Raw genomic sequence first — 62,229 nt, 5'->3', positions numbered from 1 at the left:
AGTTGCCCAAGGTCTCAAGGGCAACTAAATAGATGCGAGGGAGGCTGGCTCCTCCAGCGGGCTGGAACCGGCTTGTTTCTGGGAAGTCCACTGGCCCTGGCTTCCTGGCGCCTCCCATGCCCTAGGGGGCAGCAGAGTTTAATAAGTGACTCTCCTGCTCAGTTGAGCAGATCAGGTTCAAATCCTGCCCCTGTTACTAGCCGTGTGAAAGTCATTTTCCCTGGACAGGGGGCGGTCTGTGGATGAAAGGGGGATAAGAGCACCTCCTCTCAGGGTAGTTACTAATTAAAGCAGTATCAACTGTAAGAGAGCAGCAAACCACCGGCGGAGGGCTGGCTTCCTTGGGCATGCTAAGCACTTCATCTCAGTTCTTTTCCTAGTGTCTTAGGAACTATCATTGTCCTGGTTTTATACATGGAGACAGCAAGGCAAAGAGGAAAAAAGTGACTTCCCAAGGTCATGTGACCACTAAGTGGCAGAGCTGGGATTTGAACCAAGGTCATTCAGCTGCACAAACTGCACCATAGCCCACTGAATTGTTCGGTGCTTAGTTAGCACGGGGCTTGGCACACAAAATGTATGTGCTCCCGTGTTAGCTGTTATTATCAAAGGTGCCTGGTTCAAGGGCAGCACGCAAGTTCAGTCACCGGTAGAGATTACGATCATGATTAACGTAACCACATGAGGTACACCTGGGGACAGAGGGTGTGCCAGGGCTTTGAGACTCCTTAAACAGCTTGCATAAAAGAAATCACTGCTTTAACCAGCAACCCTGCACGCTACAAGTGCCTGAGTAATGTCTACACAGCCTGTGGAAGCCTAGAGAGTCTTCACAGGCGGAGGTGTGATCTCAAGACTAAGAATAGCCGCTGGGGCCTGACAGGAAACGCTTTCTGGTGCCACCAGAGCCAAGCAGCCTCGGTTCCTCACCCTTCTTGGGGGAATGTGGGGTTCCGCCCAGTTTAGCAACCGCAGCAGGTGGAGGCGTAGCCCCTCCCCCGAGAGGGCCGTGGGAGCCGGGAGGCGAGGGAGGTGTGGGAAAGGGGCGGGGCCCGTCCCGGGGGAGCCGCCTTTACCTGGAGGGGAGAAGGTTCTAGCCCACCTCCTCTCCCTCTCCCCACGTCTCCCTGGTTGCTGCACACTGGCCGCAAAGAGCAGAGCTCGGCAGGTCAGTAAGGGAGGGCAAGGGAGGGGCCTCCACCCTCTTCAGAGCCCAGACCTCACCCCTCCCCACCCGCTGCCCCAGGAGCTCTAGGGGATTTTTATGCACCAGCATTGGTTCTTGAACCCCTGAGGTCTAGGCGAAGGAGAATGCCAATCCGGGCCTCGCTCAGAGCCCCAGTGGGTGGCCATTGACTTTTTCTGGAGTTGAAATAAATAAATTCTAGGGATAGAATACAAAGATTAAGTCAACCAGGCTTAACTCCCCTTTCCCCATCTGGAGCTAGGAGCCTTAGTGGAGGTGTTTGGGAGGGAGGGAGAGCGAGAGGGAAGGAGGGGCGAACAATTTCAGTGAGAACTTAAAATCCCATTTCAGCTGAGTTCCATCCCCAGGTTCTTACGCACGGCCGGTTACTGGACGTGTGCAGATACGTGGCAGCGTAAAGCTGAGTCCCATTACTTATGGCCACTCTTGGAGATTTTCAAGCATAACTGTGGCTGCACACGATGTTGACCTTGGCCCCCCTGGCCCCACTACCCTGAGACCCTAAGCCTCGGTTTCCTCCTCTCTGCAGCGTGATTCTGCCACTGACGTCTAGTAGGAGCTTGATAAATCCTCTTCTAAAAAGTCACCACCCCTGACTTTCAGCCCAAAGCATTCACTTGCATGCCGTGCCTTCAAGAAAGGCCCAAGACGGATTACTCCTAAAGCCAAACAACAAGACGCAGAAGATTCCTGATGCCTCCTTCAAACCCTGTGTCCCCAGAGAGAGCGGTTCAGCCGTGTCTATGGAGGGAGGGGGACCGCATGTCCCCGTGAAGCCCGCGGAGCTCCCTGATCCCAGTGAGGCCAGGGGAGCCGCCCGCGGTGAAGCACTTGGCACCTGCAGGCCCTTCCTGGGTGCCCTGGGATACGGGGGCTCTCGAGCTACAGCTGCCAGCCCAGCAGCCCAGCAGCTGACCCCAGCCAAGGTCGCATGACCCAGCGTCGCACCCACATCACGGGGTGGTGGAGAAATCACTCCTCCATGTCGATTAGATGGGAGTCTCCACCCCTCAAGTCACCAGCACCTGTGCCGCTCCCCGCAGATTCTGATGTCACCAGGCTGGAACAGCCAGGCACAGGCAGGCGCCACGAGGAGCCGGGGAGAGTGGCTCTCAACGGGACAGCTTAGGAAACCCCCGGGGGCTGAAAAGCAAGTGCCAGTGCTCGGTTCCTCCCAGGCCAGGCCCCTGCACGACCATGTGCAGCCAGCCCCTGCTGAGAGCCGGCGCCCAGGGACAGCCCCAGCCTGGAAGGAGCGAGCACGAGCGCCCCGTTTTTAAGGCTGTGGGGCTGGAGAGCCGGGTGGCTGCAGGCACCAGCGCCTTCCTCCGGATTCACATTGGCCATGACGACGCCCTCGTAGCCTGCGCGTCTTTCAAGGGCTCCCTCGTGAAAACAAGCTGGTCTGCCCACCAGACTAACAAAGCCGAGCGTGGAGAACTGACCCATTTTTAATTCCTGACTTCAGAGAGGGCCTTTGTCCCTGTGACTAATCTGGATAAACGATTCTCTGTCATCTACAAATGTCTCCGCTGGGCCGTGTGGAGTGGAAGGGGGAGGACTCCGGGAGCTTCTGTGTCTCCTTTCCTAAATGGCTCGTTGTATCCAAGTGGCTTTTTCTCTCCCAATCGATTCCTAAATTCCTTTCCGAGGACTAAGCAGTATCTTTAAATATATATGAAAACCCTTTAAACGCGCAGGCCCGGGGGCCCTCCCCACACTCCCTGAGTCTGTTCTGACTGGTCTGGGCTGTGGGCTGGGCATCGGAAGTTTCAGGCAGCACCCAGGTTCTGACCAGTGGCCAAGTCCGAGAGGGGCTCTGCCAGGCACTCTGCACCTGGGCCGCCCACCCCCAAAGCTGAGAGAGGGCTGCGTGGCCTTCTCCATCCTCCAGAAAAGAGACTCCAGCCCTGCGCTGCTGCTGCTTGAGAAAATTCTCTCCTTGACTTCTGAACACCAAGGAGGTCTCCAAGAACTGGGGCTTCCGTCTGCGTCTCCCAGTACGCGAGGGTGGCATGAGAGCACAGCTGCTCCCTGCTTGCTTAGGCGATGGCAAGTGGCAGGTGGGACCTTCGCTGACATGCAGCCTCCTGGCCCGTCAGCCCCCACCTGCACCCTGCAGGACCTGAGCCTCCCCAGGTGTTTGGGGGCAACCCCAGGCCGGCTCACCTGTGCCCTCGCGCCCTGCCTGTGTCTCTCTGGTGCCTGGTACCCCAGGAAGAGATGCCTGCCCCTTGGTTCACCCCGCGTCTGGGGCGCTTCCCCCACTGCGCTCTGCTGGTCCTGCTGCCCGAGCAAGCCCGCCTCCGTGCTCACCGCTCTGCCCAGAGATGGCCCTGGGTTTCATGGGATCTGCAAGGCGCCGCCTCTTTGGTCTCCTCCGGGAGGCCCAGACCAGTCCCCGGGTACCAGCTGAGGAGCAGGCACCCAGCTGTCCTCCCCCTCTCTTGCGTCACACCACCCGAGCACTCCTCTGCAGACTCTCTCTCCCACGTGCACAGACCTCGTGCTGGGAGACTCTGCGGGGCCACGCACACGGCCGGGTCCATCAGCTGTCCCGGAGCAAGCCCCGAGCGAGCCAGGCGGCCAGAGACACTCGCGGGCACCGTGTGCGCATGTCCCGTGAGATCACTTGCGCCCATTTTGCAGACAGGAACCGAGGGTTCCAGAGGTAGCCCACTGCCTCAGGCCAGCGCAGGATCTGAACGCCCCACCTATGGAATTCCAGTCCCTCTTGAATGCGAGGGTTAGTGAAAGTCACCCCAGAAATCCCGTGTCAGTATGTCCCAGGAAACTGCCTCTTTATATAAGGACACAGGAAAACCTGATATAAAAGGCCAGAGAGCATCCTTGGAGAGTCACTGCCGGCCGCCCCCACCCGCACCCCGTACCCCCTCTTCTGAGCCTGTGGGCCCGTTCTAGGTCCAGCCCTGTTCTTGGGGTGTGCCCTCTCGGGGCTTCGGTCTCTGTGACGGTGACAATGGATTCTACATCCTGGTGCCTCCAGCTCGGCTCCTGGAGGGAGGGAGGGTCCCGCTCCCAGGCTCACCCCAACCCCCCCGGCCCTCCAGGTCCAAGCAATCAACCCTGTCCTGGATCATCACAGCCTGGGACCCAGAGAACCCCCAACCTCTCCCCCTCCACGAAGCACCCCGGAGTCCCTGGAGAGGTGCCGCTGCTCTATTTCAGCGGCCCCGGGGGAGCAGCTGGGAGGCCGCGGGGCCTCTGCTTGATCCGCTCTTCCTTCCTCCTGCAGGGGTGGCGCAGGATCTGCGGCCCACCCTGTGCCCCCGGCAGCTAGCCCCGGGAGCGGGCGAGGAGACAGCTGGGAGTGGGCAGATGCCGAGAGCCGTCGCTCCCCGTCAGCCAGGAGGCTGCTGAGGCAGCGGGGGCGGCGGGGGCTCCCGGGCGCGCCTTCGCCCCCCCACCGGCGCCAGCCTGCGCGCTCTGCCGCCGTCTGCCCGGCTCGGGGAGGGGTCGGCTCGCTGCCCCTCTTCCAGGGCCCCCTGCGCCAACTCGGAATCCCAACGTGCATTTATAATCCCTGCCTCCCAGGCTCTCCAGTGGGCGCGTCCCAGGGTGGGGAGGCGGTGGCAGGGAAGGTGCCAGGCTGCCCCCCCCCGGGCAGCAGCGAGGGCCACCAGGAGCTCCCGCACCCGCGGCACTGCGCACAGGTGGCCCGTCCCCGGGGGCGGCCCACACGGCAGCTGACTCCAGCCCCGGCGTCCAGGCCGGCTAATGCCTCCCATCACCTCCTAGCACGCTGGAGGCGGGGACCTGCCTGAAGGCCAGGCGGCCCAGGGACTGTCCGTCGTGGGAGGACGTACCGGAGCCTGGATTTTGCTCATAGTCGATGCCAGTCCGTGGCCACCGAGGAGGCCACTGGGAATGCGGTGGCCAAGAGCTCTGCCTCAGTTCCCCCAGCCTCAGCCCTTCGTGCTTAGAATGGGGGTGTGAAGACTCACATCCAGTCACCATCCCAGGGCCCACAGGATGGAGGAATAAAATACAGACTAGAGTGGACTTACTGGTATTCTACTGTAAAACAGTCGTGACTAGTAATAGTAGAAATTGTAGCATGGAGGTGGAGAAAGTGGCCACAGTAGTTGCTGAGGGCAGGGAAAGGGAAGATGAGAGGTGATGTGGGGACATTTTTGGGACTTGGCGTTGTCCTAAATGACATTGCAGGGTCAGATGCAGGACTTTATAGATCCTGCATTAACCCACTGAATGTACCAGGGGAGAGTGTGAACTACAGGGTAAACTATTACCCATGTGGTGCTGCAGTGCTCTAAAATGTGTTCACCAAGTGCGATGAGTGTGCCACAATGATGGGGGAGGTCGTCGGTGTGGGAGGAGTGGGGGGGGGGGTGTACGGGAACCTCATATTTTTTAATGTAACATTTTTTCTGTGATGTATATGTCTTCAAAAAAATACAATTTACAAAAATGATGCGGTGGGGGTAGGGAGCGGGGTATATGGGAACCTCATGTTTTTTATTTGTTTAAATGTTTTTTTAATGTGACGTTCTTTGTGACCTATTAACTTTAATAAAAAAGTTAAATAAAAAAAAAAAAAGACTCATACCCAGTAATGCTGTCTTGGGAACGAGATAATATAATATGGAAAGTCCTTAGCACTCAGTAAAGGGCAGCTGCTAGGTCTTCACTTAGTATTACCGCTCAATCAAAGCCAGCTGATTCAGGAGATGGAAGAAGTGGGGTTTCTGTTTTCCTCCTTTTTTGCCAGCCGGGTACCCTTCGGTGAAGACGGGCCTCTGCAAGGGGCGTCGCTGGTTTGTGGGGCAGCAGCTCAGAGCCCCCGGAGCCCCGTCACTGGCTCGTGGTGGGAACGTGGTTGGGGGGTGTGAGCTCCCGTGGCCTGGCTTTCCACACCGACAGCGTGGGCATGAGAAATTGCCCGGCCATCCGTCACCGGGCCGCGCGGGTGGCCTGAGCTTGTTTAAGGCAAGCCACGCGGCGCATGGCACGTGGTCGGCCCTCGCCACCCACGGCCCTGGCTTTGGAAGCCACGCTTACGGGAAGGAGAGCAAGACTGCCAGTCACCATGTCTTTGTTTCTCAGAATGTGGTCTTCAAAAGGGCCGTCTAGAGAAATGAAAACCTGTGTCCCCACCAGAACTTGTACGGGTGTTCACAGCAGCCTAAGTCACAGTCGCCACAAAGAGGAAACAACCCGAATGTCCATGACCAGATGAACGGCCAACCAAGCGTAGTCTGTGCATGTGGTGGAATATTACTCAGCCGTTAAAAGGAATGGTGTTCTGAAACATGCTACAAGCTGGGTGAATCTCGAAAACCCGGTAAGGGAAAGGAGCCAGGCATGAAAGGCCACATTTTGTATGATCCCATTCATATGAAATGTCCAGAAGAGGCAAATCCATGGCAATAGAAAGTAGACTCTATGCTAGGGGCTAGGAGAATGGGAAGCAGTTGCTAAAGGGCATGGAATTTCTTTTCTGGAGGTTGAAAATGTTCTAAAATTTATTGTGATGATGGTTGCACAACACTGTGTACTAAAAGAGATGACTGAATTATACACTTTAAATGAGTGAATTGTGTGGTATGTGAATTATATCCCAATAAAGCTGTGAGAAAAAAATCTACATCAGAATCACTTGTTCTCATTTAAAATGCATTCCTGGGCCTTCCGGGGAGTAGTGTAAGGACACCTATTTTCCGGGATGCAAAACCAGACAAGGGGATATAAGCAGGGCCAGTCACTAGTTGTCTTGTTCCTAATTAGTTACAAGGTAAAGATTACGGGGTCCGGCCACCCCCAGATGGCTCCCTTATCCGTTTGCTCGTTGTTTGCTGTTTTGTTTTGGTTTGTTTTTTTGCTCATTATTTGTACTAGTTGTCTTTAGGAGGCATCAGGAACTGAACCCAGGACCTCCCATGTGGGAGGTGGGCACTCAACTGCTTGAGCCTCATCCACTCCCTGCTCATTTGTTTTTGTTCTTTGTCTGCTCATTTGCTCCTTGTCTTGCTTATCTGTTTTTGTTTTTTCTTGTCACCTGCTCATTGTTACTGCTTGTTGTCTGTGCATTGTTTTTTGCTCAATATCAGCTTGTTGTTTGTCTTCTTTAGGAGGCATCTGGAACCGAACCCAAGACCTCCCATGTGGGAGGCAGGCACTCAACTGCATGAACCACATCTGCTCCGATTTTGCAGTTTTAAAACATACTATCAGCATTAAAGAAACAAGGCCTCTTGATTACAGTTCAGTGAGTTTACAACAGCTATAGGTATCTGCTTCTGGCTACTTCAAAAGGCTAGCATACATCAAGGCTATAATTCAGCGAGCTTTGGCAGTGATTGGTACTTTCTTTTGGCTACATTGCAATGTATCAGAAGGGTAGCAATTGCCTAAAAAGCAACTTAGTAGACTAAACCACATCTGTTAATTTTTCAGTAGCAGGTCAGAAGCCTACAATGAGTCCAGGTGTGGGCAGGCTGTGTTCCTTCTGGAAGCTTTAGGGGAGGATCCATTTCCTAACTTTTTCCGGCTTCTAGAGGCTTCTGCGATCCTGAGCTCATGGCTCCTGCCTGCATTTTCAAAGCCAGCCATGGCCAGTCCCGTCCTCCTCATGTTGCATTGCTCTGGACCTGATGCCCCTGCCTCCCTCTTTCACTTTTAAGGACCCGTGTGATTCCACTGGATTCACCCAGGTAATTCAAGGTAACCTCAAGGTCAGCTGATTAGCAAATTCAATTCCACCTGCAACTAAACACCCTCTTGCCTTGTAACAGAATGACTCACAGTTTCCAGGAATTGGGCTGCGGGCATCGTTTTTCCTCACCACACAATCCTACCGTTTAATGGTAAAGGATGCCTCTCACTACATACAGACAGCGACTGTGTAAAAAGTTTCCCCACCTGTAGTCGCCCTCGGGCTGCTGTGTTCCTGCCTGAGAAGGTGTTCTAGCGGGCCCTTCTACACATTGATTCCCACTGTCTCCTTCAGCAGCTCCCACCCCTCGGTGGTGCCTGCCCCCAGCTTGATGCCAAGCCATGGTAGAGTTAAGATAGATTTTGGGCTCCTGCCACCTCTTTCTCCTCTGGTGAGTTTGTTTCTTGGCCAACATGAAGCCCATCCATGGACAAACTATTTGCCCCCCGCAAATCCCAGTCATAGGTCATTGTTTAAAAATAAATAAATAGCAGAAAAACATGCTACAAGCTGCCCTCCCTCAAGAATCCAAGCCTCCTATTTGTTTTTTACCCTCCCCCTTGCAGCTTGCTTGCTGTCTGCTGTCTGTGTCCATTCAGTGTGAGTTCTTCTGTGTGTATTTATTTTATTTATTTTCCCCCCCGCCTTGTGGCTTGCTTGTTGTTTTGCTCTCTGTGTCCATTCGCTGCGTGCTCTTCTGTGTTTTTACTTGTCTCCCTTTTTGTTACGTCACCTTGCTGAGTCGGCTCTCTGCAGCACTTGCGGGCAAGCCTGCCTTCACAAGGAGGCCCCGGGATGTGAACCCAGGGCCTCCCAGATGGTAGACGGGAGCCCAGCTGATTGGGCCACAGCCGCTTCCCCAAGCCTCCTATTTTTCAGGCCGCCAGTCTGCCTTCCCTGAAGTGTCCCTCGCTGCAGTCTGGGTACCCAGCCCCAGCCATGCACTGGGCCAGAGGCAGGTGGCAGCAGGGATGTGTGTGCAGCCTGCGAGGTGCGCTGGAAGCAGAAGGGTCTGGGGAAGTTGGACATCTAGAAGGGCTCTCAGATGCCCAGGAGTGGCTGGTACATCTGGCAACCCAGAGGACACAATTTTTCAAACTCAGGGTTGAAGTGAAAGTGCTCAGAAAATGAAAAGCATGTTCCAAAAGCCCCTTGCAGACCTCACCTCTCCCAAGACCGTGATTAAATAAGAAATGGGGGAAGCAGATGTGGCTCAACAGATAGAGCATCCGCCTACCATACAGGAGGACCACGGGTTTGATACCCAGGGTCTCCTGGCTCGTGTGATGAGCTGGCCCACGCACAGTGCTGCTGCGCGCAAGGAGTGCCAGCCCACGCAGGGATGCCCCTGTGTAAGGATCCCCCCTGCTCAAGGAGTGACCCCTGCACAAGGAGAGCTGCCACGTGCGAAACTGCAGCCTGCCCAGGAGTGGTACCACACACACAGAGCTGATGCGGCAAGATGACGCAACAAAAAGAGACACAGATTCTGGGTGCCACTGACAAGAATCCAAGTGGATGCAGAAGAACACACAGTGAAAGGACACCGAGAGCAGACAATGTGTGTGTGTGTGTGGGGAAATAAATTAATAAACCTTTAAAAAAAATAAAAGGAAATGGGGGCTGGGCCGAGGATATGAGCCTGAGTTCCAGGTATTTGTCTCACAGTGAATCCTGGGGAAGAGAGATAAGGGCCAGCAGAAAGAGGCAATCCAGGCTGGCTCGAAAGCCCTAGTTTCTGCCAATGGAAGGAATGGCCAGTTGTGGAGGGGGTGTGTTTCACCCACCCTGAAAGGACGGGTATCGTGGTGCCCATTATTACAGATGAGGACACTGAGGTTCAGAGTGGCAAAGCAACCAACCAGCGACACATACAGCCAGGATCTGAATCCATCTCCTACAGCTCCCTGATGCCTGAGGTTATCTTCAAAGGTCCTGGAGAGCCTCGGGTGAGGAAGGATTGCTTAAACCTAGCCAAAAGGTCAACTTTAATTCGAAAGATGAATGGAGCTGATTGTTCGCTGATTCTAGGGAATTTAAAACTTAGAGACCAAGACAGGGACTTGAATGAGTAGATGAGAAAATCCGTAGTAGAGCTGAGTGAAACTCGAGCTCAGGTCACCTGCAGGCCCCCCTCACCACCCCCCACCCCCCCACCCCCCCCCACCCCCCCGCACCAGGACAGTTCTGCGAGAGCATCACTAAGCATCTTCTCACATTACAAGTCAAGCAAGATGGCACTTGGAGTCCCCTAAATTCCTTGGAGCCAGTGGTCCAAAGATGGAAAAAAAAGTGTCTGGCTGCTCCCAAACCGTACGAGAGCTAAGAAATTAGAAGCAAAGGGAGGGCCAGGTGAGTAAACTGCAGAAACTGATCTTTAGAAATGTCGTATCTGCACTCGGGTTCTGGCTTATGACCCAATCTGAACACCTCGGTTTTTCCTCTGTAAAATGGGGATGTGCTGGAAGCTTCTCCTCTGGTCCACTTTCATTTACGGTGATGTCTGTTTCACCTCTTTCCTTCTAGACTCTGGAATCCCCAGTGTCAGGGACTCTCTTGTTTACTGAAGTGACCAAACTCCTGGCACCCAGGAGTGAGTGAGTGAATGAATGAATGAGCATGTGAAAAACACTCTACATTGCAGGGTGTTACTGGAGCCAATTTGTGCTGACTTGTGAATACAAGTTTTTAAATACTTGGGAATTCAGCAAGTCTGTTATTAAGCTGTCGGTGGCTTGAAATGGGCCATGGTGGGAATATTTTCACCCCGGAAATTGGCAAATGCTACAGATCAGGGCTTTTTTTTTCCCTCCTTCCTTTTTAGGGAGTGGTTTACAAGCACACCCCTTTCCACATCAGGCGCTGTGGTAAGCACTTTACATACATGAATCCATATTCAGCCCTAACTGCCCTATTCTCACCATTCTTTGTTATTATTATTGCCACCACCACGATCATCACCATTTTACAGATGGGGAAACCGAGGCTCGGGGAGGTTAAGTCACTCGCCCAGGGCTGGTTCCGTAGCCTTCCCTGGGGGAAGGTGGGAGAGCAGAATGGAGGCCGTCCTTGTCATCTCTGGGCTCAGGTGCCCCGGTGGTCTCACGGGTACCAGCCATTCTCATCACGAGCAAAGCTTTTAATCAGCTCCTGGCGGGGGCGGGGGGGCATCCTCTGGGAGAGGAGAGGCAGTTGCCTGGTGACCAGGTTGTTTCCCCGTCCCCAGAAGGTCACACTGTGTTGGGGGGGCATAAAGGTCATCGCGCCGGGCGCCCCCTACCTGGGCTCCACACAACAGATGAAACCAGAGCCCGCGCCCGGCGCCAGGCCCGCTCCCGCTGCGTGGACGCTGACAGAGCCATTTGTAGGATTGCATTAAAGGCGTGACGTGCTGGCGCGGCGGCAGCAGGCTTCGAGTGGCGAGAGCCCTGCCTGGTGTCTGCATCACCGCTGGACAAGAGGCAGAGCCCAGGCGGGCGGCGGGCGCCACGGCGGGGGCCAGGCCGGGCGGGCCCTCTTGCGTCACGGCTGCGTCCACCCGATGTCCCCTGGGGACAGTCACGGACTCCCCGAAGCTCAGCTTAAGAGAGAACAACGTCTCTCTGGCTTGACTATTCGGGGTCTGGGTAGGCAGCCCGCGAGCCCACGTCAGCCAGGGGTCACCCCTCCGTGCCACAGGGCATTGTCACTGCCTCTTTGTCTGTGCCCCATCCCCCCATCAGCCAGGAGAGGCCTGAAGCCTCAGTTCCTGCTGTGGCCCCAGGCCCAGCCGGGCCGGATGTAGTAGACCCTCAATAAATAGGGACTGAATCATTGCCTTGGCTTTTCTACCTTCCTGCCGCCCCAGGAGTCCCTGCTAACTCCGCCAGGCCCGGCTGCTAAGGAGAAGTTCTCCCTGGAGCTCAGCCCCAAGCCTTCCGCCTCCCCTCGGCTGGCCAAGTTGGCTCGCTTGGCAGCAGATCCAGGAGAGCAGACGAGGGCCCTGCACGGCCTCTCTGCGGGGTGATGTTTACACTGAGCTTGAGAGAGGAAGCCCTGGCCAGAGGGGAAGGGAGTCCCGGCAGAAGGAAGTGCAAGTGCAAGGGCTCGACTAGGAGCCCACAGGGGCCGCGCGGCATGAGGTGACGGGGCGGTGTGGGCAGGCGGGAGTGCAAAGTGGCATCCTTCACGCCGTCCTCTTGGAGGCCTTCCTGCCCTCCCTCAAGGGGCAGAGCGGAGCCACCTACCCCCTCACTGCCCCAGAGACCTGCCCTGGGAGCAACTGCGCCACGTGGAAGAGGTGCAGACAGCAGAAAGCCCCTTCTGCTGCACACGTGACCCCTGAAGAATTCAACATAATCGAACCCCAGGAACTGAAATTTTAAATCAGAGCCAAACTGTCCCCAGCAATTGTGGGTGACGGGCCGGCTCTGTGGCCTTCTGCTCCCAGGGGACCTGAGAACCCTTTCTTGACCCCAGAGGCCACCGTGGGTTTCTAGAATCCTTCGATCCTGGTATGTGGTCCCTGGGTCAGCTGTCCAGCTCGCTCAGGCCAGCTGATGCCCCCACAGCCACTCGGTCGGGTCTCAGCACCCCCTGAGGGTTGCTTGAAAATGCAGATTGCCAGGTGCCAACCCAGCTTTGCAAATGCCAGCGGGGAGTGTCCTGGGAACCCCTTTTCAACCAGGAGGGGGCTGACTGGGTGCTCTGGCAGATTGGAGGAGCCCCCTGGTGGCTCTGAAAGCCCCCCGATCCCCGGGGGACTGTGACCCTGGGCTGGGCCTGTGGTCTGACGGAAGGAGCAGTCCTGTGAAGCTGATGCAGGTAGGCCCACCCCAGTCCCAAGGACCCGGACGCCCACCCCAGCCCTCCTCACCTAGCCTGGGGCACGACTGAATGCATGATGGTCGTTGACAGCAGCGCCAAGCACAATGGCCTGGCCTTGGGGCCTGGAAGGACTTGGTCTTGAATTTCTACCCTTGCTGTGTGATTTGGTTGCATAACCCCGACTTCTCTGAGCACTCATTCCTCGTTGGTAAGGTGGAGATGATTCTGTGGTGTACTGGCCACCAGCCTTTGTTCGGTGTCCTATGGCAGCCCCTTCTCGTGGGCCTCTCAATGATTATCATCCCCATTTTAAGAAGAAGGGATCATGGTTAGACAGGTCAGGGGACTGACCCGGGTCACTCAGGCTGGCTCCAGAGATGGACATTTTTAAAAAAATTTTTTTCAAAGATTTATTTTTTATTTATTGTCCATTTGGTGTGTGTTCTTTGTCCACTTGCCTTCTTGTCAGTGGCACCGGGAATCTGTGTGGGTTTTTTTTTTCATCATCCTGCTGCATCAGCTCTCCCGTGTGTGCGGTGCCACTCATGGGCAGGCTGCACTTTTTTCCTTTGGGCGCACTCCTTGCGCGTGGGGCTCCCCTATGCGGGGACATCCCTGCGTGGCAGGGCACTCCTTGCGCGCATCAGCACTGCACGTGGGCCAGCTCCACATGGGTCAGGAGGCCCGGGGTCTGAACCTTGGACCTCCCATGTGGTAGGTGGACGCTCTATCAGTTGAGCCAAATCCGCTTTCCAGAGAGGGACCTTTTAAGCTATCTAGCCCAGAACTTCTCCCAGTGGGCGTGGGACCACCCCACGGCGTTCTCTCCTGCAGTTGGTCTGAAATGGTCCTCCTGAGGCAGAACCTCTGGGGACCGGAGCTCCCTGATCTGAAAGTTTGCGACCTCGCAGTCACTGGGCTGAGCCTGAGAAGGCGCCGGGGGTTCCCGCGGTGCATCCCTGTTGGGTTATCACCTCATGGCTGTTCCCCTAGGTGATCGCTGGTCATCACGCGCTCGCTGGCCCCCACTGTCCCAGGCCTGCGGGGTGGGGCGGGCGTGGGGTGGGCGCTGAACTTCCCAGGGCTCTGGTCCCTCGAACCCCGACCCCAAATCGGTTGACACCTGCTTCTTGCCAGACGCGGCAGGGTGCGAGGGGCGGGGCCGCTGCTGCAGGGACTGCGGACTCTCCGGGGCGGGTCCCCCAGGCCCGCATCCCCTCCCCTCCCCCGCGCTCGGAATCCCCGCGCCCCTCCCCGCAGGGCCCGAAGCCGGCGTGCGCTAGGACCGCGGCGCGCCGCCCGCCGCCGCTATAAGAGGCCGCGCTCCAGCCCCACGCGGAACCCGCGGCTCCAGCCCACCCGGCGAGCGGCGCGCGTGGGCCCGGGCGGAGCCGCCGCAGCCGGGCCTGCGAGGGCGCCCGCCGCGCGCACCATGGGCGCTGCCCACTCGGCGTCCGCGGAGGTGCGGGAGCTGGTGGGCAAGACCGGCTGTGAGTGCCCGCGGGCGCGCGGGGCAGGGGCGCGGGGCAGGGGCGCGGGGCGGGCGCGCGGGGCGGGGGCGCGGGGCGGGGGCGCGGGGCAGGGGCGCGGGGCAGGGGCGCGGGGCAGGGGCGCGGGGCAGGGGCGCGGGGCGGGGGCGCGGGGCGGGCGCGGGGCGGGCGCGGGGCGGGGGCGCGGGGCGGGCGCGGGGCGGGCGCGCGGGGCGGGGGCGCGGGGCGGGCGCGCGGGGCAGGGGCGCGGGGCAGGGGCGCGGGGCGGGGGCGCGGGGCGGGGGCGCGGCCGCGGGGCGCCTCAGTCTCCCTCTCCCTCGAATGGGTCCGCACCTGCCGCCGTGCGGGCTGCGGCGGGAGCCGGCGCCGCCGGGGAGGAGGCGCGGCCGCCCGGGCTGCGGGCGCCGGGGGCGCGGGAACCCCCGCCTGGGAGCCGCGGGGCCGGGACGGCCGGCGCGCGGGGCCGGAGCGCGCGGGGGGCCCCCCGCAGGCGCGCGCCCGCACCCGGCCGGCGAGGGCGTGGGAGACGCGCGGGGGGCGGAAAGTTTCGAAGTCGGCGGCTCGGGGGTGAGCGCCGGGCGCTGCCACTGCGGGGCGCGGACCGGGGCGGGCGGGTCCCCCGCGCCCCGCGCGTCCCCTCCCCCGTGGTGGGGGGCCGGGCCGGCCACCTCCCGCGCGGCCGAGCCCGCGGAGCACTTGGCCGGAGCCCTGGCGTCCTTCCCGGAGCTCGCCCCGACTCCCCGGGGCCCGCAGACGCTGCGCACCCCGCATCCGGCCCGGGCCGGAGCGCGCGGGGAGGCCCCGCCGCAGGGCCCAGCTGCCCGCGGAGAAGTGACGGAGCCAGCCCGGGCTGGGCATTGACCGTGGCCCAGACCGCGGGGGGCGGGGGCCCGCCGCGGGCCTCGCAGGGGGAGTGGGCCGAAAGCCCCGGAGGCCGGGGGTCTGGGCGGCTCGGCTGCCCGCGCCGCTTCCGGCTGTGTGACCTTGGGCTGGTCGCACTACCTCTCTGAGTCTGTCTTCTTCTCTGTGAAATGGGGGTTCTGATGGGCCCCGGCGGGTGCTACAGAAATGGGAGCTGCCGGTGTTCTTTCTTGGACAGAGCTGGCCTGGCACCTGCTCTGAGTTCAGTGCAGCGAGCGTCCAGAGGCCTCGCTGGGAGGGAGTGGCCCGCGGTCTGGGCGGCAGCTGGGAGGGCTCTCCAGGGCTGGGCCCCCTGACTCTCCAGTCCTGGAGGATGGAATGAAAATCATATATGTGTGTGTGCACACAAAAATGGGTGCAAAAAATATACGCGTATTACACATCCATACCTACATTCATACAAATAGTTAACACCAAGTGGAGAAAAAGGGTGTGGGATACCATATATGATACGGTGCCCTTTTAGTTTAAAAAAAAAACAAAAGGGGTGGGGTTGAGTATATATTTGTCATTTCTTTATTTGCATCAAAGGTTCTGGAAGGAAACACGCAATTAAGACTAATGGATACTTATTGGGGAATGGGGAGGAGGTGATGGAGGACGGAGCTTTTCTCTATAAACTTTTTTTGGTATTTTCATCCTGAGTCATGGGTATATTTTACTCATTCAGAGAATGTTGTGAAGCCCAGTTCAGACCCAGGGCCCACGTGACCCAGCGCCCTCGCCCTTGCTTTCCTGGGCGTTTTTGTTTTGAGTGCCCTCCTGCTCCTTCCTCCGCCCTTTAGGTGGGGCGGGGCGGGGCACAGCACCCACACAGGCTGGGGGGTTCCACCTGGTGGTGGCTTTGCCGGGTGCCGGGCCCCTGGGCGTTGGGGCGCCCGTCTGTTTCCGGGCCCGCCTTCCGGCTGGGATGACAGACGCCGAGGGTTCCTGCTCTGACTTTCCAGGTGCGGCAGGTGTGCCTTCGCTCCCTACTGCCCAGAGCTCAGGTTCACACGCCAAAGAGAGGAGGGGGCAGAGGCATCCGGGCGCAGGGTCCGAGCTTACACTCGAGGGGGCTCTCGGACCTTTAGGTGGGCAGAGAGTTCCGCTGAGTTCTCTGAAAGGGCCCGGCACCACTTTGGCCCATTTAGCCAGCCAGCAAATATTTATCAGCCAGAGGGTGGGGGTTCAGAGGTGCCCCGGAGACTCGTGTTCCTGAGGGGGAGACAGTCTCCCATAGGTGGTAAGCGCTATGCACAAGATGCAATAGAGTGGTGTGTGTGTGGGGGGTGAATTTCTTTAGGGTGGGACTGGGGGGGCCTTTCTTAGGAAATGACATTAGAACAGAAACTTGAATAATGAGCCAGTTCATGAAGATCGGTGGAAAGAGCACCTCAGGCAGAGGGAAGAGCCAATGCAAAGGCCCTGTGGCAGGAACGAGTTGACTCCAATAAATTGGAATGTGTGAGATGAAGACGTGGCCGTAGAGCTCAGGGCCTGGCAGTGTGCGTGCTAGGTGTGTGGCTTTTAGCCAGTCACTCATGCTGAGTGACATCCACTATAAAATAGAAATAGTAATAGTACCTTCTTCTGAGTTGTTGGGAGGGATTGAGTTCTTACCTATAAACTGCTTAGAACAAGCACAGGCAAGTATTTAATATTATTGGCCACTCCTTAAGCACGTTTGTGCATCCTTGTCACAAGGAGCCACAGCTGTGAGCTCATTGTCAGTCCTAGATCTTCCCAGCTGTGTGACCCTGAGCAGGTTCAGTCATGTAGCGCTCTGAGCCTCAGTTTCTCCATCTGGATTCAGTAAGATGATGTGTGTGCAGATGTGAAGCGCTTGGGCTTGGCGTGGAGATATCAGCCCCTCGGGTGGAGCTGTTCCTACAAAAATCCCCTCAGTGGGTGCTCCTGAGAAGAAGAGGGGAGGGACACCCTGAGGCCAGGTGGTCCCCCAGTTTCCAGGGGATGAATCAGTCTGGTCCCTTCCTGATGGGCTGTGACGCGGGCCTGAGGACCCCAATGAGAAGGTGACAGGAGGACGGTGGCGCTCAGCAGTATCCCATGCCGAGCCCTGAGGGCGAGTCTGTAAGATGGCACTGGGGGGCGTGCGACAGGCCCTCTCAGAGGTGAGGAAACTGGCCCCCGGGTGCCAGCCAGCCTGCCCGTCCCTGTCGGAGCCGACGCGGTAGGCCTTCTGCCACCACTCTGCTCTCACCGCGTTCACGTGTCTTCATGGAGGTTCCTAGGAACCTGAAGGGACAGGAAGAGCTCCCTGTCTGTTTTCTCACCTCCAGGCCTCTGCAGGAGCCGTTCCCTCGCCAGACACACGCTTCGTTCTCGTGTGTTTACGTCTTCAGGGCACAGTGAGGTTGGCAGATGCCAGCACTGCTGTGAGCGCCGCCCGGGCTGGGATCTCCAGCCTCGCTTCCCGCCCGGGCCTCCAGGAAGCTGAGGTTCCTCCCCGCCCAGGGCGCAGGCTGTCCATCCCCGCAGAGCGCCGTCCTCGGCCGCCCCGGCCGCTGACCTTGGTGGGTGAAGGGCCGTCCTCGGGCTCCCGCAGCCCCTGCTCCGCTCCCACCATTGCCTGCCTCGCCCCACCTTCTAATTGTCGGCTTCGTCACCTGCCGCCCCCTCAAAGCGCTGAGCACCCGAGAGAGCAGGGAACGCGTCTCATTCACCCCCGTGGGTGGTGCGCGCTACCCGGGGGGAGCCCCGGAGGTTCACGGCGAAGGGCAAAGACCCCGAGCATTCACGACCCCAGGGGAGCGGCCCGGGAGCGCGTGTGCAGCAGGAACCCCCGAGCCACCGCCAGCCGGCCTGGGCCGCACCAGCCCCCAGCCCCTGGCACCCCTGGCACCCTCCCCGTTCACGCAGAGCCATCCCCTGGGAGCAGGCTCGCCCCCGCAGGGGCATCTCGGGGGCTCTCACGCCCACCACCCCTCTCCTTGCCTGTTAGGATTTCAGTGATTGATGTAAAGTGTCGGCAGGTATTCCCAAGCACCTTTGCTGAGCTAAGAAAGTGAAATTGCGTGGTGGTGAAGATTCATGCCGGAAACGCACGCGGAGGCATCTGGGTGCGTGCCTGTGCCCCACGGTGTGCTGGCCTTTTGGGGGCCGCACTGTCTGCTCTGTGGACCCAGGTGTGAAACGGGCCCCGACTGGAAGACGAGGCTCCTCGGGAGTCGTTATGAACCGGGGGGCCTGCCTCTACCTGGCCGCCGCGAACTGGCCTGGAGGTGGCTCCACTTCCTGTCCCCCCCAGTCGGCGCCTGCTCCTGGTGTTCTAAAAGGAAATAATGAAAGGAGGATTCTGGGAGAGGTGGAGGGTCTATTTTTTCCTTCAGGCTCCAAAACAGCTCTGCAGGCTTGTCTATGAGGATGCCAAGAAGCTGCCAGAAGGAAAGCAGGGGAAAAAAACAAACACCCCAGTTCTAGAGCCCAGCCCTCCTCAGGGTAACCCTGACGCCTCTTGGGCATGTGGCATCTGGTGGTCACCTCGCTGAGCCCTGGGCGTGCGCCGAGTCGCGGACACCTCCCGGGGATCCCGCCATTCCCATTTTACAGACGGGTATGTTGAGGCTCAGGAGACACGGCGGCTTGGCCAAGGCCGCGGGCTGATGAGAAGTGGAGCCAGTATTAACCTGGTTTGACCTCCACACCGCCTCATCCAAGGACAGCCCGGAGACGCCGCGGGCCGCTGCGGTCAAGTCCAGCCGGAGGGGCGGGGCCGTTCCCACTGGACACGTGCCTCTGGGGTCAGGAGCCTCAGACCGCAGCCTCTGCTCCTCTGCGAGCCTATCCCGCTCCAGCTCTGTGCCAGGCACTGGATCCTCGGGGGGGCAAGAGGCATCTCCTGCCCTCCGGGAGCTCCTGAGCGCCGAGGGTAACAGTGAGCAGACCCAGGCCTGTGGCGTGGGGAGGGTCCCACTGCACCCCCTGCGCTTCCTGCCAGCCCCGAGGCTTGAGGCTTTCCGAGCTAGCTGGCCCCCTTGCTCCACTTTCCTCCAGGGTGGGCTAACCTGGGGCCCGCAGGGCATGGATAAGCCCTGCAGCGGGATGCACAGACTGTGTTTGTGGGTCCCTTGGGGGCGCAGCCCAAGGCTGTATTCCACGGTATGCAAATCATACCTAGGTCAGAAAATAATGTGAACACTGGGGGGGAGAAAAAACCACAAATGTGGAAAACCCGGGCAGAGGCCCTCCCTGCAGGAGCTGCTGGCGGGCTGCGGGCTGCGGGCTGCGGGCTGCGGGCTGCGGGCTGCGGGCTGCGGGCTGCGGGCTGCGGGCTGCGGGCTGCGGGCTGCGGGCTGCGGGGTGGCGCTGGCTGGGGAGTCACGGGCACGGCGGTGGTGACCACGTGTGGCGGGGTCCCGAGTGGCCATTGCCACGTTGGTCGGCGGGTACCCGGACCTCCCTTGCCCCCTGCCCTGGGCGTTGAGGATGTGGCAGCCTGCGGGAGAGGGCTGGGCAGTGGGCTCGGCTCCCGTTAGCAGGCCCCCTGTGGCCCCCCTGCTCCGGCCCAGGCACCCTGCTCTTTGCTCTGCTAATCCCACCCTTGCGGATGGCTTTGGAGCAGGGCGCCTGGAGGCCCGTGCCCATCGGCTGAGCTGCCTCATCGGGCCCCGTCCCTCTCTGAATGCAGAGTGCACCCCTTGGACAGGGTGGAGGGCCACCAGGTGCTCGCTGGTGCCTGGGCCCAGCTGTTCATAAGGAAGCAGCTCCTCTGTGCCGGCCGCTTCGTCGTTTACCTTCAAGTCCTCGTAAGAACCCAGTGCAGGTGGAGCTATTCTTGTTGCCAGTTTACAGATGAGGAAACTGAGGCTCAGGCAGGTGAAGTGACTTGCCCAAGATCACTTAGCTACTACATGTGGCACCCGAATTCAAAACCAGGCCTTTTTAGTGGGGTTTTCAGGTGCAGGGTAAACCTCCTCCTAGGTGATTTAAATGGAGTTTAGGCGCCCGCAAGGCTGTGTGCGTGGGAGAGGGGTCACTGTTAGCCCATCGCCTTGTTAGCAGCAGGTCACACACTTGCTTTTTATTAACTTGGCCAGGGAAGAATTGGACCTCTGGGCAAATGGGATTGGTTCTGGATGATCTGGAAACTTCCAGAATTGTGGACCACCCCTGGGGAAGGCAAACTCAACGGTGGGCAGAGAGGTGGGGGTCGTGGCCGGGAGGACGAGGCAGGAGTGAGCCCCTCCCTTTCTAAGGTCTTTCTGGATAGCTCACACCTGTCTCAAGAAGAATTTGTGTTTTCTCTGTGTGAAAGCAATTGCAAGCCACACCAAGACTTCCCAGCGCCGTGGCTTAGTAGTAATTAGACGTTTTGTGTCTTTTTCTCATCTCTCCCCTCCACGTTTGCGCTCGCTCCCTGTCCCTCGCACGCTCGCCCGTCCCCGTGCCCACTCCAGGAGGGTATTTTTTTTGTAAAGTTAATGGTCCCCAGAAGGCAGCGCAGGATTTAATCAATGCTCAGACACTCCACATGGCCCGACAATACAGACAGAATCCCTCCTGGGTTGATAAGATGCTCTTTACTTTTGCAAAGCACTTTCCTATCTGTTATCACGAGCCGAGGGAACGAGATGTCTTTGGCTCGGCAGTGCCCGCGGCCCGGGGGAGATAAAGCAGCCCCCGTGTGCTCACGTTGGCAGCACCGTGCCGGGCGGACCCGCGGGGCCTGCCGGCCCTCCCGCTGGCTGCTGCAGTGTTGCTATTAATTCATAAAGCCAGAAGGTCGAGGGGGTGGTTTCCGCGGGTGGCTGTGGCCACCTGAGTGCCAAGACACAAAGGCCCTTTGTTGTCCCTGCGGTGTGACCTTTGCGGACGGGAACACCAAGAAGTGGGTTCTTCCGTTCTCGGAAGGGGCCGTGGAGGAAGTCTGAGGGCCCAGGTACCCCGGGAGGAAGGGCAGGTGGCCAGGTGCAGACGTCACCTGGGTGTGGCCGAGTCACAGAGGGACAAGGCCGGATGGAAAGAGACGGCTGGTTAGACCTGAAGACGGGCTGCAGCGAACGGCTCTCCCTGTGGACCGAGCCCTTCTGTCCAGAGGCCCCCGGCAGGCAGGCAGCCCTTTGCGGGTTCCCTTGTCTCAATCTTCACCTGGATCCCCCAGGCCTGAGCCAGAGTCCCTCAGGCCACCTGGCCAGGCCTCCTACCCCCTCGGCCTCTACCAGCAGGTGGACACGGGTTTGAATGCCGGCACTGCCTCTTACTCTCTAGGAAAGGCACTTTACCTCCCTGAGTCCCATTTCCTCATCTGTAAAATGGGAATCCGTGCCGCAGGATTGCTGGGAGGCTGACATGGGATTGTGGGTGAAGCCCTGGACTCGTCCTAAGTGCTCAGTGGTGGTTGGTGGGTGCTAATCATTTTATCCTTCAGCTCCTTTAAGGGCACTCTAACCCTCCTCAGTAAACCACTCCATTTTGACATGCCTGATGCTCATCCTTCTCTCTATGCTGGAGTCAGTGGGCTTAGCAGGCTTTAGTTTGCATCACTCTGTAGTGTTTTTTCTTTGTTTCTAAAGCCTACATATTGATCATGATGATTGTCTTATGCGTACTCTATTAATTCTTACAACCACTCTTCCTTATGGATTTAGTTTTTGTCTTAAATATCTTCCCACAAATTTTTTTCAGAGAGTCTACGTGGGTTGTAAACTTTGTCTGGAAATGTCTTTATTTTGCTGTCATGCATGAGTGATTAGCTGGGTATAAAATCTGAAGTGGCTGGATATTTTCTCAGCATTTTTTTTGCCTCTTGCTGATGAGAAGTCATCTGTTTGCTTAATACCTCTTTATAGGAATCTGGTTTCTCCCCCTTCCATTAACATTTAAAAAAAAATTTTTTTTTGGTGTTTTATACCACCCTGAGTCTAGATGTGAATTTAGTTTTATTTTCCTGCCTGGGAATGGCTGTGCTCTTTTTTCTTTATCGTCTTTCTCAGGAATTCCTATTAGAAATGTGATGGACCATCTCATTCCCAGCCTCCAGGATTCTCTCAAACATTCTTTCATGTTTTCTGCCTTTGTATTGCTCAGTCCTGAGTCTGGGTCATCTCCTTAGATCTCCTGGAGTTTGTTAATTCTCTTCTGCTATCCTGACTTTGCTGCCTTGACCTAAATTTTTTCTTCGTTTCAATGACTTTTTGTAAAATTTTAAACTCATCTCTTTTGTCATAGTGTAATGTTTCACTATTTGTAATCCTCTAAAGCATGCAGTGCAGTCTGTTCTGTTCCACCTGCTGGTTCGTCTGCTCGCGCTGTTTGAGAATTACAAGCTCCTCTTCAATGGGGGTGTCCACTGAAGGGCACCTCTCGCCCTCGCTCCCCATGCACCCTGGGGTCCCGTGTGTTCTGGAGTGGCTCAGAGGCGGCCCTCACTTGCACTGTGCTCAGCACCTCTGGACTCACTTCTTCCATTAATTCTTCAGTTCGGGCTGCAGCACCACAGGGGTTTGGGTTTTCTCCTGTGCGTGGTGCCGGCTTGGGGTTTGGGTTCAGCCTGGGACCTCCCTCCTCCTTCCCTCCGTGCCCTGCCTCCTTGTTGACTGGGCTGGTGGAGAACGTTCTTCTGCCCTACCTCTCGTGGAGGGGCAGCCTTTTGCGTTCTACTCTTTTATAGGTGCCTCCGGCCCAGCTCATGCAGACCCAAGGCGGCTTCTGTTGCCATGTGGGCGCAAGACCCCGGCCTTCAGCTGTTGGAGCTTGTAGCTGTTCTCCTCCTGGACCACCTGGGCTGCAGCTGGCCCCCTCGCCCTGCTGGGTGTCGCCTTGCTTCTGGCCCCCGGGCATTTCCCTTTCAAGTTTATCTGTGTATTATTACTTGATTCTTACTTTATCCAGTGTTTCCATGTGTTTGTAGTGAAAGGAAGAATCCATGTTAGCTCCTTGTAGCAGGATCTGGAGTTTCTGGCTTTTTAAAAAATTTTTAATGTTTTGTTTTTTATCTAAGTGTCTTTCTGTAAACCCTCATGCTTTAGGCAAACTCATCTCCACTTGGTTTGGCCTCAGTATAAATTTGGAGCTGAAGATAAGTCTGGAAGGGTGTGAAAACTAGTTTTCTAAGATGCTTTGCCCGACGCCCACTCTCCAAATCTTGACTGATGATGCACTGCTGCTTTGTTCCCTGCCACATCTTCAGTCTTTCTATTGAAATGGAGCTGTCTTTGTGTCTTTAATTACATAAACACATAGTCATTGCTCCAGCCACTTCTTATTTTGCCAGAACATATAGCAAGGCAAATGGCTACAGAACCAGGTTCTGGGGTCAGAGGCCTGGGTTCAAATGTGTGAACCGCAGCAAGTAACTTCCCCCCTCTGTAACTCGATTTCTTAACTTGTGAAATGGGTGCAATAACCACTCTAGGAAGTAGGTGCTGTTATAAGGACTAAGTAAGACAATCGCGTGAGTCTTGGTTTGCTAGGGCTGCTGTAACCAGGTTCCACAAACCAGGTGACTTAAAACAACAGTTCTGGAGGCTCGAGGTCCAAAACCAAGGAGCCAGCAGGGCCGCGCTGCCCCTTACACCTGCAGGAAAGAATCTGTCCTGGGCCCCTCTCTCTCGGCTTCAGGTGGGGACTTGCTGGCAGTCCCTGTTGTCCCTGCCTCACTTGTCACAAGGCGTTGGCCCCTCTGTCTCTGCCTGTGTCCCAGTTTCCCAATAAAGGGACCTCAGCTCTGTGGGAGTAGAGCCCACCCTAATCCAGGCTGGCTGCATCTTAACAAAGAACAGCTTCAGAGACCTTGTTTCCAAGGGGCTGAAGACTTTGAACGTGCCCTTTTGGGAGATACTCTCCAGCTGGCAACAGCCGAGCAGCTGCCTCCTTCCTGCCTTTTGGTGAAGTGCCCCCCTGTAGCTACCCTGGCTCTCCAGCCAGTGGGCAGGAACCGAGCGCGGCTGTAGGAAGGTGAGCGGAGAAGCCGAGTGCCTGCCGCCTGATTTTTCGCAGTCACGCCCTCCCACTCTGACAGCTTGTCAAGCTGGCTCCTTGCTCCCAAGAGGAACATACGTTCCGGAGTCAGTCCACCCCGCCCCAGCCTCCCTTCCCGTCCCTAGAAGTGGGGGTCCATCCTGCGGAGCAAAACCCGAGCTCCTAACGAGCCCCTGGGTGCCCAGGTGAAAACAAATGGCACCTCCACGTGACACGGGCCCATGGCCCTTCCCGGGAATTCCACGGCTGTCACCTTCGTAAAGCGGGTTGACATATACGGAAAAACGGTTTGAAAATGCTGGCTGGAAGCCAACACTTAACTTTACTGCTGCATCTGCTTTGCAGAGCAGAATTGGTTTGAGAACCTTCTTCTCAAGGCCAAGTGGACCCAAGTGCATCTGGTTTATTTTCAACTCCTGGTTACTAGGTGAGGTCTAGGAGATAGGCCTTCCCGGGAGAGCAGCGGAGCACCCGCCTGGCGAAGCATCTTGCAGGTGGCAGGCAGGAGGGGGCCGCCTCCCCGCCCCCGCCTTGGTCCCAGTGAGGCCTGTCTCCCCCCCCCCCCCCCGCCCCCTCCTCTCCCTCCCAAGGCTCAGCATTCATTAGTCATTGCTTTGGCTGTAGCCCCAGGTGGCAAACAACGAGTTCCGCTTCCCTCCTGAGCCTGGAGCCAGCTCCGGAGCGGAGGAGGCCCCCGGGGTGCCTGCCCTGGGGGTGTCCAAACCATCGCAGCCCTCCAGCTGTCCTGCTCGCCTGTGCCAGTCCAGTGGGGGCGTGTCTGTGACCTCGGCGTGTGCGTGCGGCAAAGTATGCATCGCATCGTTACCGTTTTAACCCCTCTGAAGTGTGTAATTCAGTGGCACTAATTACGCCGTCAGTGTTTCCTTGCTCCAGAACTTTGTTCATCATCTGAAATAAAACTCTGAGCCCAGGTGCTGCTGCCCTTTGCCGCCGCCTCCTCCCACCCCACCCCCCGGCAGCCCCCCACCTGCGCTCTCTCTCTCTGTGGATTTGCCTCTTCTGGATGTTTCCTATAAAGGGACTCATACGATATTCTCCTCTCACTCAGCCTCATGTCTTCCAAGGTTCATCCCTGACATTGCACAGCAGACCTTTGGTCCTTCCTACGGCCAAGTGACAGTGTGTTTCTAGGCGTACCACCCCTCGATTGTCCGCCGAGCGCGTTGGTTTGGGGTGTCTCCTCCCTGTCGTGAACGGAGGGCCTGTGGTTTCTATGGTGTTTCATTGTATGGACGGTCTTAGGGGGCGGGTGCTGCTACCACCTCCGTGCTGTGGAGGAGGAAACAGCCCAGCAAGGTGGCAACCGTGGGACCCTGGGGATTGGCACAGCTCGCCGTCCCCTAGGGAGAGCCACCTCTCCAGCTGGGCTCGCCTCGGCATTACGGGCCAGCGGCCCAGTCTTGGGCTGGCTCTGGCAGGAGATGGGGAGCGGGAGAGATTTGGGGGCTGTGGAAGGCACAAAGCCTGCCCAGCGATGCCCCCGGTGCCAGGGCCTGTGTCCAGGGCAGCGCCATGGCTGAGACGGCGGGAGGCAGGGCAGCTGGGGGAGCCTGTCGGGAGAGCAGTGAGCATGCGCTCACCGTCCTCCCACATCCAGTCCTTCCGCCCGCCCCCCTCCCTGGATCCTCTGCCACAGCCTCTCGTCTCGTCACCAGCATCCACCCTCCACTTGTGGTCAAGCACGTGGGATCTTGCCAGTCCCTGGTTGAGCATCCTATGTAAACTCAGGGTGATGCCCGCAGGCCTTTGTGACCTGTTCCCACCCGCTCGCCCTTGTCATACCCACACCGAAGTACCTGCAGCCTCCTGAGCCTTTCCCACTCTGCTTCTGCCGAGGCTGTGCCTTCCACGTGCCCTGCCCGTTCTGCCACTCGGCTTCCAGGATCCCTTTGGGCATCACCTTCTGCTCCCGTTCCATCCTGTGGACCGGAAGCCGCTTTTCAACCTCGGTGTGCCCTGAAAAGCCAACACTGTGTGGGTTACCCTGGATCCTGATGAGGTGATGAGCATTTCAATGGACAAGGACTCTGCCCCTTGCATCTGCCTCCCCAGCACCTAGCAGGTGCCTGGTGAACCAGAAGTGCTCAGTAAACATCAACTAACAAGTGGCAGGAGGGTGGAGGGAGTGCAGGTGGGCCGTGGGGATGTCCATCAGGACCCCACCCCCCAGGAGCCAGCACGGCTTCTGGAAGGCACCGGTGATACCTTACATGCCCCTCGCTGCCATGCTCGGACCCCTGGGAACACAGGCCCCCAAAGTCCTGACCATCCGATAATGGATGTGGGTGGATGCTGGGGTTTCAGTTCCTTCCCCAGCGGGGGCAGCTCCACCTCGTGGGGGACCTCGAGGGCAGTCGGGAGTCCAGATTCATTCTCTGCGCCCAGTCTCCCCGCCCCGCCCTGCCCCTGCTGGAGCTCAGCTTCGGTGCCCTGCTCAGCCCTGGTTCCGCTCAGCTGGGGTCACAGGCCAGTGCCCACAGCCCGACGGGCAGCGTGCTTGGTCCGCGATACTGAGACCCCTTTTTAGTCTCAGTTACGGGTATTTAAACGACAGCAGGATTCTGTCTCCTCTTTAAAAAACGGGAGGCGCTGGCCCCATGTGGCGGCCGCTGGCTGGCTGGGGAGGTGGTGGCACCGCAGGCAGGGCTCTGGTCACAGCTGCACGGGCCCCTTCCCGCACGGACTCCCCTCCTGGCCCCGGAGACGCCAGCGCTTCCAGCCCCTGCTCTGAGAGTGCCTGAGTAGGAGGTGTTTGCCCCAGTTGCCTCTGTTAGACACAAGGTCATTTTTAAAACTGAGATAAAATTCATCATTTTAAAGTGTGCATTTCGGTGGTGGGGGTGTCGGAGCCCATGTCCAGGTTCTAGGCTGGGTCACGTAAAGGATTTCAGGGACGAGCCGTAGGGTAGGGAGTGGGGTAAAGAGTTACTTAAGAAACAAGAAAAAGACAGGACACAACCTGAGAAAGGGGGGCGGCTGTGCCTCGGGGTGAGACGTGCCCCCTCTCTGGGGGTTTCCGGTTTTATTGGCGGTCGTTGGGGGTGAGGGTTTACGCTGATCTGAGGATTCAGAGCAAAGGGGGAACCTCTGGGTGGCTTGGCTTCTAGGGGTTTCTGTCTGGTGGCACTTGGCTCCTGGCTGCTGTTCTTGTGCCCTGAGCTGGTGTGAGCTGTCAAAAGCAGGCCGGGTGTGTGTGTGTGTGTGTGTGTGTGGGTGGGTGGTGATGGTGGGGGTGGGGGGGGCAACTTTCTCTCTCTTTCTGCCACGTGAGAATGTTACGGGTTACGTTCTGGTAAGGCGGCTGGGTGGGAGCTGCTGGGCGGGAGCTGCCGGCTGCCTTCTGAGAACCTGGCGGTGCTCCGTGCCTGGGTGAGGCAGCAGGCCCCAGGCCGCAGGATTTCTTTCCAGGTGCTGTTGGTGTAACTTGTGTTTTCTGTCCCTCCTCCTCAGGCCCCTCTTCTCTCCTGCCTCAGTGCCTTTTAGTATGTCCTTAATGTTATGCAGCGATCAGCAATGTCTAGTTCTAGGGCATTTTGTCACCTCAAAAAGACACTCTGTCCCCACCCCCCTTCTACCTGCAGCCGCTGACCCCCAGATCTGCTATATAAATGGAAACATGTGATGTGTGACCAGCTTCTTTCATTCAGCATCGTGTCTTCAAGATTCGTCCCTGTTGTAGCGTGGGGCATTCCTTTTTAGGGCTGATTAATATTCCGCTGTATGGAGACAGCACATGGTGTTTGTCCATTGTCGGGTGACGGACAGCTGGTGGTTCTCGCCCTTCAGCTGTTGTGAGTAATGCTGCTAGGAACACTCACCGCAGCGTTTTTGTTTGCATACTTATTTCAGTTCTTTTAGATATATACCTCGCAGTGGAATTGCTGGGTCACGTGGTAATTCTGTTTTTAACTTGAAGAACCATCAAACTGTTTTCCAAAGTGGCCACAGCATTTTACATTGCCATTAGCACGTACATGGGTTCCAAATGTTTACATCCTTTCCAACACTTACTTTCCATATTAAAAAAATATATATATGATGGCTATCAAGGCTAAGAATCTTAAATAAAATTATAGAAGTAATTCCTGTTAATGGCAGGAAAGTTAAAGGACAAATAAGTAAAAATACGAAGTGAGAGCAGGAGCGGGTAGAAATGTCGTGTAACTCTACCATCTAGAAATCATTTACTACTTACATTTTGTCATAAACTCTTTCCTATTTTGTCCTATGTGCACATGCCTATCTACATAAACTGTCATATAAATGGGACCATGTCATCTGTTGGGTTTTTCTACTTAATGCTATGCCAGGAACTTTTTTTGTGTGTCTTGAAATATTTTAAAAATATTTTTATAAGGCTTATAGGATTCTGTCCCAGGACGTACCAGGATTAATTTAACCAGTTTCTCGTGCCTCACTACTCCCTCCATTTTTCACTGTTCTAAACAGCAGCAGCGATAACTCTCGTCTGCTTTCTTTATGTCCTTGCCACATTTCTTTGGGGTTTATTCCTAGTGATTGAGTTTTAATGGCTGGTTACCAGCCCTGTCCAGGCGCAAGATAACACAAGCCAAATGTCATGCTAAATTTTCTAGTAATCACATTAGAAAGGTAAAGAAACAGATGAAATTACTTTTCAGGGAAACAGATAGAGCTCGGATGGTTGAGTGCCTGCCTCCCACACAGGAGGGCCTGGGTTCAGTCCCGGTGCCTCCTGAAAACAAACAAACAAAAGCGAACTTAGGGGAGTCAGTGCGGCTCAGTGTTTGAGTGCTGGCTTAAAAAAAATCACTTCATAATATATTTCATTTAACCCATTCTATCTAAAATAGCGTTTCAACATGCAATCACTATAAAAATGGAGATATTTTACTTTCTCTTCCATATAGAGTCCCTGGAATCCGGGGCATATGTTACACACATGGCCCATCTCACTTTGGATTTGCCACTTTGGAGTGCTCAGTAGCCACCTGTGGCTAGTGTGAGCCGTATGGGGCAGCGCAGCTGTGATACTTTTAAACTTTCGGTAGGACCTGCAGTCATCCCCACATCCACGGCTGGCGGAGGAGATGCCCTCCAGCCCTGTGGGAAGCTGCGCATTCCCCGCCCCCGTTGAAATCTGAAACCACAAATAATGAGGTTGTGGTGCCTGAAACCCAAACCTGTCTCTGCCCATCGTCCCCATGGCAACTGTGACCTCATGGGAGAAAGGGCTCCGACGTGACCGGGGCTTGGCAGGGAAACGGGGAAAGCTTCAGCTCCTGGTGCAGGGCGGGCTGCCCTATCAGTCCATCCATCCATTTTGTAAACATCTGGAGTAGTTCATGTCCCCCATGCCCCTTGAGCTCGCGGTACTTCCACACACAGTCCTGAGAACAAGGAGCACCTTCAGTGCAGTCTCAAGTCCTGGGCCATTTTTGGAAGTCAGTTCCTGAGAATCCTTCCTTCAAGCTCTGAGTGCTGAGCCCTCGGCTTGGGTGACTGGGGAGCTGGAACTGAGGCAGAATAGAAGAGGGACCTAAGGGGAAAGCCACACCAACACCACCCAGTAAGAGAAACTGAGGCAGGGGACTGCTGACCCGCATTAGCCTGCTGAGTCACGCAGGCAGGTTAGGAAGAGGCAGCTTGCAGCTCTCACCCTGCAGCTTGCAGCAGTCACTCCTGCAGTTTGCAGCACTCACCCCTGCAGCTTGCAGCACTCACCCTGCAGCTTGCAGCACTCACCCCTGAAGCTTGCAGCACTCACCCTGCAGCTTGCAGCACTCACCCCTGCAGCTTGCAGCACTCACCCTGCAGCTTGCAGCACTCACCCCTGAAGCTTGCAGCACTCACCTTGTACCTTGCAGCACTCACCCCTGCACCTTGCAGCACTCACCCTGCACCTTGCAGCACTCACCCTGCACCTTGCAGCACTCTCCCTGCACCTTGCAGGACTCTCCCTGCACCTTGCAGGACTCACCCCTGCAGCTTGCAGCACTCACCCCTGCAGCTTGCAGCACACCCACCCAAAGGCTGCATTATCAGAAGGCAGCCAGCAAAGAGGGAAGGGGCAAGAGGGACACCACCTAGCTTTCAGGTGACCTCCTGCCCCGTGACAGTGACCAGAAGCTTATCACCCTGCAGAGGTCATGGACAGCAGCCAGAAGCCAGTCACCACTGGAGAGCAGCCTCCACACGCCTGAGCCCCTACACCCCTGAGCTCCTGCTTATCAGCCCAGACCCTGGAGTCCTGTACCCCCATAAAACAGGGGACGCCAGGGCAGAACTCTGCATTTCTCTCCCTGACGATGCCCGCCTCAGCTCTGAGGGTGTACTTCTGTTCTCTTGCTTTGCCTCCCAGTAGAATCTCTGCTTGTTTGGCTGGGTCGTGGCTCGTCCTTGAATTCTTTCTCCTGACAAAGCCCAGAACCTTGACACCAGCTCCGCCAACAGAGCGGTGGGAGCCAGAGGTGGGAAGATGCCTTCCTAATAGCTTTGCTTTCAAACAGGCAGAGGGGTGGGCGAGGGGGGTGGGGGGAAGCGCCAGCACCCTTTGGGTGCAGTTACCTGGGAACTCTTCACTAGGTAAACCTCGGGTATGCCGGATTATAAGCCTTTTGCTGCCTGTGGGACCTCGGCCGGTCTTGGTGGTCTCATCTCCAGAACGGGGGCAGCATGGCCCCTACCTCATAGGACTGATGCGCGAGTTCTTTCGATGGACATGTCGGTTGGGTCTAATTTTTAGGTTTTATAAATAGTGCAAAGGTGAATACGTTTATGTATTCATCTCTTCATTCCTGTTGGATTACTTTTTCCAGGATAAATTTCTGCCAATTGGAATTACTGAATTTTTGACATAAGCTTTTTATTGAGACATAACATATATGAATGTATCACTCATAAGCATATAACTGTATGAACTTTCTGAAAACACATCTGTGTAACCTGCACTTGGATCAAGAAATCTAACGTTTCCAGCACCCAGAAGCCCCCCTCATGCTCCATTCAAATCACGGCTCGTCCTTCAAGGGCAGCCAGGGTCCTGACTTATAACCACACAGCTGAGTTTTGCCTGATTTTGAACTTGATGTAAATGGAAGCATATGGCATATACTCCTTCATGCCTGGCTTCTCATTCAGCATTACATTTGTGAGGCTCATCCATGCTGCAAGTGTTGTTGATTTTCCTTGCTGTATACTAGTCCATCGTAGGAAGATGCCACCCCTTCTCTCTTCTGCTGTGATGGGTATCGGGGCAGTTTCCAGTTTAGGGCTATGACACATGGTGCTGCCGTGAACAGCTTGTGCATGACTTTCAGTGAGCAGAAGATTGCATTTCTGTTGGGTACAAACCTAGGCGTGGAAGTGTTGGGCCGTCAAATATCTGCGTGCCCTCGCTCACATACACGTGATATGTTCTCCAGGAAGGTTTTGGTCGCCCCCGCTGGTTACCCAGCCTTGCCGAGTGGCAGCTGCCACGTGTGTGGTGTGGAGACCCTATCCCCTTCCCAGGGACTGGTGAGGAAGCAGCGCGCTGACGCATGGAGACGCGCTCCCGGCAGGTAGCGAGCCCTGGTCCCGGCTGGCAGTCCTCACGAGCACTTCCTGACAAGCAACGGCTGCTAGGAAAGCTCGAGAATCCTCAGCTGTACCGTCTTGGAGATCACAGCTTGGCCCTGAGGCAAAAAGTGAGCAGGAAGCGAGGTGACCAGGTGGCCCCTGAAGTTGGCTGCCTCTGTGACAAGAGGAGAACGTCTGCTTAAGGCCTGGGAAATGCCGCTAGGGTGTGCAGGAGACAGCAGGTCCCCAGCTGCGCCGCTGGGGCGTACGTGGTCCCCGGGAACCAGACCTAAGGTGTCGAGCTCCAGGCAGCTCTGGACAGATCGGCACTGTTTGGACAATAACGGTCTTGGGATTGTGTAACCTTAAAAAGGTGATGGCACTCTCTAGGGCAGTAGTTTTCGAATTCATGAAACAGAGATAATAGTAACTCCTCACAGGGCTGGTTTAAGGATGAAGCGAGAAGACGAACGGAAGTGTTTAAAACGTACAGTAAGAAATAAGCACTTACGTCTGGGTGCGAGCCTTATAAAACCTGGAACCCACAGGTCCAGTCGTAGAAGTGGCTCTGTGGAAGAAACACGGTCCAGCAGCCCCCAATGAATGTTTATAATGGAAAGAACAAAAACTCCCGTACTTAGGCTTTCTAAAACCATCAGAGGGATCCAAACGCACCATCCGCAGCAGCAGTGACAGGAGCTGTTAGTCCTTCCAGGTCCCTCCGTAGATCTCTCACTTCAGCTCTCTGAGTCACTTCCAACACCCGCCTAAACCGCTTGCCTCCTAATATGTGATTCTACAAAGCCTCTTTCTCAGCTAGAGAAAAATGCACCTCCAGGAGTGGGAGAGGGGGAGTCAGGCAGAAGCAAGGCTGTCATGAGTGGGCTGGAAGGAGAAAGGCGGGGAAAGCAGCCTGCCTCTGCCAGTCATAAAGCTGCTGCTCTTAGGAGGAGCCGGATCACTGATCCTTGCCAGGGGAGTCTGAACCAGGAACCCCGAAAGCCGCGTGACCAGGGAGACCGGGAAACCCTTTTTTTGTGTCTTCAGCCAGCTTCTGGTCTTGCCGTGGTGACAGCGGTCGTGAGAAGCGCATGATGTGTGCATGGGGAAGGGGGGACAGAAGCGTTTCCCGAGCGTCCCTCTGGTAGCGCCAAGCTCAGTGACCAACGTTCTTTTTCTCTCTTGTTCTTCTTTCTTTGCCCCACTTCTTAGTCTCATCCGACCAGATCGAGCAGCTCCACAGGCGGTTTAAGCAGCTGAGTGGAGACCAGCCCACCATTCGGTAAGATCTGGGGGCGGTGTGTGGGGAGGGAAGGATGGGAAGGGGTGCGGGAGGGGGGTAGGGGTGGGTGCCTGGGGCTCAGGGAGTGAGGGTTGCCTCATTTCCTTACTGCTTCTACTTCATTCTAATGCACGGTGCTCTCAAACAGGAGGGAAGGTGACACTTCTCTTTCTATTGGGGTCAGAAAATTATGGCTGGGGGGAGAGAAGGGAGGGGAGGAAGAGCTGTCCAGCCACCTCCCACCCTGCTCCTCCCGTGGAGCGAGCTCCTGGGTGCTGTGCTTGGCTCCCCAGCGCACACTGAGGACCTGCTAAATGCCCGGATCATACCCACTGCTGGACACAGATGGGGCACCCAAGGTGCTGCTGGACACAGGGGCTCAGTGTTGGCCTGAGGCTCTGACTCTGAGCTTGGCCTCCTCTGGGATGGTTCCAGCCTGGACAAGAGGGTGGGCCGCTAGCAGCCTCAGCTTCCTGTCCGGGAGATAGACGTCCTGTGGTGTGATTTTTAAAGCTAGTCTCCTAGAAGCAGAGTAGGTTATGTTTTCATAAGGAGGGATGGATGTCTTATCCTCGGAGCGTGTGCTCAGTCTGTGATGCTGGTTGAGCTCTTCAGAACCAGGTTAGTGAGAGGTCAGACTCAGTGTGCTTGTGGTGAGGAAGCTTCAAGTTGGACTGTAAAAGCAGAGTTTACCATTCGAACTGAAATCTTTTCTATCACAAACTTTCCAACAGATGTTTCCTAGAATAAACATTCAGGGTCTTAAGGTTACAGTTATTGGAATGTTAAAATAAACCTTTTAGTAGTCCAGGAAACTTTCTTCTTAATAAACAGATTTTGATTTTCACCTAAGTCTTCGGATCACTGGTGTGTAAATATTTCCTTGGCCTTGGCTGTCTAAACAAAGGCATTTTGTTAATCCAGTGCAGTGTATTTTCAGAGCATCGGTTTCAAGAGCTCAGATTCTGATGGTCTCAAGGGACTTGTGGCCTCTGGTCTCAATTTAACTTTTTAAAAAATATTTAGTTTATTTAATCTCCACCCCACCTCCCCATTGTTTGTGCTCACTCTGCCTGCTCTGTCCACTTGCTGTGGGCTCTGTGTCTTCTTGTCTTCTCTTTAGGAGGCACTAGGAACTGAACCTGGGACCTCTCGGGACCTCCCTTGCAGGAGAGGTGCTCAATGGTTTGATTGCTCTCAGTTTTATCCAAGGCAGAATTAAAAGCAATTGGGACAGGCATGTGACTCATAGAATTGTAGAGATAGAGAATACCTCTGGTAACTCTTCAGCCCAGGCTGGATTATTTTAAATTTTTCCAAGAGAAATGAGGATTAATATTTATCTCTGGTTTTCAAGTTTACAGGAGGAGGATCCATGCAAATTAACAGTATACTTTTAATTTGTGACAGCTTTGGTAATCTCATGTACCTAAATTGTTAGTAAAGGCCTGAAGGAATCGACTTAATGATTTCGAGTAAACATTCTATTGCACAGGAAAATTGCTTAAAGAGTAGAACAAATTCCTATTTTTAGCAGTTTTAACAACCATTAGCAGTCAAGTGGAGACTTGTTCTATAACAAGACTTAAATCTAAAATATGGTTTAAAAAGTAATAATAAAAGCAATCAGGACTTAAACTTTTAATTTTACTTAGCTCGCTCAGTCTGCGTGGTGGAGGAGCGCCCAGGAAAAGAGCGCGTGGCTTTTCATTGGCTCTGGTGGGGTCACGTGTCTGGGTCTGAGCCAATCGCGACGGGTCAGGGGTTGGAAACGGTTCGTTTTTCCCAGAGCCTGGAGCGCGGCTTCTGGGGGTGCCTCCTGGAAGGGCAGGGCTGAGGGGAGGGATGGTTGCCCCCGAGCAAGATGGGCCTCCTGGGGCCAAGGGCCTCGGGAGTGGGTGCAGGGTGGGAAACCTCCGCCGGGCTCGGCTCCCGGTGAGGTCTGAAGGGGAGGTGACGGGTGCACCACCGGCCAGAAGGCGCAAGTGCCCGGCGCACCGCCCTCCATGCTCAAGTTCATGAGCGCGTGCCCTGTGCCCTGTGCCCTGTGCCAAGGGGAGTGGGGTGGACCGGGATTCAGCGGCCCTGTGGTGGAGCTCGCGGTCGGGATGGGGGAAAGCGGGGGGACTCCGGTCTCCTCTGGAACTCGCGGCCTTGGACTTCTTATCATTCTGGGATCAGATCTGATTTTGGGGGGCGGGAGGCCTCAGATCCAAATTCTTCAAACTTTGAAGGAAGCACATGCAAAAAACTCCGACCTGGGAGACAGGAGTATTCAGATTCTGGGTGCCCCTGGTAGTGTGACTTCGGGCTCCAGAGCCTATTACCACACCTATGGCAATACCTGCCGTCGGGCTTACATTTGGGGATTAAAGACGTGCAGGTGTGTGCAGGCCTGGTGGGCTCTGAGCAGGGTGCAGTAGGCGGGGCAGGCGTTCAGCAGATGGGGCTGTGTCTCCTGTTTGTGGGCTCGTGATGGTCCCTTCCTGTGGAAGCCGTGGTTGTCTGGGGGGAGGACGGTGGATTCGGTGCCACTGGAGACCCTCCTGCTTTAATTTTAGGTTCTAGCAACCGAGTCCCTGACTGGCCCAGCCGCCCAGCCGAGCCCTTGGTGAGGATGGACTGAGCTGTCCTTTTACAACTCGAATGACTCTGTGCCCAAATTGCCTGGCCGTCTTGTTAAAACACAGGTTTTGATTCAGCCAGGTCTGGAGAGGGGCAGGAGCCTCAGCCGCCCTGTGCCCCCCAGGCTACATCCTTGCTCTTCAGCTGGGCCCACAAAGGTCCCGATGTTGTCCTCTCCTGCGCTGAGGTCCCACTTGAGACACCATCTTCTCCAAGAGACTGCTGCTCGCCCTCCAGCCTGCCCCTGGGTTCAATGCCCGTCTTCTTTCCACCTCCCCCTTTAGACTGTCAGAGCAAAGGGCAGGAGCAGGTGTGTCTCTTTCTCTGTGGTCTGAAGGCTGAGTCCCGGGTCTGTAAGGTAGTGTGATACTCTGGGAGAAGCTGAGCGAGTGAGTGAGTGAATGAATGAAAGGGCAAGCAAGAGCGCACGGGAGAGTGATTACAACGGACGGTCTGTTCTTTGTGACTATAAAACATGGTATACAGGAGACTGCCGTTGGCTGCCGATGACCCTTCAAAGCGTTGACGTAATCCAGGTAAAAGAATTTATCTTGGGCCCTGACACCTAAGAAGTGTTCACCAACGTAAGGTGCTATTATTTGAGCACGTTCTACGTGCTGCATGCAATTCTTGTTTGTGGGATGTATTACTTCAGCCTCAGGAAACAGTGGCAGGAACGCTTGCTCTCCCCCATTTCGCAGAAGAGGAAGTAAGGCTCAGAGAGGCCATGTACCTCGCCCGGGTTGCTCAGCTCACCAGAGGAGGTGGTGGGATTGACCCCACTGCTGTGCCTCCAGACAGAGGCTGGCTCTGACTTGCTGAGAGCCTGCTGTGAGGAGGCTGGGGTTGCTGTGAGCTTGCCTTTGACTTGCACGTGTCCTCTGATGCCCTTGGTCGCCCCTCTGCCCTCGATGTCCTAGGAGGGTTTTATAATTCCCATACGACAGCCCCTGGCTCCCGTGCTTTGCAGTCTCTGCTGCAAGGTTAGTGTCAGGCACAGCACCCAGTGACAGCCCCACAGGAAGGAGGTGACAACCACAATCTCTTTTGCAAACAGGCCTGCCGGAAGGGCGTCCTTCCAGCCTCCCCGAACTGTTTTGCCTAATTCTAATCTGCCCTCTGGGACCTGGAGAAGGGCCATTCTGCAGCTCCTAGGGCAGAAGCCGTGAGCAGCCGGGGACTGGGATCTGGTCCCCAGTACACTCCCCACTCTGCCCGGGGCTTCCTGTGTGACCCCTGGCCAGGCTGTCAACCTCTCTGGTCTCTAGACACTTCTAGGAGACTCTAGGTTGTGTTGGGGTTCCCCAGCATTAAAAGGGGTTCTGCTTCATTATGCCTGGCCCAGCTGTGGGGCTCCACCGCCCCTCCCCCAAGAAAGGCATGGGCCAGGATTCTGCAGAGTACGGTCCCAGCGCCCCAGTCTGTGGCAGGTGTGTGGGGGTGCAGCTCGCCTGCCTCCTTCCTCTTAGCAAACCAGAGTGCCTAGTGTTCATCGCCGTCTGCCTTTTTATGGAACACTTGAGTGAGCGGGTTTCTAGGGAGAGAGAAGGCAGAAGTCTACCCAGCAGCATTTAGGTAAAAGGGGTTCCTGCGGTGTCTGGGCCAGCTAACTGCAGAAGCCAGTCTCGAGACGTCACTGGCGAGGGACTGGCGTAGATCAAGTGGGATCTGCCAATATAATAAAGTTAGGAAGCGTCTGGATAAAAATTCCTGGAAGCTGAAGTCTGCATTGTTAACAGAATATTAGGACGGTTGTCACAATCAGCACATTCTGGCCTCCAAATTAGACTTCTTGAAATGTGCTCTTTTTGATTCCCTCAACGTTGTATTATGGTCATTACCTGTAGAGAGAAGTTTGAACTATGGAAACAAATTCATTCACATCACTCCTCTGCACTCACTTTTTGGAGACCGATAGCTTGGTCCAGTTTTCCTAAAAGATGAAAAGCAAAACAAAACAAGGCAGAAGGCGCAATCAAGAATGGCCTAGTACTGTTCTTTCTCTTCTTTGGACATCCTGCTAAAGTGCTCGTTAGAGCCACTAGCTTAGGGTTCCCACCAACGTGCCTTAGTTTGTTTCAAGCTCTTTAAGTATATTCCAAGTATATTCAAAAGCACCTACAATTCTCAAGATAACGTACACATTTTTTTTTCTTTTTTCCTGTATTTTGTAATATCATGTTTTCAGTTCTCTGGCACAAGAGACGCTGCCCTTGGGTGCTTTCAAGCCTGGACCAAAAAGCATGACTAGGCGGGAGTGAGAACCTGCCTCTTAGCTCCTCACAGCAGCTCGTCGTCCCTGTATCCTTCAGAGTGCAGATGAGCGTAATTCTCCCTACCTTGCAAAAAGAGCCTCGGTGTATTACGTAGTGGCCTGAAATCTTCTTTGTAATCAGAACACCAACTGCGTGAGACCTCATTTATTTTTTTAACTTATAATGTGCTCTTTTTCTTCGAGGTTCCCCCCCAAATTATATATGCCTCGGGACCCCCAAAACCTGCATCTACCCGGCCCACAGAGCATGGAGATCTGTGGCCTCTTTGCAGAACCCTTGAACAGAAAATGTGCATTTAACGCATTTCCTGAGAACCTGCCCGCGGGTGCTTGTCCCCTGTCCAGAGCTCTTCCTACGGCAGGGGCATTCTCTGTGAGTTAACAAGTGAGAAAGTGCCCATTTTAGATAGTGGAGAAAACGAGATAATGCCTTCTCGTTCTTTTCTTCCTTTAGTTCGACCACTTAACTGGTGAACATCTTAAACAGCAACTTTTGGCTTCCTGAGTGCACTCTGGCAGGCTGGCAAAAATAGCCGTTGGGGGATATTTCAGCGGAGTCATACAGGCCACGGGGAAGCCTGATTCGCTAGCGCTGTGGAACAGAGTTATATTTAGACTCATCAAGCCGTCGAATTTGGAATGACTCCTCCAATAAACATAGCCCCAGATAAACGTGGGCAAGAAAAAGGATGCCATGCTCGTTGGGCGCCGCCAAAGTGCCGGGCAGTGTTCTGGTGGGTTCAACGGTGGGCACCAGCCCAGCATCCAGGTCCTCTTTTGTTTCCCGCCCTTTGGAAGTTAGCACAGGCTCACGTGCCTCCAGGGAGCCCCGCTGCCTTAGCCGAATGCTTGCTTGTGTGCATTTACAACTCCCCCGAGGTTCACGTTATCCCCATTTTACAGGTGAAGAAACTGAGGCTGATGCGGCTGAGGCTAGCACTGCGGGGGGTGGGGCGCAGAGCAGAGCCGGCTGGCTGAAGAGCCGGGGCCCTGAACCCCTGCAATCACCCCACTTTCCTCCAGAACCAAACACAACCCGTCGCTAGGCTTTTTTCTTCTTTATTTTTTAAAAAAATTCTTACATTCAAAAAATATAAGAGGTCCCCATATACCCACCACCCCCCCACTCCTCCCACTTCAACTCCCTCTTTTATCATGGAGGGACATTCATTGCATTTGGTGAATACATTTTGGAGCACTGCTGCCCCGCATGGGTAGTGGTTTTAATCTGTCAAACAGCTAACCCTTGACAGTTCTTTAAAAGCACCCACAGCAGTGGCAGCGCGAGGCGCCCTGCCCACTCGTCAGGCTGTTTCTCTGCCAGTGGTTGACGTTTGGGGGGAGTCAGTGCAGCTTCTCACGGGGGCGTCAGCCAGGATGGCACGTGGCCCTTGGGAAAGGAACACCTGCCGTCTCAGTAAAACAACCCAGAAAAGCCTGGTGTGGGGGGCGGGCCCTCCCACCCGCTGCGGTGAGCACGTCGGGGCAGAGGGGAGGGCGGCCCGTTTGGGGTGGGAGGAGGCTTTCCTTGCAGACACCCTTCTGCCCCTGGGGGGTTGAGCGCCACCGCAGCCCGTCCCAGCCACGGAGGCGTCGAGGGAGAGGACGCCGCTCCCTCCGCCCCGCACCCGAGTTTCTGCTCCGTGTGGGAGGGGGCGCAGCTCCGTGGCATTAGGCGTTAATCAGGTGGCAGGGGCAGTGTCACGCGGGGAGGACACGGGCAGAGAGCTGTGTTCCTTGGGGCGTGGGGCGGGGTGTGGGGCGTTGGCTTGGGTGGGCCTGGGTGGGCTGAGACCGGAATGAGGAGAAGAGCCGGTCCTGGAGCCAGGAGGGAAGGGAGCTGCTGGCAGCTGGAGCAGCAGGTGCAGAGGCTGGAGGGGGACGGAGCCCTGTGACCTGTGGCTGGGGGCGCGGGGCGGGATGAGTGGTGACGGCGGGGTTGGAGGCCGGGGGCAGTCACAGAGCAGGGTCGTCCTGGTCCCACCAAGGGCTCGGCTTTGCCCAGGTTCGCAGCTCAGAACGCTGCCTGGGTGTCGGCTCCCAAGTGTGGACCTCTGGCCAGGCTCCCCCATCTCAGGCTCACGGAGCCGCCGCCCACCTGCTTGGCATCCAAAGGGCAGCACCCACGAACCCGGCGCAGCCCTGGTCTCAGCCCCGCTCTCGCCCCGGCTCCCGTGGGCCGGAGGCAGCCTCTTCCTTCCGGGGCCCGGGCTGAATTGCTCGAGTCGTTCTGCCTTCTTTCACCCTCCCACCTGCAGGCGCTGCCTGCTCTCACCCCTCCCACCCTCCACCCCCCTCCTGTCTGCCATGGACCCGCACCTGGCTTCTCGCCACCCGCCCAATCTAGACTCTCAGGGGCAGACCTGCAGAGCCTGGGAATCGGCACTTCTCTGCTCAGAACTTTCCATCTCGCCAAGTAAAGCCTGGGCAGCTGAGGCTGTCCCGTGGCCTGCGGGTCCCCGTGTGAGCTGGCCCTGCTGCCTCGCCGGCCTCGTCCCCCACTCAGCCTGCTCACTGGCCGTTTGGCTGTGCCCTGGACACGCGGGCACGCCCCGCCGCCTAGCTTCAGCCCTCACTGCTCCTGCTTTCTGGAGCGCTGTTCCCCGGGAGCAGAGCCGGCCCTCCTCTGCGCCCTGACCCTTGGGGCGGGCAGTCTGAGCTGGGAAGGACTGCCCCGTGCGTCGTCGGACCTTTAGCTGCACCTGGCCTCCACCCTGGCTGCCAGTAGAACCGCCCTGCCTACCCCCACCCCCACGGTCACTGCCAGCTGTCCCCCGGGGCTGGGAAGTGCACCTCCTCGGGGTCTTGGCTCCAATGTCACCTGCCCCATAAAGCCTTTCCCAGCCAACCTATTTAAACTTGTCCCCGCCCCTTTCCCTGCTTAACTTTTCTGGAAGGCGCTGGTCACTGCCTGCCATGCCGTCTTTCGCGGGTTCCCCCTCCCCCAGATCCCAGGGTGATGGCACCTGCTCGTTCACTGTTGTTGCCGGCACCTAGAACAGTGCCTGGTGCTCAGTGGGTGCTCTGATACTTGTCTCTGAGTTGCTCGCACGGAAGTAAGTAAATTACAGGCGGTGGGAGACGAGCAGGGCCCAGGCACCGAGCAGGGCCAGGCGCGGTGAAGAGGCGCTCGCCCGGCCGAGGGGCCAGGGCTTCTCTGGGTGTGACTGGGGAGTTCCAAGCACCCTGAGGTCCTTAGAGCAGAGGAGCCGGCACTTCCGGGTGAAGGCACGCACGAGTCGCCTGGGAATCTTGGTGAACGGCAGGTGCTGACTCGGCGGAGCCGGGCGGGGCCTGCGCGTCCCTATTTCTGACTAGTTTCTGGTGCTGCTGGACTGGGGGCCACACCCCGCTTGGCCCAGGCTGGGAAGACACAGCCTAAGTGAGACCTGCCTTCAAGAGACCTGGTGGGGCCTCGGTTTCCCCAATGTTGAACGCATCACGGCTCCAGTGTGGGAAACGCCAATACAAATCGGCGAGGGCCCGGCCCAGTGAATGCTGGGGGCGCGGTCCAGCGGGCAGCCCTGGGGAGTCGGGGCCAGAGTGGGGCTCCCTTAACTGGGGAGGGGGTCCAGGCCAGCAGAGAAAGGGGTAAGGGGGCTGGAACCCCAGGCGGAGTGTCTAGGACCCGGCTGTGTCCTTAGCCTCTGTGTCGTTAGGTCTCAGTTGTGGTGGGAACCCCCCTGCCTGGAGCCCCCTGCCCGGAGCCCCTGCCAGAGCTCTGCATTAGGGCTAAGCTTCAGAAGCAGCTGGACCCAGCCACCCCAGCCACGGGCCTGAGGGCGGCCTGGCCTGGCACATCCCGGCTTGCCCTTCCCAGCGGGTGGGATGCCTGCCCTGCCCTCTTCCTGGGTCCCCGGGAGGCCGCCTGGGGGCCAGCTGGAGCTGACACCCGGGGAAGCACATGCTTCTCTCTCTCAAGCGGAGAGGAAGCCGCAACCTGGGTGGAAATGCGCGTGGCGGTCAGAGCGGGTGGCAGAGGTGGCCGGCGGCTGCGGCCCCCCCAAGCCGGGTGTCCGTGCTCGGTGTCTTCACCTCCCTGGGACTCGCCGGCATCCGCCCGTGGGTGGCTGAGCGTGGAGGGGCATGCCCACTCGGGCCAACCTGGCACGGCGAGAGCCCTCGTGATGAGGGGGCGGTGGTACGCGTCCCTGGGGGGGACGTCGTGGGCCCCGGGAACCTTGGTGAGCAAACCTCCCTCCCCTCTGGCCCCGGCACTTTTGGACCCCCAGCCCTGCCCTCCTGGGTGAGCAGGGACTGTCCCCACAGTCCCACAGATGCATCCTGGGCCAAGACAGCTTGCCGGGGGTGTGGGCACCTGGGCACAGGTGAGGAGGAAGGAGAACGAGACCGAGACAGCAACCAGCATTCATGGGGCGTCAGACGGCTCATGGCAGGAGTTGGGGAGTGTCCCCGGGACCGGGCAGCCCGGCCTAACTGCTGGACGGGGCGTCAGTGACCTCAAACGGTTGTGCTCCCCTCGTGGCCTCGCCTTCCGTCTCTGACCTGGGGGTGGCGGTGCCCACCTCGTGGGTTGGGGGGAGCACTAAGTAAGAGCGTCCAGCCCTTAGCGCAGCTCCTGAGACCTGGGGTGCGGGAGGGCCAGCTGCTGCCGTGATCACGTCGTTACCCCAGTTCCTGCTGTTGTCACGGCACTGGCCTGACGGCAGAAGGCCGCGCTCCCTGTGTGCCGGGTGGTTTGCCCAGCACCTTCGTGGGCTTCTCTCTTTTACTCCTTTTTTTGAACCCCACGAGTCAGGTGCTGCCACCACCCCCTTTTTCCAGCTGAGGAATGCAGTTTCCAGCTGAGGAATGAGGGGGGCTCGGAGCAGCCCCTGGGGGCGCTCACTGCTTAGATGGGGGATGGGGACACAGGCTCCAAGAGTCGGTGAGGGCCACGGGGGGTGGGGGTGGTGCCAGGGGAGTGTGGGTGCACTGAGGCCCAGCAGGCACCCATACAGAGGGGCACAGGCAGCTGGGCGCACAGGCCTGCAGGCGGTGGCTCCGAGGCAGCCTGGGGTGGGGGGGGCATTGCCCAGTGGCTGGGGCCTCGCCTCTGTCACTGCCAGTGGGGACAGGCCTCTCGGGGGCCCATGTCCTTCCCTGGACACTTGGGGTGCAGCTCTGCGGGGTGGCTCCACCCTCCCGGTTGCTGCCGGGTGTCCTGCCTGGGTCGGCCCCGGTTGCCCTCTGGCCCTCTGTAGGGCCTCACGGTGGCACAGGGGCTGCTGTGTCTCCTCCCACCCCCTTCCCAAGGATGGGGCCTCCTGGAAGCAGCAGCTTGTCTGGTTTTAGCCTTGGTCCCCTCCCGGGTGGTTCACCAGACCTGCTCCCTCAGCCTGGTCCTTGCAGCAGCCGCGGGGGACGGGTCCTCTGCTGGCCTCGGTTCATCCCCGGCCCCCAGGCTCGGCCGGGAGGAGCTGGCCTGGATCTGCAGGTGAGAACTGGGGGCGGCCGGAGGGTCACCCGGGAAGGCCCTGCCTCGCCCGCCTGCCCTGCAGACTGGTCCTTCGTGCAGCAGACCATTCGCTGAGCACCCGTGCTGTGCCCGGTGCAGGCAGGCGCAGAGGCCACCGCCCCGAGACCCGGGTCTCCATCCCCACGCACTCGGCGCCGCCACCTGCACGCGTCGGTCAGCTGAGCGCGTGCTCTCGGCCGCCCGGTGCGGGGTGCCTCCGTGTCTCACAGTGGCCCAAGCTGTTCCATTCCCGGAGGTACAAGCTGGGGCTCAGGGAGGCGGGAAGGCAAAGTTGCCGGCCCCAGGTGGCAGAGCTTTCTATCAGCGGAATCCCAGCGCACGTTCTTTAAAGGGCCTAAGGGGTGTTTACCATAGCAGCTTTATTGAGACGTGTTTCACATACCCCACGTTTTACCCATTAAAAGTATCCAGTTCAGTGGTTCTAGTGCATTCACAGAGTTTTGCAGGCACTGCCACAATCAATCTTAGGATATTCTCACCACCCCACGCAGAGCTCCTACCCGCTAGCGGCGCTGCCCCTCCCCAGCCCCGGAAGCTGTGAAGGTTCTTGGCCTCTGAGGCTCGGCTGTCCTGGACAGCTCATTGAAGTGGAATCTTACAGCACGTGGCCTTTGTAGCCTAAAATCGTTGAAGTTCGTCCATTTTGTAACATAGACCGGAACTCCATGCCTTTTTACGGCCAGGTAATTTAATTTTCCATTGTAAGGAGAGACTTTGTTTGGTTCTCCGTTTGTCAGTTGACGGGCATCTGGCTTGTTTCCTCTTTCTGGGGAAGACAGAGCAGTGGCCGCTGAGCGTTTTTAATTTTTTAACCAGGAGACGCCCGTCCTCAGGCACAGGCTGGCGAGAAAGCCCCTCTCCGCGCGACAGGTCCGAGGGAAGCGCTGTGGGCCTCGCTCCACGCGGGCCCCTCTGGGGCACCCCAGGGTGTGTGCGGGCCGGAGCCGCCGACACCCAGGCCTTGAGCGTCCTGCAGATGCCCCCGTCCCTCGTCCTTGCACTCGGGGGAAACCAGTCGTTTCCCGCCCCCCCCCCCCCCGGGAGCACCTCCTGGGCGCTCGTGCATCTGAAACGATTGGTGTCCACTGTCACCAGCTCCTGGGTCTGGCAGACACCGGGAGAGGGGCGAGGAGCAGCGAGGGGTGGGGAGAGCCTGGAGCCGCGAGCAGGGCCTGCCTTTTCCTCCGGGGCTCGGCCGCCCCCTCTGTCAGGCGGGCAGGGCAGGGCGCAGGGACGCGTTCACGGACCCTTCCTGCCCGAGCAGTCTTGACCAGGCGCGGCGTGCACGTGGCCCTTCCTGCTCTGCCAGCTTCAGTTCTGGTCTTCAGGGCCAAGGGCCGGCGAATACTGCACCCGTCCTCCCAGCCCTGAAGCTCTCCTGCTGCGCTGGGTCATCTCCTCGGCCCTCCCCTCCACGGCGAGCCCCTTCGTTCCTGGGGACGGCAGCCTGTGGTCTGGGTCCTCTCCAAGGCCACTGCCTGGTGAAGCCCACCGGCCGAAGAAAGGCGAACAGGAAGTGATTCTGAGGACGAAGGACGGCCCATGCGGGCAGGGCAGGGAGGTGCTTCCGTGCCCAGACCTCGGCCCCTGGCCCCGCGGTGCGGGTGCTTACTGCAGCCGGTCTCTGTTGGAAGTCACCTGTTGTCTTGCCATCGATTATTTTTTAAAATAGCTTTATTGAATTCAATTCACATAGCATACAATTCACTGACTTAATGTACACAGTTCAGTGGCTTTTAGTATGTTCAGAGTTGTGCAACTGTCACCGTTCTGTAATTCCAGAGCATTTTCATCACCCCCAAAAGAAACTCCATGCCTATTAGCAATCTGTCCCCTTTCCCTCGTGCCAGTCCCTGGCAACCCATGGATTTGCCCATTCTGGGTGTTTCACAGAAATGGAACCACGCAACATGTGGCCTTCTGTGTCTGGCTCCTGACTCTCAGCAGAATGTTTGGGGTTCATCCACTTCCTTTTTATGGCTGAGTAATGCCCATCATGTGGAGAGACCACATTTGTGTATTCATGCATTCGTGGACATGAGGTTTCCACCGTTTGGCTGCTGTGAATATTCGTGTGCACGTTTGTTTTTTTTTAAGATTTATTTTTTTAAATTTATTTCTCTTCCCCTCCCCCGCCCCAGTTGTCTGCTCTTTATGTCCATTCGCTGTATGTTCTTCTGTGACCACTTCTATCCTTATCAGCAGCACCGGGAAACTCTGGTTTATTGTTATTGTTGTGTCGGCTCTCCGGGTGTGTGGAGCCATTCTTAGGCAGGCTATGCTTTCTTTCGCGCTGGGCGGCTTTTCTTACAGGGCGCACTCCTTGCGCGTGGGCTCCCCTACGCGGGGGACACCCCTGCATGACAGGGCACTCCTTGAGCGCATCAGCACTGCACTTGGGCCAGCTGCACACGGGTCAAGGAGGCCCAGGGTTTGAACCGCGGACCTCCCATGTGGTAGACGGACGCCCTAACCACTGGGCCAAGTCTGCTTCCCTTTGTGCATGTTTTTATGTGAACACATTTTCATTTTCTTGAGCATATACCTAGGAATGGGATTGCTGGGTCCCCTGGTAACTGTTTAACCTTTTTGAGAAGCTGCTTTTCTGAAGCCAGCTCTGATTCCAGAACAGTCAAAGCAGGATTTCCTTGCCAGGGTGGTCTCTGATCCCCCTGGAATAAGGTGCAGATTCTGTCCTAGTGTTTTTCTGGGGAGGAATCTAGAATACTTTCTGGTTTCTCAAAGGTATCTTTGAGCCTCCTGCACCCCCCACTCTCGGGCTAAGGGTTAGAAGAGTGGACAGGTAAGTACAGCACGTTCCAGTCTTTTTTCCTAATTCTGGACTGTTCTTGTAGCACCTGCCAGGGATGAAAACAGAGCTTGATAAATGATGAAAATGATGTGTGCTTTTTCTTGTCGGTTTGTTCTGGATGTTTGTCTCCTTCTTGGAAACCAGCAAGGAGAACTTCAACAATGTCCCTGACCTGGAGCTCAACCCGATCCGATCCAAAATCGTCCGTGCCTTCTTTGACAACAGGTAGGCTCTTTACCTTGAAAACAGCTGGGTGGCGGGCAACTTTGTCTTCAGGGGTGAGCATTTTCCATTTCTCACAGTGCTTGTGTCCTCAGCACGTCCCTCTAAGTTGGGGGAGATGAGAGGGGTGCCGAGTCAGGTCGAGGTTAAGGGTGCGGGTTTAGGGTCTGACAGTCTTCGATTTGTAGCTGAGTGACTTGAGGCAGCTCACTCAATCTCTCTAGGCCTCTGTATTAGTTAGCTATGGCTGCGTGACAAATTAGCCCAAAATTTAGCAGCTTAAGTCAGTGAGCATCCATCATCTCACAGTCTCTGTGGGGTAGAAATCCAGGTGCACATCGGTGGGCCTCCGCTGCCAAGACCGCTCTGCGGCTGCCGGCAGACCTCAGTTCCTGACTCGCTGTTGGCTGGAGGTGTCACGTGGACCCCTCGGTAGAGCAGCCTGCACTGTGGCAGCTGGCTCCCCCCAGGGTGAGGGAAGAGGGAGACTCGGCACCGAAGACCAAAGCCACCATCTATTTTGTAACCTGCACGGGGAAATGACATGCCATCACTTTGCCATGCTCTATTCATTAGTTTCAGCCCATGCATGGGGAGGGGGCTGCCACGAGGCAAGGATCATGGGGGCAACTGGAGGCACCTGCTGCGGCCTCAGTTTCCTCCTCTGTAATTACAAAGGCGGCAGTAAGAGCACCTGCCTCGCTGGGCTCGGGGAGGCACTAAGTGATGTAAGTCAAAGTACTGGGCAAGGTCTTCCTATGTCATTGCCCCAGTTTATAGATGGGGAAACTGAGGCACAGAGCGGTCCCAGAGCTGATGCCCAGGCCAGAGCTCACGTCCCCGAATGTCCCATGTTAAGCCGACAGACTCAGCAACGAGGATGGGGGCCCCGTGGTGTGAGGATCCGGGAAGGGTGGCTGTGGGGACGCTGGAGACTGTGGACACACACCCCAGGGCCCGACAGCCTGCTTGTCCTGGGGTGCCCCCAGGCCTGATGCCCCCGTGTCCTCAAAGGTCTGAGAAACGGCGAGAACAGGAGGAAGAGGAAGGAAGGGAGCAGGCCCACACAGCAGTAAGCCTGGCGGGGGCTTCCCTGAGCCCTGTGAGCGTGACCGGCTCGACCCTGGTTCTGCCAGGGCTGAGGGACCCTGGGCAGGAGCCTTTGCCTCTGCGCCTCACCTGGGAGTGTGCGTCCTGCTCACAGGGACTCCCGGGCTGCATCTTCCCCCCTTTTAACCGGGCAAAGTGGAGATAGGGAGGACTTGGGGCACATGGAACTGTCCTGTGCAAAGGCCCTGTGGCATGGGGAGTGTGACGTGAGAGCGGTTGAGAGGCCTGGCTGGAGCCGAGGGAGGGCGAGCGGGGTGCAAGCGGGGTGGGCGGCAGGGGCCGCCGCGTGCAGCACCTCGTAGACTGGCAGAAGGGACCTCAACCTTTAACCTAGGCGCGGCGGTGGGGGGGCATGGATGGGTTTTTAGGCGGTGGGGGCACGGACTGTGCGGCCAGGCTTGCGTTTTGCAGAGGACGCTTGCTGCCGGGTAGGGAGGTGGGTGGGGTGGAGCCGGGGCAGGGAGGGACATTTATGGGAGGCAGGTGTGTGGAGAGCAGAGCGGAGGGCGGCTTTGAGAGACCCCTGGGGGAGAGTGGACCTGGAGCGCGAAAGTAGACTGAGCTGAGCCCGCGACGGGCGTGGTTCTGTCCTCAGCAGCATCCTGGGGTCGCGGGGTTGCGCTGGGAAGGGGCTGGGGGGCCCCCTGGGGGGGGTGGGCTGGCAGGTGGGGACGGTCGTGGAGACTCGATGCACCGCGGCGTAGGAGCTGTTCAGCCCGGGGGCTGAAGTGAGGACAGGGCCGCGGCGCTCTCTGAAGGACGAGGAAGGGGCGTCGGAGGATCGGGCGCCATGGCTCCCCCGCTGCGGAGCAGGCGGTGCACAGTGGGTTGGCGGCGACAGCAGGGATTTACCCGCTGGTGTTTTGTTTTAAAAGCAACTTTTTTGAGATGTGGTCACATGCCACACAGCCCAGAGCGTGTCATCCGCGGCTTGCAGCACAATCGCGGTGTCGTGCGGTCTTGACCACTCACGGTTTCGAGGCTGGAGGTGTGAAGTCGCGGCGCCAGCACGGAGGGTTTGTCCCTGAGGCCTGGCGTTCGGGGCCGGGGGCCGGCGGGCCTCGGGCCTGGGCTTCTCCGCCACGCGGCCTTCTCTTGGCTCCACGTGGCTTTCTCTGTGCAGCCTCCAATAACAGGGTAGAGGCCGCCCTCCCCCAGGGGCACCCCCTTAACCGAAATCAGCCCTAGAAAAGTCCTCCGTCAGTGGGGTCACGCCCACGGGAACGGACACATGTGAGGAAAGGGGTGTTTTCTTTTTCGGGAATCACAATCCAGCCTTCTACAGGGGCGCAGGGTGTGGGGAGGGTGCGGGTGGACACGGCGTAACTGAGGCCAGCTGTGTGCGGAGGGGGGATACCCTGCGGGGAGGGAGCGGCATGGCTGGTGCTGCCGCGGGGCAGAGACCAGACCTGCCAGGGCCTGGGGGGCCCGGGACGGGTTCGGGGTTTACCCAGGCACGTGGGAGCTCGGAAGGGCGCTTAGCGGGAGCGAGAGGGGCTCGGGGCAGCGTTTGGCAAGGCTCCTTCTGGTTGCACCCCGAGGTTAGCAGAGGCTCTGGGGAACGATGGAACTGGTGTCTGGCTGGAGAGGGGGGGACGACTCCAGGGTGTGGGGTGATGCACCTGCCTGGGGGTGCTGTCACAGCGGCGGGGTGGGGGGGGGAAACCTTCAGGGACCTCTGGGCCGAGAAGGCAGTGGAGGCTAGTGGGGGGTAGGGGAGGGCATCTCCCCTGCAGGTCCGGGGACCTCAGCCTCGGGCAGCAGCTAGCAAACCCGGGGTGGGGGCGGGAGGCCCCGCTGACTCCATGGGCAGCCCAGGGGCCACCCAGAGCAGTGGCTGAGGGAAGGCCTGTACCAGGACAGCCCAGAACCTGTGGGTCACCCCCGCCCATTCTGAGAAGGAGGTGAGGGGGGAGTCCCGTGGGGGGTGCTGGAACCAGGAGAGACCCTCAGGAACAAAACGGTGGAGGGAGAGGCCGCTTTCGGGGGGCAGTGTGAGCAGCGTCCTTACCCGCCTCCAGGCTCCCCACCCTTGCAGGATAATTGGAGTGTTGAGGAACTGAAACGTGTTTCTCCAGCTCGGGCATCTTGGTAAAATGACGAAAGCCGCCCTGTTCTTGTGCCACGTTGCACACTCGCATGGGGCCCTCGTCCTTCCTTCCCCCAATCCCGGCCTTGGGAGCCGCACTTTGGAAACGGGCTTGGCGTGCTGGTTCCTCTGACTGCAGGTGCTTGGCCTGGCCGTGCCTCGATTTCCCCAGGTGGGGCCTCCCTCGGCCTCTGTGCCCTCGTCACCCATGAGGTCCAGGTGCCAGTGGACGCAGACCTCCCAGGAGCACTGACGGATGGGATCGCGGCCTTCCCCAGGGAGGACAGGTGGCGTCCCCGTGCCATCGCCCGTCCCCCTGGCCCGGGTGCCCGTCGTCTCCTCCTCGCTGCATGGGGCCCGCTGGAAGGCCGCTGGTCACTACAGCACCAGCACCTTCCAGAGGGGCCCGATACGTCCAGGGCCTGTGTCTGTGCTTTGTAGGAGAGAAGCTTTAAGGGGAGACGACAAGCCGTGCTCCGAGGCTAGGCTTCTTTAGCTTCTCTTGGGTTTGAACTCGCATGATCCACCTTCCCTCTGCCAAGCGTGGCATCCACCTCTTTCTGGAAACTCTGGAATGGGCAACCGGGAATAGCAAGATCTGCAGAACAAGAGGCACGGTGGCCGTCAGGGTAGTTATCGAGTGTCGAAGGGGCGAGGGCCCTTCTAAGGGAATCACGGGCACGCTCCTCCCATCTGAGTTAGGACCCCAGCTGGGCCCCAAGTAAGTTAGACCAGCACTAGCCGTGAGCTGCCCTTTTCTAGGACCCACCGGGGCGGGGGAGAACTTGACAACCCGTGCCGACTGCGTCAGCTGCTCTCGGCCTTGACGTTGGTCCGTGATGGTTTGTGGCTCAGGAAGCCTGTGCCACCTCCACGCCATCCCTCATAACCTCTGCCAGGACATGGTGTTGGACGGCTCGTGTGAACACCAGTTTTCCCAGCCCCCACTGGGTGCAGGAACGGGGCTGGCATGGGTGGGCCCAGCCTCCCTGCAGCTCCCTGAGCCCGGCTGGAACTCAAGGCCTGTCTTCCCGGCCCTCAGGAAAGCACGTTGATAGGGACAACCTAGAACCTCCCATAACTTATTTAAAAACCTTAACTCGTTGGCAAATGCCACCGTGGTAGTAAACAGTACTCAGAGCTGCTGCATCTTGATCACTGTGTGTTTTAGTTTGCCAAAAGCTGCTGGGAACAATATACCAGAAATGGATCGGCTTTTACAAGGGGAATTTGTTAGGTCAAAAACTCGAGTTCTGTGGCTGTGAAGGTGTTTGGACCAAGGCACGGGTAGGAGAGCCTCTGCCCCGAGCTGCGGCTGTGGGCGATCAGGCACGCGGTGGCGTCTGTGCGCGGCTGCTCCCCTCTCCTGCCCTCCTGGCCTTTGTGCCTGCAGTTTCTGGCTGCTCTGTCTGTGGGTTTTTCTCTTTCCTGGGTTTGTTGATTTCAACTTCTGGACGCTTCTCTCTGTCTTGGTTGCCTTTTTTCCTGTGTTTTGCAGCTTTTTATTCCTCCATTTATAAAAGATTCTATCGAGAGAACTAAGAGCCGCCCTGGGTCCTGCAATTTAATCATCCAAATTTCTTAACTGAATTTAATCAAACAGTCCCACCTATAATCAGTTTACACATATGGGAATGGATTAGCTTTAAGAACAGAATTTTCTGGAGTCCACAAAAGCTTCAAACTGCCACCCTATAGCAGAATTCTGAATCCCTGATAGAAAGCAGGGTCACCAAAAATCTTCTGACCAGAGAGTGAGTATATTTCATTTCATTCAGTCTCTGTGGCCGCTCCTCTTCTGTGTTAGCACAAAAGCAGCTGTAGACCTTGGGTAAGCGAGCGGATATGGCTTTGTGATGGTTAATTTCAAGGCTAAGTTATGGTCAGGGGCTTGGTCAGGCAGGCAAGGCCTGATTGTTATGAAATCCATTTTGTAGACGGGTTCACATCTGTAGTCAGTTGACGGCATCTACTACTGCTGATTGCATCTACAAACAACAAGGGAGATTGACCTCGGTAATGAAGCGAGTCTCCTGAACCATTCATTTTGAGGTCTTAAAAGCCAGAAATGAGGATTTCAGAAGTCAGAGGAATTTTTGTCTAAACTTCAGCGTGTCCAGTTTATGGCCTGCCCTGTGGAATCTGGACTTGCCAATCCCTACAGTTACACCAGCCAATTCTTGTATAAGCCTCTAATCTCTATATACACATATATACTGTCAGTTCTGTGTCTCTGGGGAACGCTGAATACAACATGTTCCAATAAAGCTTTACTTCTGGACACTGAAATTTGAATTTCATGCCATTTTCCCATGTCATGAAATACTACTTTAATTTTTTCAACCATAGAAACCCTTCTTAGCTCAGGGCCGTCCAGAAATAGCAGGCTGGATTTGACCCACGGGCTGTAGTTGGCTGGCGTCTGGGGCAGAGGAGAGGCTCGTGGCATACCTGGGGGAAGTTATTGGGCTGCTTATTGCCTCAGTTTCCCCGTCCGTGGGTGGCCCACCCTCTGCACCATGGTGCATCTGTGCATCCCTCTGTCCCAGCCCTTGTTGGCGGTTGGGCGCTTGCCTGCCTGCCCTGGAGACAGGGAGCTGTGCGGGGCAGGGATGGGCCATGACCCCCGGCGGCCCCACCACCCCGACAAAGCAAGCTCCTGGGACACGTGAGTCAGTCAGAGCCAGGGCAGGAGCGGCCACCCTGGGGGAGGCCTGTGCCTGGGGCGGGGAGGAGTCGAGGCCCAGCTCTTCCCCTCCAGTGTCTCCCCCACCTCCTGCAGGAACCTGCGCAAGGGGCCGAGCGGCCTGGCTGACGAGATCGACTTCGAGGACTTCCTGACCATCATGTCCTACTTCCGGCCCATCGACACCGCCATGGACGAGGAGCAGGTGGAGCTGTGCCGGAAAGAGAAGCTGAGATGTATGTGCAAGCGTGGAGACCACCCCGCGCCCAGCCCGCGTCCCCAGCCGTCCAGTCCACCCCTAGTCCACCCCATGCCCAGCCTGTGCCCAGCCCGCACCCCGGGCCATCCAGTCCACCCTGCGCCCAGCCTGCGCCCTGGGCCATGGAGTTCACCCCACGCCCAGCCCATGCCCTGGGCCGTCGAGTCCACCCTGCGCCCACCCCGTGCCCATCCCGTGCCCCAGGCTCTTGAGTCCACCCTGTGCCCTGCCCGCGCCCTGGGCCGCGGCTTCCCGAGGCCCCCAGCGGGCGCGTAGACTGGGCGGCAGGGAAGTGCTGGGGGGAGTCACGTCGGCGCAGTCTGACCCCCCCCCCCCCCCCGGAGGGTGGCCCTGACGTCCCTCTCCTGCCACACTGCTCCCTGGTGTCCAACCGGAGCATCTCAGCATCTCGAGCTTCAGGAAGGGGTCCTGGGGATGGGACCCCGCAGGCTCCTGGCGCACGGGGGGGGGGGGGGGGGGGGGGGGGGGGAGGGGGGGGAGAGGAGGCTGCTCGCTCCACCCCTTCCTCTGAGCCGCCCGGGTTGATGGTTCCCTGGGAGGCCGGTGGAGCCTTGCGTCACAGCCGGCCTCGCAGGGGCTGTTGCGGGCCCCTCGGTTCAGTGGTGCGTTGGCTGCCGGCCCAGCCAGCCGGCACATGGGGCACCCCGTCGCTGCTGCACCCCGCCCCGAGGCGGGCCCCTGGGGAAGGTGGAAGGGGGGAGCTATTCTCACCCTGGAATGCGCTCCTGGCGGGTGGGAGCGCGCAGGCCTCCTGAGGCCCCTCGGGGGCTCCGGCCTGCAGGCTCCCGGCGTCTAGCCCGGCCTCTCCCCGCGGGCGGCGGGGGGGGGGGGGCGCAGGGGGCTGTGGGATCCCAGATGCCTTGCTTTGGGGGTGGCTGCGGGCGACCCCGTATCTTCTCTGATCCCCCGCTGTCCCCTGTGAAATGGGCTCAGTGGCCCCAGTCGGGGCCACGAGAGGATTAGGAGCAGAGAGGCTCACAATGAGCTTCCCGGGGCCCCCAGCGGTGCCCGGGCCTGGACCAAGGCCGCAGCGGAGAACTTGGGAGCGCCGAGGGGGGTGGGAGAGGCGCTTCCCCCAGCTTCAGGCCTCCTGGGCTGGGCTGCGGGACGCGTGCTGACGGCAGTGGAGGGACGGAGCGGAGGGGGCCAGAGGCCACGCTGCCGCCCGCAGCCCACTCGGTGCTGCCTGTCCTGCACTCAGCGTGGGCCCGTGCTGGCCGCGCCCCTACTAGGCGCCCTTGTGCTCCTGGTTACCATGGAAACCAGGACCCAGAGGGCTCCGGGCATCGGCCCGAGGCCGCCCACCAGGACCCCTTGGCCCTCCCCTGGCCCCTGTGACTTCTGGCGTTTACGGTTCGTTGTTGGCGCCTTTTGCTAGTTTTGGTCTTGGTTTCGGAGGGGAGGAACGGGCAGGAGCAGGGGCACCCCGGCATCACCCGGCCCACCCCCGACAGCGCCCCCTTCTCTCCCCAGTTCTGTTTCACATGTACGACTCGGACAGCGACGGCAGGATCACCCTGGAAGAGTATCGAAATGTAAAGTATGCTCCTTCCACCCGCCCCCGGGGCCTGCAGCCCTGCGGCCTCGGCGGAGCCCACGTCACAGTGTGCGCCCCCCCCAATGTCCCAGGTGGTGGAGGAGCTGCTCTCGGGAAACCCCCACATCGAGAAGGAGTCGGCCCGCTCCATCGCCGACGGGGCCATGATGGAGGCGGCCAGTGTCTGCGTGGGGCAGATGGTGAGCAGGCGCGGGGGCGGCGGGGCTCAGGGGGCGGCCGGACGCAGGCGCGGGGGATGGTGGGGCGCAGGCGCGGGGGGGTGGCGGGGCTCAGGGGGCCACCTCCTCACGGCCTCCTGCTCCTTTGACCCTCTTTGCCGGCTGGAGGTGCCAGTGCCGGGGCCGTGGACACTGGGGCAAGGGGCTGGAGGCGGTGCCACCCACCATGGTGGAGCAGGGCAGGCCTTGCTGCACCCGCCGTCCTGGTCCTGGCCGGCTGCCCTGGGCGCTGGTGTCTGTTGCCTTTTATCGTGAGTTTCCTCCATGGGGCAAAACGCTTGACTTTGGAATGGCCCGTTTCCTCCTGCCACGAAGCGGGGACTGCCGTGCTCCTCTCTAGAGGGGGAGACTGAGGCTTGGGGTGGGGATGGGGCGGCCCCTGGGACGGCTGACCCCAGGCCTCGTCTCCTGGAGCCGGCTCCGTGGACGCTGCCCCAGGCAGAGCCTGCCCGTGGGAACTCCGTGCTCCCCGCGCTCCCCGCAGCCACGTCCCTGCTCCTGTGGCTGCCCGGGCGCCCAGCCCCTCTTCTTCCTTCGCCCTCTTCCCTCCGGGACCTGGAAGCTCGACGAAGGGGTCAAATCCAACAGCCCTCGCCGGTGACTCCCGCAACGCCTTAACCCTAGTTAGAGTCTGTGCTTCCAGATGCCCGTGAGGACACTGGCCACGCGTGTCCTGCCCGTGGCCGCACATGCAGCACTGCCCAGAAACCGCTCACGCTCTTCCAGGCCACCGGGAGATCGCGGGTCCCGACCCTGGGAAGGCCGTGCGAGGCAGGGCCGCAGGCCTGGACTCGGACACCCGTAGGCCCAGCCTACAGCCTCCCCTGACCCCCTGAGACGGGCAGGGAGGAGCTGCGCGCAGGCGGCCTCAAGGAGCTGATGGCGATTCCTCCCTGGGGGCGGGGTCAGCAGGGAGCTCCCTTCTGGGCGCCGAGAGCTGCCGCCGCCCCCGCCACCGCCTCAACGGCGTGCACGCTGTAGGTGAAAGGTCACCCAGCTGGTCCCCAAGAGCCAGGTGCCGGGCGGGCTGGAGGGGCGCGTGCAGGGCTGCCCCCTGCCTGGCTGGGCGCCTGGGGTGGAGCCACGTGGGGGGACGATGAGAGGCTGGCAGCAAGGGAGCTTGTGGAGCGGGCCCGTCGTGTGGCAGGTCACGTGGGCGTAGAAGTGGCTGCGAGGTTCCCAGAACTGGTCCCAGGGCTTGTCGGTGGACTCGGCCTTGGGCGATGGCACCAGGGCCGGCCGATTCTGCCTGGGGCTGCCCGGTGCCGCAGGGGCCGGCGCCCGGGGGCGCGGAGCGGGGTGTCCCTGGACCAGCAGAGGAGTTGAGAGGGAGCACGGTGGTAGCTCAAGACCAGCTCTCTGCTGACGCGGATGACAAGCTTGAGGGGTTCCCTGAACCCCTCAGGTTTGATTTCTTACAGGGGAGGGTGCAGGTTAACACCAGCTGAGGGAAGGCGCTCGAAGGGCGGGGTCCGGGAGAGCCAGCCCGTGCAGAGCCCCTCGAGCAGGTGCGGAGCCCCCCTCCCCCGCTGGCGTCGCGGCAGGGTGCGCTCCGGAATGGATGATGATACGCAGGGTGTTGCCAACCAGAGACGCTGCTCCAAGCCTGGGGCCGAGAGTGTCTGGTGGGACGGTTCCCTAGGCCTGAGTTATGATCACTCGGTGCATCTCAGTCTCCAGGTGGGCCCTGAGTCATATCGCTAGGCTGTCCCGTGGTCAGAGCCCCCGGGTTAACAAAGGCACCCCCGTTGGAGCTCCTCCCCGGAGCCAAGGGTGAAGGCGATGGCTCTTTGGGTGGGTCACGGGTTCACCGCTCAGCTGGCCTCCACCCTCTAGATGCCAGGAGCACCCCGAGTTGTGACGGTCAGAAACGTCCCCGGACGTCATCCCATGTCACCTGCGATTCTGCGGCCGGAGTGCACACACTTCCCACGGGTGGCTGGTCGGGTCCTCACCGCAGCGGGTGGAGGAGGCACTGCCGTCAGACCGGTCTAGGCAGGGTAGTTATTCCCTGGGGGCGGGGGTGGCTCCCACCGGCTGACCCGCCCGCCAGCGCCAGGCCCTTCACCAACGGCGTTAGGTGGGCTCCGGCCTCACTTTGCCGGTGGGGAAAGCAAGGCTCAGCACCGAGATCTTGCTTGAGCTCAGGGGCCGTCTACTGGCACTCGTGGCCTCTACTGGGTTCAGTGGCCTTGCCCTTGGACAGCTGGCCCTCTACACCCCGGGCCTGAGTCCACGGGGCCTGCTCAGGGCGGGCGTGGTGACCGTCTCAGTGGACGTTGGTCACTGAAGGGCTCTGCGGGGCCCCAGCGTTCTCCCGCCTCACTCCCGTGTGTCTGAAGCAGCTGTGTCTCCAGCAAACACCCACGTGGCTTTGCCTTCAGCGCCGCCTGCGTGGAGAGGTGTTTTCACGCTGGAACCTGCTATTTGTGCCCCAAACGTCACTGGGGGACCCGGGGCCTCCTGGCAGCTGCCGGGGCCGCCCCGGCAGGCCCGAGCCTGTCTGGGGACAAGGCGCTGTGGTCATTTTATTGCCCTGTATTTTATCTGTCTGGTTCTCAGGCCCAGGGGAGGCTTCTGACTTGAGTGAAACCACCCCACTCAGCAAATCAACTGCCGCTGAAAAGGGCTGATGACCTGGGAAGGCGCAGGGAACCCCTGCTGGCTTGTCGAGCCAAGTCCCCATTTGAGTTAATTACACTCTCCTTTGAATTGCTACTCATCCTATTCCAGTTTCAATCGGCGACAGTTTTCTTCATTTGCCGTAGTAAAACTGTTGGCAGCTGCCAGCTGCTGATCTGCGTAAAGTCCACACGGCTCAGAAGCCAAGGTAGCTGCTGCCTGGCGCCAGGGTGTGAGGTCTTTTGCCCCTCGTGTGTGTCCACTGCCTAGGGCCATCGAGACAGGCCCGCGGAGCCAGGCGGGGCACTCGCGATGCAGAGAGCTTCCTTCCTTACGGGTCCCCTGGGTATGAGCTCTTAAAATACCTCCTGTAAATGTCAACCAAATGGATGCAAGCTGGGCGAGGGGGGTGTGGAGCCACACCGGTTCGATCCATCTGGCCTATGTGGACACTCAGTGGTGCTGACTGTGCCATCTAGGACCAATGACCCGTCATCCCCCCCTGTATTGAGCTTCCAAAGCCGGTCCTTGACTCGGTGCAGTGGTTTCTTTTGAGGGCGCTTCCTCTAGATGTGGCACTCTGGGGACATTTTCTTGTGATTTTGAAGACAGGGAAGGGCTGGGTGGGTGGGTGGGGTTTCTTTCCCGGGACTCCAGCCGGGTGCTTCTCCCCCCTACCTCCTTCCTTGCATCGTGTGCCCACCCCTCAGTCCTGGTGTCAGCCCCAGGGCCCAGGTCTATAACTGGCTCTTCTCTGTGCCCTGGGAACCAGCAGGAAGAGGGGCCCTCGGGACCAGGGCTAGCCCAGGATATCTGAGAACTGGCAGTTTTATTTAAAAGAAAAAAAACACAAAACTTTGATTGGTTTGTTTTCTGAATTTAAAAAAAGAATAAAGCAGAAACTGAAAAGGGCACAAATTCCTGCCTTCCCAGACTCAGAGCCAGCCCCGTCTCTGTGCCCTCCATGCCCTCATCTGTAAAACGGGAGTAAGAACACAGAACCTCTTTTGTGGGACTGACCATGAGGTTTGCGTCAGTCAGGGTACACTGCTAATAGCAGCATTTATTATTATTTATTGGAACAGTGCCTGGCACGTGGGAAACAATTAGCATCATTTACTCATATGCATGCCGTGAGAAATTTCAGAGTGGTACAAAAAGAGAAGTGAGCCTCGCCCTGCCCTCCTGCCCCACCAACCCCAGCCCTCTCTAAAGATGCCTGCTCTTGGCAGGTTTCCCCCTCCCGTATTCCACCATTTAAATATCTTCCTTTTAGGTTTGATCGAACAAAAATGAAACTGAACTAATTGGCTCTCTTCTTCTCCCTCCATAACTCACACACCCTCTAGCGGCAGTGGTGATCTGGTTAGCAGTGGATAAGATTTCATGCACGCACACAAGGATCTGTAGACAGCATTTGGCTCCTGGCTTTATCACTATGTACTTATCGCAAGGCCTCCTCTGTGTGGCTGTGTGTGGATTGACATCTTCCTGATTCTTCTGTAGTAATCAGTAGCATGGACAACCGAGATTCCTGCAGGCAGTTTCTGTCACTGGGCACTGAGCGTGTCCATGTGCTTTTCCTGCCACATGGTGCTGTGGTGGTGAGGCTTTCAGAGACGTGGTTGTGCCTGAGCCTCAGGAGCAGTTTAAGGGGCAGGAACCCACTTATGGTTACCGAGGTCCCCATGTGCCCAGGGTGGGAAGGCAGGTTGAAGACTGGCACTGCCAGATGCCCTGAGCAAGGGAGGCACCTGTGTAAAGCCGACCTCATGCTCACTTGGGGCCACCTCCTGGGCCAAAGGGGGGTGGGGGTAGTGCAGCACAGGATGGCTCCTTTGTTCATGGCCCCTTCACCAGGGGTCTGGGGACTTTGATCAGCCTAGAACTGGTTGTAATCAGTGTGTGTTTGTGGGGGGGGTTGGGGTCTGAGGCCAGACCCAGGAAATGGCAGGAAGTGTCCTGGTGGCCCTGCTTCTGCTTCTGGCAACCGGGGGAGTGAAGTGGGGGCAGGGGGCTGTGCCTCCTGCTCACCCCCCACCTCAGTCCACTGGGGGGAGATTGTGGGGGTGCTTGGGTGAGGGAAGGCGTTCCCTTGGGCCCGTGTGCGCTGGCGCTCCGCGCAGCCCCGCACCAGCCCTCCATCTTGCCCTCGTGCCAGTGAAGGATGTCGGGAGTTCAGGCTGGACTGCCCCCGCCCAGCGTGCAGCTCACGACGATGCCCCCTTCTCGTGCCCCCACCTAAAGGGCCCGAGCCCTCTGCCTCCTGGGCCGGGGCGGGCGAGGCTGGGCTGGGGTGGGCGGCGCCTCACTGCCTGTGCTCTCCTCCCCAGGGGCCTGATCAGGTGTACGAGGGGATCACCTTCGATGACTTCCTCAAGGTGGGTGCTGGGGAGGGTCGGCCTCGTGGGGCCCGGGAGGTAGGAAGGGCTCAGCGCCCGGCGGGGCCTCTGGAACAGGTTAGGCTGGTCTTACCTATTTTAATGATAAGGGTGTAGAAGGAAAAGCGAATTTCTCCCCCGCCCGGAAGGCTGGTCCACCTTGTCTGAAGCGGTCCCTTGACAGTGGGTGTAACCTGGGAATTTTCCTTGCCAGGTGAACAGAAACATTTTGTAAAAACAGGGACTGGAGCGCCCCGAGCACACGGTCCTTGCCCGTTGTCCCCTCTCCCCGGCTCTTGCAGAACTTTTAACGCCGTCAGCTGCAGAGGCCGTCTTCTCAAGAGGCAGTCCACTCGTCCATCCTGAGTGGCCCCCAGCCCCTGTGCTGTGGGTGTCAGGCTGTGTCCTGCAGGCCAGCACGAGCTGCGGAACCAGCTGCGCTCCTCGCCGCTTTGCGAATCAAATACCCCCAGAAGGGGGAGAGCCCGCCCTGCCCTTTGCCGGCACTTTGGCCCTGACCGTCCCCCCAAGGCCATCCCCAGGCCCTTCCCAGGCGGTGATCACGGCGAGGAAATGGGGGAGCAGCAGTGCTCACAGAAGAACAGGGAGGTCATCGCCCCACCTGGCCGCCTGCAGCCTCCCTGCGGGCTGAGGCCTCGGTCTTGGCCCTGGAGATGAGGCCAAGTGGCTGGGGCTGAGCGCTCTCCTCGAGGCCGTGCTGCTGACCGGGCCAGCCCTGAGCCAATGCGGGGATGGGGAGGTGGCAGGAGACAGGCGGCGCTCATAGCACCAACCCCACCAGGATGGAGGGTCTGAAAGGGGACGGCTGGGCAGGAGGTCAGTGGCTTCCTGGGCGCCACGCAGATGCCCCTCGTCAAGTGCTGGGCAGGGAGGATGTGCGTCAAGAGGGCAGTATTAGCATTTGGGCCCGAGGTCACTGTGGCTTGTTCATCTTGGAAAGTGGTAACTCAGAGCACAAAACAGAAGATGGCGGGAGAAGATCAGGGCACGCGGCAGCCGGGAGGGATTGTTTCTTAAGCCAGAAGACAGGATGCGTTCTCTCTGGCCTCAGAAATCCACTTCCTTCCCTGGAAGGCTGGCCGCCTCCTGCCTCCCCTCTCCTGGCCCCCAAGCCCATTCCAGCACCTGCAGGGGCCTCTCCTGTCGGCCAGCCTCCGGCGCCCTCCGCCACCGTGGTGCCCTCCTGGCATTGGGCAGACATCACTCTGGGTGTCCGAGGATCTTGCCCTGGGAGCGTTTTGCCCACCCAACAAGGGTCGACAGGAACCAGAGCAGTTTCTCTGTGTCCCCTGCAACACCCAAGCCAGGGCTCGGTGTGGAGATCAGAAGGCCCCTGGAGGGTCCAGGCAGTGTGACGGTCGCTGGAAACGCCCCGAGGCCTCCCTGTCGCTTGGGTGCCAACACAGCTCTGATTTTCTTCTACTTCCAAGAGTGACAGCTTGAGGGCTTGAAGCTCTTACATAAGCAGAATAGGCAGCAAGATGGTGAGAAGTCCTTGCTGCAACATACCCTGCTCTTGCTAGCACCCCTTGTTCCATCTCTCCCCTGGGGGGGGGCCCTGCATAGCCAAGGAGGGGTGGGGGTGGGGTGCAACAGGGCTTTTGAAGGGGGCAAAATTGAGTCCTGCAGCCTGAACATCCTCTAGGCCGCTGGCTGGGATGGCCCGGCCCAGCAGGCCCAGTACCAGGTTTGTGGCGCTAGACGTGCTCGTTGGCTGGAAATGCCCTCCTGGGGGTGAGCTGGCCCCAGCGAGGCTGTGAAGACCAGAGGGATCGTGGTGACCTTATGAGGGTAGATTTACATTTACACAGTCCTTCACAGTCTAGCATTTTGATTCCATCTAGAATCTTTCAGACTTTAGGGGAAATAGGTAAAAGGTGGTGGTCTCTCTGGTTTACAGATAAAAAGGGAGTTTAATGAGGTTATATAATTTGCATGAAAATCAGAGCCTGAAGTGGTGGGTGGAATTCCAATAACTTGGATCTAAGAGCTTAGATTCAATACTTAACAATAACTTGCTGTGATAATCCTTATAAGAACCCCAATGTCAGAACCAAAATAACCAGCAAGAAAACCAGATGGCAGCTCTGCTTCCTTGCTCAGCTCAGAGTCTTGAAACACGTCCTTCTGGGGGGTGCCAGGTGGAGAGGAGCGTCAGGGTCGGAGAGCTGGCGGGGCCTGGGGTCGCCCCCTCAGCCTGCTCCGTCCCTTCCAGATCTGGCAGGGGATTGACATAGAGACCAAGATGCACGTCCGCTTCCTTAACATGGAAACCATCGCGCTGTGCCACTGACCCGCCGCCGCCTCCACAGAGAAGCTGCACCTTGACCCCATGCGGCCTTGACTGGCGCACTCCCCGCCGACGTCCCTGGCTGCAGCCCCCGAAAACAACCCGCCTCTTGTCGGCGCATGTCGTTTTTCTCTTGGGTATGGTGTGTGGGCCTTTGTCTTTTTACCTCTAATTAAATGGGTTTGTTACTGAATGTGGCTTCTGTCTGTTCCTTGCGTCCCTAAAAGCAGCCCTACCCTTGGTGGCAGAAGATTAAGAGCAAGGGGCAGCTGAGGAATTTTAAAAGGCAGGTTTGCAAGACAGGGATTTCCTCCCCTTTTTTGCTTATCTGGGGTAAAGGGTCTGCTGTTTCCCCTGCACAAGTGCTGGGATACATCAGTCTTCTTAAACAGTAAAATAAGGAAAAATAGCTCCTTGCTGCATGTAGGCAGGCAGACCAGAGGGTTTTTCCAAGACAGCTGGGGCTGGGTAGGGGAGGGCAGGGCAGGGGCCTCCCAGATGTCGTGGCCATACGTTTAGTATGAAAGAGAGGCCGCTTGAGCCTTCGTGCTGTGCCAGGTGCAGCAACTGACGCACTCACCGGTGGTGAGAGGGCGCTGGTATCGGGGCCTGGCTGGCAGCAAGGCCCAGGACTCTGAGGTCCCCACCGCATGGGTCAGGAGGCCCTGGTCCTGGACCT

The 62,229-nt window shown here is 58.0% G+C and overlaps 1 protein-coding gene across 3 annotated transcripts; it reads left to right on the top strand.

Annotated features, from left to right (window-relative positions):
* Positions 1-14,059: 14,059 nt before the first annotated feature.
* TESC (tescalcin) lies at positions 14,060-61,743 on the top strand. 3 transcript variants are annotated; one of them, XM_058281422.2, is made up of 8 exons: positions 14,060-14,197; positions 32,813-32,882; positions 46,218-46,298; positions 52,277-52,416; positions 53,934-53,995; positions 54,090-54,197; positions 59,192-59,239; positions 61,476-61,743. In XM_058281422.2, exons 1-8 carry the CDS (start codon positions 14,140-14,142, stop codon positions 61,551-61,553), a joined length of 645 nt encoding a protein of 214 aa, XP_058137405.1. In that variant the 5' UTR covers positions 14,060-14,139; the 3' UTR covers positions 61,554-61,743. The 3 variants fall into 3 exon arrangements, with proteins under 3 accessions (XP_058137405.1, XP_058137406.1, XP_071065903.1); XM_071209802.1 differs by lacking the exon at positions 14,060-14,197 and adding an exon at positions 16,014-16,065; XM_058281423.2 differs by lacking the exon at positions 59,192-59,239 and having other exon boundaries at positions 14,062-14,197.
* Positions 61,744-62,229: the final 486 nt, after the last annotated feature.

The sequence above is a fragment of the Dasypus novemcinctus genome, chromosome 19 (genome assembly GCF_030445035.2).
Source record: "Dasypus novemcinctus isolate mDasNov1 chromosome 19, mDasNov1.1.hap2, whole genome shotgun sequence".
Taxonomy (NCBI): domain Eukaryota; kingdom Metazoa; phylum Chordata; class Mammalia; order Cingulata; family Dasypodidae; genus Dasypus; species Dasypus novemcinctus.
Note: the sequence above shows the minus strand (reverse complement) of the source record. Positions and strands in the feature narration are given on the sequence as shown.

What these genes read in the sequence shown, in the direction of transcription:
- TESC (XM_058281422.2), top strand. Translation starts at nt 14,140, where the DNA reads ATGGGCGCTGCCCACTCGGCGTCCGCGGAGGTGCGGGAGCTGGTGGGC. An exon ending in CGTGCCTTCTTTGACAACAG is followed by an intron (nt 46,299 to 52,276) that starts GTAGGCTCTTTA and finishes CACCTCCTGCAG; the next exon opens with GAACCTGCGCAAGGGGCCGA. An exon ending in CCTTCGATGACTTCCTCAAG is followed by an intron (nt 59,240 to 61,475) that starts GTGGGTGCTGGG and finishes CGTCCCTTCCAG; the next exon opens with ATCTGGCAGGGGATTGACAT.